The following is a 64,252-nucleotide window of genomic DNA, read 5'->3' as shown; positions in this document are numbered from 1 at the left end:
CCAGGCCAGCTGACCCCTTGGCTACGACCTGCTACTTCGGTAATTTGCAGAGTTCCTGCTTTATTGTCTGAACAGCCATGGCATATTTCCAATCGATGCAAAAGGAAGCTTTCAGCCTTTGAACTTGGCCATTTCAGTTTCTCAACCTACTTCAAAGGAAAACCTCCTATCCAAGCCATGGGTCACCCCCGACTAGTCATACCGTTGTGCCTTTTTTTAATCTCTTGGGAAATAAATTCACAGAATTGTCTTCTCTCCCTTCTCAGATGTGAAAGCATCTCTCCAACTGTTTCCAGGTAGGATGAGGAATTACAGAAGGTTCAACTGGAACAGCATATAAATAAGAAATGTGTGGAAATGTGGTACTTTTTTCACCTTATGTTTGCACATTGAAAACATCTCTTCTGGTGATTTGATTTCCTCAGTTGCTCATCTGCAAAGAAACCCAGAACTACTTCTGCCCTGGTCCTTGGGAAGGGCTGCAAAGTGATGGAGGCAAACCTCTGACTAACTCGATTTCCTCAGCACCTCCCCAACGTGCCACGACATCTCATGTCCCCTGTGAACCACTGGAGGTGCTGGCTGAAATCACATGTCTTGGGGCTTCTCTGAGTGCTTGAAGAATGAGCTGGTGGTCAAATCTCCCATCACCTTCGGAAATCAGTGATGTGCACAGAGTCCTGGAAATCAGGGGGCTGAGAAAGGTGCCTGGAGGATGGGCTTCTGTGTCCACACCCCGGCTTTTAGAAGCCTTCTGGGATAACCAGTGTTGCTTCTTCCTCATTTCCACTCCTTTTCTTACAGGCTGAAGGCTTGTCACAACTAATTTGGAAATGTCCTGTTGCAAAATGTGAGGCATTATGTTCAGAGCGAAACCCTGACACAATCTGCATTCAGAAGAACCAGGACCAGGGAAATTCTCCCTATAAATTGCAACTCTCTCCCCTTCTCTTTGCAGCTGTCTTACATCTCCAACTCATTTTGACCCATTTTGGTTCCTCCTTGGAAAAAATGTTGGGCTCTAAGAGAATTTGCTCAAAAGAACAAGAACCAGCTGTGGTGCCAGCTCCTGATTCGCATCACATCTCTGGCAGTTGCTTCAAGATAATTATTGGGTATCATTTTAGGAGTGATGGGACACCTGGTCATCAGCTACTGATCCTGACAGTCCTGGATCACATCTACCAGCTCAGTGCAGGTGGCAGACACTGCAGGAGCACCATGGTCCTGGGAGTTTATGAATTTGTGCTTTCAGCCCCAAGTCAGGAAACAATCACTTTTCACCAGTACCGGGCATTGGTTCAGTATAACGTGGTGCTGACATCTCCTTGTTGCTTCAAATCTGCAACCTTTGCACTTAGTGGTTTGTTTATCACCTCTTACCTCTAAAGATAATCTTGTCTCTTTTCCCTACCTCTCGTTTTGGCACCAGTGTCTCACAGCCCAGCCAAGGCCCTGGAGTAGGCTGTCCTTGCAGGAAAGGCAGCAAAAACCCCTTCCAAAAGAGGCTTTCCCCCTCACCAACTGTCTGGAAGGCTTTGAGGAATTTCCTCATCTCTCACCCTTGTCTAAAAGGTAAATGCCTTGGGCCAGAGCTGCCCTTGCTGAGTGGCCATGCAGTGCTCGGCACAGTGAAGTTGCCTTCAGATGGGGCTTCTCATGCACGAAGGGGTCCCTTAAATAAATGTTAACTCAGCCATTCCCTGCCTGTGCAGGGAATAGCTTGATGAAGTCTTGAGCTTCCCCATCTCAGTGGTAATCAGAGATGCAGACTCGCGGAGACCATCGTTACTGAATCACTGCTGGGAGGTTTTGCATGTTTCTATGGAAATTGCAGATGGGATGAACCTTTCGGGACCATCTCCCGCTGGGCACCAGTGCTGCTGGCAGCACCATGCGGGTGCGTGCTGGCCCTGTGACACCAGCCTTACTGCAATGAGCAGTTCTGGTGACACGGAGAGCAATTCTTTGTGGCCAGCCACAGCATCAGCTTCTGCAAAGCGAGATTTCAGCAGTCAAATCAAAGAAAGAGAAGATCTACCCTTCTAGAATACTTCACACCAGCATTATTTTGCTTTCCTTCACTGAAGTCATGTTTCATTTGACACTTTTGACCACGGTGCAAACCACCAGCACCTCACATCCCGTGAGGAGGCTTCCTGCAGAGACGGGTTCTCCATGTGTTCGCTGATGCCTCCTTGGGTATGCTACATGGCACTATGAGCAAGGGCACGCATCCAGGGTAGAGCATGCACAATGCTATGAAATAGCTTTTATTTGCTTTTATTTATCTTCATTAATATTTCCTTTTCTAAAGTTTGGTGCATGTAATTGTTACTACTTCATTGCAATTGCAGCGCAAATACTATAGATAGGACAAATGCAATAAAAATGGCATTTGCTTAAAAATCAGGAAATACTTCTGGAGAGAGGTTTTTGTTTGCCTGGGTGTCTGCTCTGGTAGATGCAGATTTGTGGCTGTGGATGAGATCTTTCCTAGAGCACTGTCTTAGCTGAATAGTTTACATTTGCTCCTCAGTATATTAAGGCCATTCATTCTTGACTGCCAGCCAGCCATAACCAGGAATTTAGCATATATTTTATCTATGAAAAATCCATAAAAATACACCACAAAACCCTAAGGGAATCAGGGGCTTCGGGGCAGATCCTGTCCCAGGTGTGAGGGTCTTTCTGTCCCCTGGGCTTATTGCACTGATGGAGGAAAGAGTAATCCATGGGCACCTTTCTCTCTTGTAATTAACTTTTCTCTAGGTAATTAAGAAGTCTCAAACCTCAACAAGTGCAAGGAAGAAAACAGGCAAACAGCCCTGCCTGATCCAGTTTTGCATGCCCTGCCAGACAGCTCCGCAGGCAGCATGTGGTGGTAACTCCTGGGAAAAAAGACCTCAGGGTGACCTGGTGAGGGAAATGACTCCGGACAGGGTCACCCCCGTGCCAAGGCCAAAATAAAGAACTTTGCCCCCAGCAACGAGCCTTGCTCTGACGGGAGCTCCAGGGAGAGCTGCCAGTTGCAGTTGCAAGTCCCCTCTCTTGCCCAGCCCTCCAGAGAGCCCTCTGGTTCCCGTGTCCTCGATGGGTTACTGCAGCATCCAGCTCTGTAACAGCAAGCAGCAGGGAAGGGCAACTGCGGATACAGCAGGCTGCTCCAGCTCCCCCAAAATCAATGGCAACATTTCCAGTGGTGGCAGCTGAAGCAGATTTGAGTTACAATGACAAGCCATGAGAGCAGGGTCAAGGCTGGATTGGCAAAGATGTGAGCTGGCACTGGCATTAATGAGCAACAGCAAGGAAGTTTGGTACCCATCACCAAACGCTCTCCAGCCCCCCCAGCCTTGCCTCTGCCTCACTGCACACAAACGTTTGACCCTGAACTTTCAACTTCACAAATTTCCAAGCCTAGAAGCTAGACATGATGAAATCCTTCCCTGCAGAAAGCAGTTAGAGACAGTAAATAAGCCACTGTGCCAGTGTAGGAGCAGCATTGCCCAGCAGGTATTTCCCCTGTGGAGAAGATGGACTCGCAGGACCTGCCCTGTGGGCTCCAGGCAGAGCACCAGGAGCCTGTGGGGGGAGGCAAACCTCGCTCCCCGCTTCCTCCTGCCTGCGAGACAGGAGGGTGGTGCTGAGGGAAAACGAAGGCAACGAGGGCCGTGATGAGCAGAAGTGAGGGTGGGAGTATGGAGGGGCTCTGAGGGATGAAAATCCCTTAGCAAATAACGAGGCTTGTGAATTAGTACTACTTAATAAAAATATGTGAATAAATTAACTTTGCCTGCCAGTTAAATCTGTTCAGTATTTCTCTGCTGCACCATTAAGCAAACTCTGGCAAGTCAGTTTACCTCCCGAGCACATAATATGACTCTATAATGGGTAACATTTTCTATGTTGTCATGCCTTTGTCTTGCTGAGGAACAGCACCTCACAGGAGAGCAAAGCAATTTCCAGCAGGTCTGCCTCTCACTACCCCCCCTGCCCAGGGAAAGCATCACAGCCCAATTCGGCACCAGGGATGATGTGGCTGATGTGCTGCACAAGCTGTTCCTGCTGAAGCAGGGACAGTGGGAGCATCCCTCACTCCTCAGGGCCTCCCTTCCCATTTCTGTTCCTGGGCTCCTGCTGACACTCCCCAGGGATGTCAGGAATTAAGGTCCTGCCAGCCATGCTGGCAGGTCCTCTCTGCTCACCCCATGCAAGCTGCCCCGGGTCCCACCTCTGCCACACACTTCTTCAGGTTTAACTCCGTACCTGTGGTTTCCCTGTGACTCTCCTCTCCAGTCCTTCAGGCTGGAAACCACTCAGAGGTCTTCCCTGAGTCTCTGTTGTGGTTTAACTCCAGCTAGTAACTAAGCACCTCGCAGCCGCTCGTTCACTTTCTCAGTGATAGACAAGTATATCTGCCTTCAGCAGCACACTTTTCAACACCAGTACAACTTCACCTCTAAAATAACCATAATGGGTATCATCAAAGTGACTTTTTCCTTCCTACATTTAAAAAAAACCTCTTCACACTAGTGAGATGACACTTCACAACGTTTATTACCCTCCTTTCTAAGTAACAAACCTCAGCATCACCATAACAAAAGCCAGTTTTTCAGCTCCCGCCCAACCCTTACCTCCTCACCAGTGCTTTGCAAGGTGTTCACCTTCTAAACCCAAATTCTTCCCTTGCTGATTTCTACACGGCTATTAAAGCTAAAAGCCTTGCATGAGAGTCCCAAGGCCGAGGAGACGGGTGGCACCTGGGGCACAATCCGTTGCCGCCTATGGCAGATGTCCAAACAAGGGCAGGACGATTGATCTCTAGATGCAGGCAGGCAACAAGGGCTCTGCTGCCCGTGGTTCCCTTGTCAACAAACCCACTGAAACTGGTGTGATACCCACCAAAGAGCTTTATAAACTCTTGTCCTTAGCCTCTTCTGCAGAATGGAAATGGGAGCACAACTCTGCCTCATGGGTTTATGAAGGCTGCGACTCTGGGGGCAGAGGCAGAGCGGCAGTACCTCACACTGATTATTATCCTTTCAAGCAGATGTAATTACACTAATCAAGGCTTGTCTGATGCTGAATTTTACAGTCTAGAAGTGCAAAGTTCCCAGGATTAGTCTTTGGTGGTTAAAATTTAGTGGGAGCTGAAGGAAACTCTAGAGAAGACAGGGAGAACTGCTCTGGACTGGGGTCAGTTTTTCCTAATAAATACGATTTCTGAGGCTGAAAAGGGGTGTTTCAGGAGCTGCCTCACAGACTGCTCAGCTGCCCTGGCTGGGAGCTGCGCAGCACCTGTCTGAAGGATGCAGTGGGACACTCAGGTTGGTACTTAGTCCTCTTAGTCCAGCTCTGTGGTCCCACCTGCTACAAACTCCCACCTGAACCTGGAGACCCCATCTCTAAAACAAAGCCTGACCCATGCTGGTCCCCAGCATTTCACAATTTCAGCCTCTTCTCCCCATGCCCCAATCTCCTCTGAAGACCTCTCTCAGAAGCAAGGAGAGGAACTGGATATTGCTCAGGGGGGTTCCCCAAATGCTGCTGGCCATAAAAAAAATTATTTCTTAAACATCTTTTGGCGCATCTCTTGCCAAAAAGATGAGTCTTCCCAAGGAGAAACTTTTTTTAAAGATGTGCTTGTTGGAAAGCAACACGCTGCTGGGATAGTTTGCTGGCTGAAGGGGCTCCTCCTCCCAGCTATTTTAACTCCTGGCTCCAGATCATTTTGACTACTCAGTGGGCATGTAGAAATCTATTTGCTTTCCCCAAACAACAACACAAAGCATTTCTACAGAAACCTCATGACAAAGTCCCCTAGTTGCTGTAGAGGCAGGAAGGTGCTTGGATTAATCATCATAACAGCAGGAAATTAAGAAACCGGGGGAGATGAATGCACCAGGGTTTTGTTAGATGGATGCTTTAATAAAAAAAAAAAATCCAGACCTACTATGTTTCAAGCACCTCAGAAACTGAGAGAATTTGGTGCATCTGACTGCAGCTGCCACTTCACTTCTGTAATTTAATCTCATTGAGGTGCATTATGTCAAATAATTATCTTAATGAAGACTCTAATGGGAGATGGGAGGAAAATAATAGAGATGCTTTGAAGAAATGAAGCTGTGAAGTTGCTTTGTTTTTAACCTGGCACTGATTTATCTCCCCCTCTGGCTCTTGCCCTTAGAGAGGTCTCTGATCTGCCTCTCTTTCAAAAATAACATGTTTCAGACACTGCCTCAGTGATGGATTTTTCCATCTTGGATACAATACCAGAGTTTCTGAGTTTTAAACAACCCAACATGTAAAACCAGCTCTCAGTTCAGGCAACTCCAGCCCTCCAAGTCCTGCTACTTCCCTGTTCCCTGCAGAGCACTGATTGAAATGTCAAGTTTCTGTCTACCACTTTTGAAGTCCTCCAGGATGTTGGCCTAAATTAGAATCATAGAATCATTTAGGTTGGAAAAGACCTTTAAGATCACAGAGTCCAACTGTTAACCTAGCACTGTCAAGTCCACCACTAAACCATGTCCCTAAAGTGCCACATCTACACGTCTTTTAAATCCCCCCAGGGATGGTGACTCCACCACTTCCCTGGGCAGCCTGTTCCAATGCTTGACAACCCTTTCGGTGAAGACATTTTCCTAATATCCAACCTAAACGTCCCCTGGTGCAACTTGAGGCTGTTCCCTCTCATCCTATCACTTGTTACTTGGGAAAAAAGACTGACACCCAAATTGGCCTTTATTGGCTGGTCTCCTCCTCTTCTATGGTCCTTCAGCTATTTCATTTATATTTTATTTTGAAAAGCCATTGTGAAATGATTTCATAAAGTCCTCATGTGCTGATTTCCACCAGTACGTATGACTAGGACGTGCGTCTCATGGTCATATTGGTCCTGAATTTATTTCAGTGGGCTGAAATGACACTTTCTTAGGTGAATAAACTATCTTCTAAAGGCTAATATTTATCCAGTCTACCCAGGTTTCTGTGCATGAAACCTGAAAGAAAAACTCCCTCAAAATTAAATTAATGAGTCAAATGAGCTTCCTCTTTTGCTGCCTGAAGGCATAACTTGAGAAAGAAAGGAAGCATGTACTTCTTCCAGCATGGATGTGATGGGGGAGGTAAATAAGCTCTTCCCCCACCCCAACTCCCACGTATTTCCCAGTTAGCCTTGCCTAATGCTGCAGATATCCTCTAAGTCATATGAGCTATCATCTCCCACCATTCCTGAACAGCTGACTCCAGGCCTTCTAGATTTAAAAAAAAAGTAAATTTAGCCCATTTTTCTCAAATTATGCAAAATGTGACATTTCACCTTTTTTTCTTTTTTTGGCAAATATTTTTCCTGAGAGTCCAAACATGTCTCTGACTCCGGAAGATTAAATGTGTGATCCCATTGCAGACGCCTGTGCCCAGCCACTGCCACAGGTCTCAGGCATTCCTTGTATTTCCAAAAGTATCCTTAGTTTCTCATGCAGTTTTGCTCCTCCTTGTGCTTTCTGGACAGCTTCTTGTAGAGATAAAGTGCTCGCTTCTCCTCCCAGCTTTCGAAGAAGGAGCCTGCGATTTTTCTGCACAGGCGGTGTGCATAGGTTTCCAGGAATATGGTGGCGTAGAGGATGCAGAAGAGCAGCCCCACGACAAGCAGCACAGAGGGGTTGGGAGACTTTGGGGGACTGATCCTGCAGTGGGCAGAGCTGAAGGTCAGATAATGCTGGTAACTTCTTTCAAAGTCCCGAAGTGGTAATTCTTCATTAGGAAGCTGTAAAAGTTTCAAAAAAAAGGGCAGGACCCCCATTTTAGCCTGAAATAAAGAGAGTTAAAAGTTAAATGGGGTATGAACAAACTAAAATCATCTGGTTACTACAAAAACATCAGCCTGGAGGGGTGTAATCACGGTTACAGTTTGTTTGGGTGCATTGAGAGTAGGACATTGAAGTGCATATACACTTCAGGCTGAGTGAGAATAACAGCATGATCTGTAGGTGCTGAGTACTTGGCACAATGAGACCCAGTCATCTGTCATCTTTATCTGCTGTTACAGAGATCATAACAGGTATTCACTGTGTGAGATTTACAGTGAAAGACATCATCCAGACAGCAGTATTAGTGGCTGCATATGTGAATATTAGGGTTTTTTCTAAGGCCTGATTATTTTACTGTAAATTCATCATAAGCAAGTATCTGCACTAAGGAACCCTGGGGCTGGGGAGGGAGGCAGGCTGTATGGTAGAAGAACAGCGCTAAAAAACTAACCCAGAGCTAGTCCAGATAAAGGATATTAAAATAGATAGAAGCTGGGGAGGTTTGTGAAAGGCATTGCACAGGGTGACAACAAAGCTTTCTCCTTAAAGGACAGCCAGTGCAATAAGATGAGGAGACATCCTCACAGCTGAGACAAGTAGTCATCTGCTTCCCCCTTCCTTTTGTGCTTGCACCCACTCTGTGGCAGGGGATGGTGCTGCAGGGACACCGGTTCCTCCACCCTGCCTAGGGAAGGGACCTGGAGATACAGGGACATCTGACTGCCACCTGCTAGCCGTGTCTTTGCAGGGTCAGGCACTATTTGCTCCCCTCCTCGCTCCCAAGGGGCTGTAATTGGAAGAGGGTATACGCTGCTATTTGATGCACTGGAAGGAGCAACAGAGGTTGTGCCTCTACCTCCTCCCTGCCAAGCCTGTTACATTACTTGTCCAGCTGGCTGCTGGGGAGGGAAGTAAAGATCATGTAAATAAAGCTACAAAGACTGCAATCCCCACTGCTGCCTCCTGTGATGTGATACACCACGGGGTCGCCGCACAGGGAAGGGCAGGGGACCCCAGCACTTACATGGTATTTAATGCTGAGAGTGACGGGCACTGTGGAGAACTGAGCTGCCTTTCTCACCGCAGTGTCTGCCACGCTGAATGCAAAGTGGTCCATTGCCACGACCACCAGCATCAGCATCAGGGCCACGGTGAGGAGCATGGCTTGCACGAGGCACAGCATCACTTCTTCCCGGGACAACTTCAAGCCTGTTGGTCGAATGAGGGTTTTGGATGAGCCCACCAGCAGATGAGCTGCTTTTCTGTCCACAGCTAAACGTTCCAACTTCTTGGTGATGTAAAAATTGTCAAAGCGGAGGTTGGTGAGATAATTTTTCAAGTACCAGGTGGACTCAAAACAAAGATAGAGCACAGAGAAGCCAGCAACCAGCTTGTTGCCTACTCGTACAGTGTCTTTGACCAGTACCTCAACAGCCAAAAAGTCCCTCCCAATTTTCTCACCAGCAAGGTGCATTTGTTGGTAAATAAATGAGCTGTTCTTAAGCAATGAAAACTGAAAATGTCCATTCATAGGCCTATAAATATTAATGGAATGAATGGTTTCTTGGATTGCACCCCCAAACTCCCAGGAAGCTGTCTCTAGCAGAGCAGTTGAGTTCAAAAGACTCTCAGAGGAATTCTTGCAGATGCACTTAAAAACCTGCAGTATGGTTTTAATGTTGCTTATGATGTTGGGTGTTATGTTAATCACTACTATCATGATGCAGGTTGACAAGAGAAGCTTCCGGCCTTGTTTGGTACCTAACGTAGGCATGATCATACTGAAGACACAACGGGCAGGATGCACCAAGAAAAGGGTCAGGAGAAGGAGCGGACTGAAGGACATGGCCATTGCAATGGAGACATGCCAGGAGTATTCCAGGGAAGCAAACATCCAGTTGTAAAAGAGGCCTCCTATCACCGCTGTAATGCATGAACACTGCAGAAACAAGGTCCACAGCTCTCTGCCGTTTGCTGGGACAGGCTTGGAGTAAACCGACCATAGGTCTACCATGGTCCTGCAAACCTTTGGGAATAGAAAGTCTTCACAGTAGGCATGGGCTCTCATCCTGTAAAAAGAACAAGTACCTGAGTGTTAGCAGAGGAAGTACAGAAATGCACTAATCAGGGGGCTTTCTCAAGATGATCACTCATGGGTCTTTATACTGTCCTTGTCTGAGTGCCTCTGGTCTCACTCTTCTCTACTTCTCTGCTAACCTGAGTAGCAGGGACTGAGATCTTCCCTGGAAGCATGCAAGACAGGGAAGTTCAAGGCATTTCTTGAAAGATCAAATAAAAAGTACGATGCAACTGCTCCTCCTTTAATGCAAGCAAAGGAAAGCATTGTATTATTCTATAAAAATCATAATAAAGTCATTCAGAGGGGTCAACTCATTGGCAGTGGCTAGGAGTGGCCTTAGTGGTTATTTAGGGGATGCTGGAGTGAGAAAGAGGAGGCTCCTGGCTGCTGTGGAAATCGTTAGACCAGCTCTGTAATTACAAGGTGTTCAATGAATGAGAGACACATGAGTGGGAGTTTCTGCTCTCCCTGCCTCTTAAGAGGAGACCCAACAAAAATCTGCAGGTTTAAGGGTGACAAATACAGAACCGATCAGAGAAAAGTTTCACACAAAGCTCCAGTGCCAGAGGAAATCTCCAAGGATAAGAATTTGGCCACTGCAGACAGGATGAAATGTCCCATAAAGCTATTTAAATGTCTAATGAAAACAAATGTTTGGGAAGGAATATCATTTCTCAGACTGCACATCTGGAGTGACTCTCCAGAGAGCAGAAAACCTGGTGGGGAGAAGGAGCGTCTCCCCAGGATTAAACTCAGTCAGGCAATCCCTGTCTCCCCCTGCCTGACAGCAGCCTCAGTTATCATTTGAGGGAGAATTTTCGCTAGCAAAGGAGGTTTTTCAGTGGAAAAAGGCCATTCGATGGCTATCAAGACACAGGAAAGGAGAAGGATTAAAGCAGGCACTACTTACCCAGCAGCAGAGAGGTGCCCCAGTCTTGCTCGAAAACTCTCCATGCTCCAGTGCCTTATTGCTCTGAGAGGATCCTGGATGCAGCTGCTGGGAGATGCAGGACAGGAAACCAAGGCAGCTGGCACCAGAGAGCCAGGACTCAAAAAAAAACCAACCCCAAACCCCACCACGTTTTAAGGCAATTCAGATCAGCAACGCTGGCAATTCCTTAAGTGAATGGGCAAACCTCATGCATGAAGCCTGGGGAATAACCCCGCTACAGGACAGAGCCAGGATGCACAGCACTGCTTGGGCTTTACACTTCTTCTGATATTACTGTTGTTGCAGAGAAGGCTTATTTTCATGACACGTAGCTGAAAAAAATGAGTCAATGACATATGGACTGACGAAGATGGAACAAGCATCACATGGCACACGGGGTGTCATCACCCCTCATGGGGAAATCAGCTGTCTCATCCCAGCTGACTTCTCTCACTGCTCACCAGCAAGCAGCAAGGTTGGGATTCCTTTCAGAGAGAAGGGGAGCTTTTCCACTTTCAGACACCAGTCATGGCACAAAGGGTATGGTAGGATCCAGCAAACCATGTGCTGACAATTGTTCATCTTTTCTGGCAGGCTGCTGCTCCTTCCTGAAACCGTGAGCTTGTGTGCAGGGTACACAAACTGCTTAAAGGCCCAACTCATAGTCCTAGCAGAAGAAGATGAAGCTTCAGACTTGAACTTTTCCCAATTCCCTATAGCCAGCAAATCCACTGCAAAGCAAGCCCTGCCACAGGCAGGATTCCCAAAGCGCTGAGAAGCTCCCAGATGTGCAAGCCAGGATGTGTGGTCCCCATGGGACCGACTCGCCTGACCCCTGGGATGTGCAGAGCACAGAGCTCCAGCCACCCAACCCACTCGCCGGGAGATGAGGACCAGCCTGTGGTGTTTGCTCCTCAGTTACGTTTCCAAAGAAGAGGATTTCCCCTCCTCCGATTAGCTGGCACACAAGAAATGTGTACCACCGCTGCCCACCCCCTTGCACTGAGCTCATGGGTTACGGGAGCCTTCCCTGGCTCCCACCAAACCCGCCTCTTTGCCAGATGCTTTCACACTAAGCCACTGCTTGTGGGCAAAGGCAACACAGCTCACCCAGCCGCCGCTGAGTCTGCTCTTTACAGGGACCCGCTGTCCCGTGCCGAGCCGAGCCCTCCCGCCGGGTGGGAACCGCCGGGCCCCCGGGATGTTCTCATGCTCCCCTGGGCGGGACAGAGCAAAGGGCTGGAGGTCAGCCCTGTCCCCGCCGCCCCCGGGGACCGAGCACGCAGGGCTCTGCTCTCCGGCGAGCGGTGGGAGAGCAGCACCCTTCCCCAGGGGACGTGGCCAGACCCCACGGCAGCGGCAATCGTTGGAGGACGAGCAATCATGAGCACAAGCGGGCAGAGCAAACCTCTGCCTGCTTCCTCAGCCCTTCCTGTAGGTACCGGACAAGGTCCTTTCCGCCCTTGCTGCTCCACTCAACAACTACTCTGCTTTATTGCTAGATTTCTTCTGTTTCTCACATGGCTGGTAGAGCAAAGGTTTCCTCCTGGTGCCCTGGAGCGCAGACACCGAATGAGAAACTCTGACTGACTCCAGCTGGGAAGAGGCACCAGCCAGGCGGGCGTGAAAGAAAGTGCCATTTGTTTGGAGCATCCATAGCAATTGCTTGCACAGGCCATGAATTAGGTCTTGAATTCAATTTGGACCACCCCAAAAGGCCCATACTTGTATTCTGCAAAAATCATCAGGTTCTTCTTAGTTGCTATTCTGACATTAAACTTCTTCCTCACTGTATTTCTGAGCTAACTGATTTCATCAGCCCCCGGGACCCCATCCAGGCTAAGCAGGTAGCTTTCTGGGCAGCAAAAAAAAATGTTAGCAATAAAGAACCAAAAAACCTCAAGTCCACAACACAGTGATTAGTGTTTTCTGCGCCTGCTGCATCTTCTGGCAAAGGGGAGCTGAAGTCTGTGGGGGAGCTGTGCTTGACCAGTAATTCCACGCAGCACCAAGAAGTGCTTGTATGCAAAGTCAAACCTAGATTTTCCTCTGGCTCAACTCAAAATTGATCTCTGCAGGCTGGACTATCCTAAATCTGGGATATCTTCTATTTTATACCCTGAACTGATAATGTCTAAATGAGCTAGAACCATGAATGCCTACATTTCCCTAGGACACAACGAACAAAGCTTGCTTTGCCAAAAAAAAAAAAAAAAACCAAAAAAAACACCACCAAACCAAAACCCCAAACAATTAAAAGTGTGTGTGCTTATAAAGATACAGGAAGAACCGCGGGGAAAGGCTGGGGAGTAGGACATGGGCAGGACCGCGCATCTCAGCAAAGCAACTGTGACATCTTGTGGTCACATTCTGCTAAAATACCTCAAGGTCTGTCTTCATTTCAGCTCAGAAACTAAAGTCTGTGGGTGGGAGAGTTTTAAGGAGAACTGAGGAAGTGAAGGAGAAACGGGAGGCTGCGAGCTGGTGTTGGGGATGCATACGCTGTGTCCCCCCGGGATGCTCCAAGGTTCATTTTCCCACTGTGTCATTGGGGATCTTTTGGCCCAGCTCCCAGGTGGTATAAAGGGGCTTTGCTTTCTTGACTAGCTCCAGTCTCTATAGAGCTTAAGCTCTAAAATTTTCTAACATCCCTGATTTTGACTTTTTAGCGCTATAGTAGGAGATAAAGGAGAGACCCACATGCCTGCAACTAGCTTGCTGGAACTGTAAGAAGACAACAGGGGGTTTCATTTGTATCATAGCCGGTAAGCATAGCCCGGCTTTGCTCTGATTAGGGACGGTGGCTGAGCTTGTACTGACCAGGACAGAGATTTGAAATCCATTTCTGCTTTGCAGACTGCAGTGCTCACAGAGTGGGGCTCAGGGCAGTCCGAACAAGAGTCTCTTGCCAAGACACCTGCGAGTTCAACCTGTAGTGACAGGGTAACCCTGCGGTGGTGACGATGATGGGAGGGGGTACAATGTAAAGGAGCAGCTGTATCACAGGTAGAGTGTGGGGTACATGAACTACACAGCTTAAGAGAATGACTGGATAAAGCAGAGGAGTGGAGAGCTAAAAATAGGATGATTTAAGGCTGAAGATATTTCTCCATGGCAATACCATCAGCACCTGTTGATCACGTTATTCTGCCAATTCAAGAAATTGAGGGTGTGGGAAAGATTAGCCCATTAGTGGTGATTCTTTGCTTGTTAAAATCACATGCAAATGAACAACTTATGGTGATACAGACCCAGGTCATGTCTTCTTAGGTGTCTACTATAGAAATATAGAAAAATCCCGGCAACATCCTTTCAGTGACTGTTGAGGCATAAATGTGATAAGGGAACCAAGGCTATCTAACCTGCAATAGCTGAATTTCCCCTATCATGCTGGGCTTTCATTTGTTTCAGGAATCTTTCCCTTTTTCTCCTGAACTTCCACATAGCTGCCAGGTGCACATCGGCTGAGCACAGCCCCAGAATCACTCACTGCTGTAAAGACCCATATAGCAGCTCTTCTGTGTGATGTTTGTAAAGCAACTTGAATGCTTCTGGGATAAAAGATACTACAGAATCCTCCCCTACTGTAAATAAACTAGAATGATTTTCCTCCCAGTGTCTCGGGAGAACATGTGGATGTTGGTCCAGGATTGGATGGGGAACATCAAAGGAGTAAAGCAGAGATATTCTGGATGTTGAATTTCAATGTGTGAGTGGCATTTCCTGTTAATTAAAATTCACAAGCAGGCTGCTAATGTGAATGGCTTTTGTGATGGTTGTTGGATTTTTACATTCCTAGAGAAACAGTGCATAGGCAGGCAAAGTTCCTTTAAAATAATACAGTCAAAGTTATAGAAGGTTAGTACAGGACTTGAAATGCCACTTCCTGGGAATTTTCATATCTCTACTCACATCACAGACCCTACAAGAATAATGGGATTGACTTACCATTAAAGGCTGCTTTTGGCAAATTTTAGTACTAGCAGCAGCAAATGGAACCAGAAATTATTCACGCAGGCCAGTTCACCCTTGAACCCCAGAAATACTAAATCTTAAAATCTCTGTTTAAAAAAAAAATTTAAAAATCAAGCATGCCAGACTAGTCGTGCTTTCACAGATGCATGAAAAAGATATGAAAAAGCAGAATTAGGTAATGCTGTCGTCCGCAGGCCTTAAACCAGATCCTCTGGGGAGCCCTGGGAAACACAGAGGCTGCTGATAGAGCTGGGAGAAGCCAGGTCTTTGACTAAAGTAGACGTTTAGGATCCAGGTGCTCCTCACACCTTTCCCAGGTCTGCCAAGGCCCTGTTGTGTGATCTTGGGTAAGTCACTGGTCCCCTCCCTGCCTTGGTTTCTCATGTCAGCACGGAGTTAATAGACCTTCCCTGGCTGCACTTCTGAAATACCTTCTGCTCTCTCGACAGTGCCACAGACATGCCAGGATGCTGGGAGTGATTTTTGGAGACTTCTACACAAACTTTGTGGTCTCAGTTCTGCTTTCATGCCCAAGTAAAACTATCCTCCTGGATTCAGCTAGGATGCAGAGCCAGAGCTGAGACCGTTAAGTAAACCTGTGACGCCTACATCTGCAACGGAGCAGGACTGGATGTTACCCTCTGAGCCTCGAAATTAGACAATCCAAAGGCCCTCGCTGCCTGTCCTCCTGGCTGCAGGGACAGAGGCAGCTCTGTTCCAGTGACCGACTGATCCTCTGCAGCAGCAGCTCTAGCCACGGCAGGGCAGTGGGACAGCAAGACTCCTTCCTGCGATGCCCGGCCACCCGAGGGTACAGCCCGTTCCCTGGCCCTGCGACAGCGATGCCGTGCTGTTCACGGGACAGCCGGCTGGGAAAGGGAACTGCAGGCAGCGATTTTCCCTTCCCCATTCAGCCCATCTTCACTAAGGCATGACGAGGATCATCCGTGCAGAACGACGGTGCCCAAACCCAGTGCGTAGCTGGCACGGAGCTGCCCCGGGGTAGCAGGACAGTGATACGGGGTATCCCCAGCAAAGGCAGCTGCTGGGGCTGCACCTCTTTAGCAGAGCAGCCCTCAGATGTTGGGCTATGAGCTTTCCCATTGCTCCACTGCTTAACAGGGCTGCATTTTGGCTCAGACTGGAAAGGAGACCTCACTGCCCTCCCGGGGAACCACTGCCCAAATCAAGGGGTGAAGCGAGGGGAGGGGGAGGCTCGGGCTTTGCTTTTCTCCCCTCAATCTACAGAGCAAACAGGACGATGTGATGTGCTAACAAATGTGCTTTATTGTATGTTTTCCACAATCATTAAGGATTTTGTTGAATATTAAGGATTTTTTTGAACTTGATTGATTGAAGTTCCACATTCAATTGGTTTTGGCAGAACTTTTCGGTTCAAGCCCCACGAGTCCCCACCTAACATGCGACCCTAAGGGTAATCTCCTGCAGCAGCAGCTGCGGCTGGTGAGCATCACCCTGCCAGCTCTCCCACCGGGCCCTGGGGTTTATCAGCAGCACAGGAGCAGAGGGGACGCGCTGGATCCCTACTCCAGGCCAGTCTGCCTTGCCAGCTCCACCAGTTTACATCATCAGAGAAATCTGTCCCAGCACAAGGATCCAGTCACTCACCTTCCCTAAACCAAGAATCAGATCCTTTATCATTTAATCCATCTATTTCAATGACTGATCTTTTAAATTAAATATTTTAGATTCTTACAGAAAATAAAAAAAAATCAGATAAAATGGTGATTAAAATCACAGTCAATTTGCAACGCTTTCATTGAAAGTACCCAAGCAATCTGATTTTAGAAGATGTTAAGAATCAAAGCCCATTTTTCAGAAATGTCAATAATATTCCAATGCAACTTGTCCACTGACCTGTGACTCAGCGGGTCACTCATGAGTGAGTCAATCATCTCACAAACCTAAGACTGGCTACATTCACCAATGGTAAAACACCACCGATGTCCAAAGTTATGTCAGAAATCAATTTGGTCCCAAACCCCCATCTGTGTACTCAGTGCAAACAACCAGGCAGCAATTACCGTCCCAGGTTTTCAAAACACTGAACTTGTTTGGAAACAAACTGTTGCCTTCCTGTTTCCAAAGCTTGGAATAATGCACTGAGTCCTACCGACACATCTCCTGAATCATCCCTTCACGCACAAACCTGAAGAAATAGTCTTCATCCTCCATGAGAATTACTCATGAGATGGTGATGAGACCCCATCCTTCACATCCTGGTAGAAGCACCCAGCCACACTGCCTTCCCCCCGGCCAGATTCTGATACACTCGCTCACATTGGGTTGGACATAAATAATCCAGTTGCCTCCACCCTGTTCCCAGGACTACTCTCCAAAACGAGGTAGGGTATCAGAAGCTAGAGCAGCAAAGCTCGCTAGCTTTCATGGGGGGAGATGCATCTACCCAAAGATGCTCGATGCTTACGAGGTTGTCCAGTTAACAATCACCTATGGCAGATGGACTCTGGGAGAGTCTGATTGGTACCTGTGGAAGGTGGGGAAAGATCTTCAGAGAAAATAACAAACAGGTGTTGTGACACTGACCAGTATTTCTAAAAATAAAATTAAACCAGAGGGTCCCGTGGCTTTCCTCCTGTGCATACTCTGACGATTCCAGTGCCCAAGTCCTAAGTGAGTGAGTCCTTCCCCAGGGATGGCTTTGTTCATATTTTATTTAGTGCACTTAAAGTGACATTTTCTACAGCTGCCAAGAATGAGGTGGCATTTTCTGCATGGATGTTGGCCCATGCAGGGAAGGTCCCCAGCTGGAAGATGCTCTTGGCCCATGTGTTCATAGCCAAGCTAAGAAGCAGAACTCCCATAAGATTCATGAGCAACCCAGTTCTTGCCTACAAAAGAAATACAAAGAAGACAACTGTTGAGTTTAGACTGGACATCTACAGCATGTGAAGCATGAAGCTATTTGAATATAAACATTATAAAAATGAAAGGCTTAATTGCCGTTAATATTAGCAACATCTTAAGCAGGCTTTCTTAAGCCACAAAGGCCATTCTGCAGATGCTTACCAAGCTTTGATCCATCAAAACAGTAACATCTGTTTAGCCTCAGGAATGTCAGCAGGAACTGGGACTGCACTTAATTTTACTCATAAGCTTTATTTCACTGAGCTGGGGAACTTGTCCTGCATCCAGAAGCCTATGATAGTTGAGCTGCTGACACTAGCAGGAACAGAAGCAGGGTCTGGGAGATGCTGAGCACATTCAAGACCATCTTTGCCACCATTTGGAGCCATGGTGGCACCAAATTTCATAGGGCCAGACTTCATACACACTCCTTCCATACCCCTGTGCCTTCAAACGCTGCTGAGAACAGTAGCAGACTTATGTTTTTTCACTTTACTACATAGTGAACTAGTAACAATCCAGAAAATTCCTTTTTTAAACACTCAGGATGATTGTTTTTCAGCATTTTCCATATCTAAAAGAACTTACCATATCCTTGACCATCAAGTGTCCAGAAGAAAATGCAATTGAGTTAGGAGGTGTTGAGACTGGCAGCATGAACGCATAGGAGCACCCTATAGTTCCTGGTATCATTAAATAGAGGGGATTTACTTTCAGACGAATGGCCTTGAAAAACAGAAAGGAACAGAAATTGCATCTTGGGAATTCGGAGTCATAGGCAGATATATCAAAATGCAAATAGCTAGTGCACTGTGCAGAGCCCTGTCCCACACTCTGTGATAAATAATCATGTATCTCGCCAACAACATCTGAAGGATTGTTATCTGGCAGTATCCACGTTACGCTACAGGCACTTGCTTTGTTGCTCCTAAGGATTTCAAAGCGCCTGAAGCCCAGAAGCAGGAGAACCGCACAGTGCCTGTCCCAGCACAGACAGAACACAAACCTGCCCATCTAAGGGGCAGGGTGAGGAGGTGAGCAGAGGAGCAGCTGGTCTTGCCATAGGACTACCTTACCAGCTCTGCCAAGACAGGCAGAAAGATGATAATAGTGGCTGTGTTGCTGGCAAATTCTGTGAATAAGGCGATGACAATTGTGATGAGGATGACAGCCACGGGTGGTGGTACGCCCTCCAAGGGATGCAGACGGCCTCCTATCCAGACGGACAAACCAGACTCCTGCAGAAGGGGAGAGCAAAGAAGCTGGAGAGCAGAGCTCCTGCGTCCCTGCAGGTGAACTGATCCTCTCCTAGAACTGCAAATTACATACAACCTTCACAAGCACCTATGTCCAGTGTCCTTGGGGTATTTAACAGCAAGCAGTTTGAAAGGAGTTGCAAGATGTCTTAATCTCCTTAGTTATCTGCTGCCCATTGTTGTAACTTGGAGTTGAGAAACAAGTCCTTCAAGTGTTGTGACTCCACAGATGCGAATTTCCCAGAGCCAAATGAGAACCCCAAGTGCACCCTGATAAAATCCAACTCTGTTGGGCAGGATGACTGCAACTTGGCTTCTGTGGCAAGCCTCACCTCACAGCCCTTCGCCATGGCAAAGCCTCCTCCAAGCAGCAAGATGATGTTCCAGGGCACTGTCTCTTGGGCCTTCCTCCAAGTCAGCAAGGGCTGCGTCTCAGTGTTTGGTGCTAGACAAAGAGAAAACCCTCATGTCAAACACGCACCCAAAGAGGAGCACGTCAGTCATCATCTGACTGAATGATATCACGAGCCTGACATCAGTGCTGAAGCTCACTAACCACGAGCTGCTGATAAAATATACATATGGAGTCTCTTAAGCCAGACAATTAAAAGATCATTTAACTTAATATCAGATCTTAAAAAAAAAAGGAAAAGAAAAATTTTAGCACTTAAAGTTTTCTTTGAGGCTTTCTTGAGGGAACTTTTAATATCAGGTTAATTTTCTCTCTGTAACAGACATAAACATTGTCCTCAACAAATGGGAGTCTGTGGAAGGAGGAAATTTTCTACCACTTGAATTATGAAGATGTTACTAATTTTCCACTTGCTGTTCAACAGCTGGCGAGTATTATAGCAAAGAGCTCATCTCCCCTAAAGGCCATCTCTTAATACATGATGAAGTGAGCTCTGTCATATGGAAGGATGCACTAATGGGACTGTAATTTTCTGTCGAACAAAGGCACACATATTTTATCCAGAGGAGGCCTGATTAAACATCTTTCTGTTTATGGACAGCACGACAAGTGTGCATGACTCAGAGCAGCTGGTATTTTGTTCCCATAGACCCCAGGTAGTGCTGCACCATCCATGAAGGGCCTTCATCAGCTGCATCTCCACATTAAGACCATTTCTTATTCTAAGTAAGTGGCTTATGAATTAAAATTTATATCTCATTGCTACTCAGGAGGACAGACCCAAGATCTCAAAAGACTCCTGGTACCAAAACCTGATGGAGAGTTGGGGCTTTAGGAGTTTAAATTCTAAATCATTCCAGGAACAGAGGAAGGGCCCCTATTTTTGAGTACACACATCTCGCCCAGCTCTGCCTTCTCAGAGGTTCGTGCTCCCCCCTGAGGGACAGGAGCTGTTTGGGAGTCAGCAAGCAAACCTCTGTTTCTCAATCAGGCTGCTACGGTAAATCAACACCGAATTCAGTTCACTTCAACCCACCGTGGCATCATCTCTGACAGCTACATGAGCAACTGAGTCATTCCTGCAATCGGCAGCAGGGCAGTGACTGCTAAACTTCTTCTGCCACTTCAGAAAAAAAGCCTCTGTAGGATCAAATTGCACCTTCAAACCACACTGCTCCAGACGGCCAGCGCAGCTGCTGTGGGCTGGTACAGGTCAAAGGGAGGATAGTCTTGGCTCTTGCTCCATGCCTGCCCTGCCAGAGCACAGCAAGGGCAGAGTCCGGGCCCGGAGGGGTCTCCTACTCACCTTTCAAGTCAAACCACCACCTGAAGGAAGGTTTTTGCGAAGGGAAGAAGAACAGTATAATCACAATGGTGATTCCTGTGACCGCATCTGAGATGAACCTGTCCAAAAGCAGCAGAAACACTTGTAAGCAGCACAAGTCTGTAGAATTACAAAGTTTATGAGAACAGGGATTTACCAAAGAAGATTATGAGTTTCCATCAGGTTTGAACAATGCTGATTGTTCACAGTTCTTTTCTTTTTAATTCCCTGTCGAGCTACATTTATACGATGGGCTGTGAACCCCCTAGAAAAGCTGCCCTACAAATGTAAAAACCAAGATCTAATCCCCACCACACTGATGTTCTGGCTGTTCTGATTGTGGAGTCGTGGTGAGTCCATGAGGGGTTGTGAGGACAAGTTTCCTCAGCTCATTGCAGGGAGGAAGACAGGCAGAGCCCAGACCATCTTATTTACATGAGCTCTTTGCAAAATGCTCAGACTAAGGTGAAAGGCAGGTTCCATCCAGTAAAGAGCTTAAGCATGGGTTTGACTGTAAGGAGCTATTAACTGATGAGGAAAAAGTCCATAACTACTTTGTTCTATTAAGGAATGATTTATTAAGCTAGGGCTTTATTTTACAAAAACTGTGAAGGTCTCTTCTGTTAAGAAATAACAACACCCTCTCTGAACTTTAGCATTGCCCAACTGCTATATCTGTTCATCTTCCCAAGGTATGGATGTCACAGGGGAGACAAACTTGCTAAACAGACAGGATAGCACTTAGGGTCAGCTCCTGCCATCTCTCTCCAGTCTCCAGACCTCCAGGGAAATCAGTGGATTGCATAAAGAATTCAGTATTTCACTGTAAATGTACCTATAAACAGCATTCCCAACATTAAAACCCTAGGGATGGCCTCAGATAGACGCATGCCAACTTCCCACCAGGCTTCATGTATCTCCTCCGGGAGACAGAAGCAATAAAGCTGGCTCTGCTACTTGAAGCTCAGCTTAATTTATTCCAGGAAACCTGAGTGTTAAGCAATACAGTCAGAAACCCAGGAATCTCAAAGACTTGGAAGTGCTATTGAAAAATGTGACAGTGGAATTAAAATAAAATCTTACCCTGGTGCAAACAAGCTTGCCCAACCTGGAATGAATTTGGGATCCCGGGAGAAAAGCATGATCGCAAACATGCAGAAGAAGAAGAAAATTGCCTGTTCTGCAAACCTAAAATGAAAAGAAATGCAGTTAAAATGCTGATGTGCTAAAGGGGTGGATCCAAGCTAGGACAAGTATTGAGCTCAGGCTGCAGCAGCTTGGGTGAGAAGTTAGGCTGGTTTTCTAAAAATAACTACAGTGCAACATTGGAATAGATTGTAAATCTATTTACAAATATTGGTATTTGCCAGGAATTATCTCTTACTGGAAAACATTAAGGAGAGGCAAGATGGGCATCAGGAATGCCCAGATGTCACAAAAGGCATATGCAAGGTTGAGCCTCTGGGTGTGGCAGAGAGGAAGGGCCAAGCAGCTTCTCATGGTCATTCCTCTTACCGCTGCCCTCCGGGATGTCCCTAAGGCACGGTCAGCTAGGGATGATTTCACTCCAGTTCAAGCAATGTAAAAGGATAGCTGAGATTCAAATCATATATGAGACAGCAGGAACAAACTTCTTCAAGGTCAAAACCTAAACAGTATCCATTAGACACATGACAAACAGCAGGGTAAATGGCAATATCATTCACTAAGTATCTAGTGGAATAAAGATTTAACCAAGACAATGCCTCAAAACACTGTTTAAAATCTCTCTGAGCACAAGGAAGGGCATTTAAACCATTGGGAAGAGGCCACTTGCATTGATTTTAAGTTATGGGGCTGCTAATCAAATTGGTAGAGCACAGCTTAATGGACTTTCTCAGTCCTAGACCTCAAAGTGGGACTTTGATTCTTTCAGAGACATTTTGCAGGCTGCTCGATAATGTACTGAATGGAACAAATAAACCAATTTCTTTCATTTACAGCACAGGCACAGACAATTGTCTTTGAAGAACCACTCTATTTTCCCCACAACAGCAATAATTACAATGTCGATAGCATGACACAAACATCGCTGAATCTTCACAGCATTGCCGTGAGTACGAAAATATTATTTTACAGATGGAGAAACACAGACCATTTAAGGTTAAGACCTACAGTTTCAAAAACCTTCACTAGCCCTAGTTGCCCAGAATACCTGTGTCTGGTTGGACACACCTAGGGTTTGATTCTTGGAGACACTCAGCTTTTCCTGCTTCCCCCTTTTTTGGCATTTTTCATAAGTCTAAAACTCATGTTTCTTTCTGCTGGTTCCTTTCCCCAAAATACGATCCCCATCACTGCAGTTTGCACCAAGCTTTTTCCAGAAGACAAGACCTTTGAGAAACTACAATAAGAAGCTAAAAGAGTCTTGCTCTTTCTTCACCTAATACAGTTGAAGGAGTTATTCAGAAAAAAATCATGTATTCCATCACATGGATCTGACTTTTTTCCATATACTTCCTCCGAGCAGCTATTAAGCTTTCTTAAAGTATATCCACAATCCATATGATTCATATCTATCATGTGATTCATCAGCCTTCTCAGCAAATGCTTCCTGCTTCGCACAACAAGTATGCACAAACCTTCAAAATTCAGCCTGTGTTGGTTAGTACATAATATACACAGGATTGTTATGGTCCCTGGAGTAGAAAAATTACAAACAGTAATTAAACAACCCAGCATGAATTCACTCTATAATACGAACTTTGTTCTTGAGAAGATTTGAGTACAAGCTGCTATTTGCAATTATTCCTGTTAGTGAAGATGGAGAGGCTGGAGCATGCAAAAAGCAAACTTCAGCAGGTTACAAACACTCTGAGTGGAAACATCCATTTCATTTTCTTCTAAAAAACTCCATTTCCCCCAGTTCTCCACTCTTAAGACAGGACATTTCTAACCTACTTGATTTCTTTTTCATTTCAGTCCCAACTTTATGACTCACTTTGTTGGACCCAGTTTCTGATAGTCTTCCTTTATCACTTCTCTGGCTCGGGCTTCTGCATCCGCTCTTATATTTGATTTTTTTGTTCTCCAGCCCCTGCCAAGAAACACAGTTATATCTTTACATGCCTCTAACAGAACCAACACATAGCAAATGCTGCATTTAGTAATGCAGCATACACACACACGATGCCCTCCTTCAGTGACTGCTCTGCAAGTTTCAAAGAGCTGCACATCTCTGGTGGCTCAGTTTGCATTATCTTCAGATCATGAAGACTGATGGTGAAGGTCTCTGGTGCAGATACAGGCAATAAGGCCCTATTTTATATATCCTTTCTCTCTGCATTCATACAAAGGAGACCCTGCAGAGGTTAGGAAGTTTCCTCTCATTTATATTCTGAACTGTTTCCTCCAGCATGGGCTGTGATTGCCAGAAGAAAGTCCCAACTTTGCAGGATTTCCTTATCTCTAGCAGATACCTACTTGGGCATAACAACAAGGAAGAGGGTGACACGGAAAATGAATCTGTCCCTTCACTTCTCAAGTCACTTGCAATTTCCTGGGTGATCCCAGGATGCTGCTGAGGATCAACAAAAATGTGAGGAATTTCTAACCGGCCAGGAATGTTAATGTGCTCCTGGCTAAGCCTCTTAGCCCAGCCACACTGACCGCAAACACCGTTTGATCCTTTGTAGTATGAGCATACAAATGATATATTCATATCTCACACCTCATCTCCCATCACATCCCATGCCGCTGAACCCAGTTTCTAACCCTGCCTGTGACCTTGATTAAACCCAGCTTTCTGCATCAGTTGCATCCATCCGGCCCCGTGGTGCCTCTGCTTCCTTAATTCATTCACTGTTGCAAAGGGATATCGTGGCTGGATCTTCTGTGTGGATGAATGGTTGATCATTCAGAAATTCCTGAACCTCTAATAGGTATACTTGGCCCTTTAATTTCTTTTTCTTTTTGGGGGGGTGTTCTTGATGACAGCATCAGCTCAGCTCAGCCAGCCTACACCTAAGCCTTTTAATGTCTTTTGGATTCAAGCAAAGCCAGCCTGCTACTGGAGCAATGTCCATCTGCCTGTACTGTCTGCAGACATCAAGGACTTGGCCACATAGAGTGTCCAGCCACTATCCCCGAGTCGTTACAGTCAAAGCAGCCCAACAGAGTCCTGCAGAACCTCAGCTGTACTTGTGCAGCTTTGCAATGTCTCTTCCGAGGCACCTCGCCACTGGGGAATACTGGTATCTGCACTGGCCCAGCTATCCCAATAAAGCCGGGCTTTGTGCTGACAGAGACGAGCCAAACAAAACAAAAAGCATCACGTTCTCCAAGCACAAGAGCAATTCTGCATTTCACCAGGGGCTTTGGCCAGCACAGCTACCTCTTCCCTCACCTGATCATCAGGGGCTGTGCCGGCAGGGCGCCAGGGCCGTGCCCCAACCCTCACCGTAGGACACCGGAATTCAGGCTCCGCAACGCACAAGCCCCGGGCACGCGATGCAGAGCAGCGCGGGTCTAAGCGGCTGCGAGCCAGCAGAACATCCCACAGCAGCACGCAGAGCCTCCTGTGAAGCCCCACGAGCAATTTAAGGACCAGCGTTTGGCATTTTCTGGATTGAAACTTTCCCATTGATTTTTTCCTGTCTCTATGACAATGTAAATATTTGGACACCTGTTCTCTTTTTTTCCCCTCTTCTATTTGCATTTTTAACTCAAAATAACAATTAAAGACTTTTCTAAATACTAGAAATTCTGCATGGTCCCTGGAGGAAGCAGGACTGTGAGTTTGTTACTATCGCATATGAGAGTATACAGGGAGAGAAAGGGCTCCAGATGAACCAGCATGGCAATGTTACAACCATCTTAAGTAGTGTACACTAGGGGTTGCATGTATCCAGCAAAGATTTACCGAAAAACATGTTATTCTCAGTTACAGATTAACACGTTGTTGTAAAATTAAACCCTGTTGTGAAGTAATCTGTTCCAAACCCCAGTTTCTGCCCCAGGAACAAATCCTGGCTCTTTTATGTTCTAGGAGATTTTTGCTACTAATTCCAAGGAAACCACGATTTCATGCTGGTCTTCAAAGTTTGATCCTGCTTTCCCTTCTGTCAATTAAAATCTGTCGCTGACCTCCACAGGCCCAGGTCGGGCAGTAAAACAACCTTTAAAAATTGTATATTTAAATGAATGAATATATAACACATATCTGTACACATATGTATTTCAGTTAGATAAAGTATATGTAACTATGAGATACCTTTAAAACCTTCCTGTTGCATATCAGCTTTGTAAAAATAGATGACTTGCTATAGCAGGACCATCCTGAAGTTAGTTATGAAACCCCCCACTGTCAAGGAGATATCAGTAGATTTAGTATGATAATTGTGATGAACATGTATTTCACAATGCTGGTATAACCGGACTATGTATATGTATCGTGAATATAAACATACCTCAGGTTAATTCCTCCATACAGGATGGAGATCCATAGCCATCCCAGGAGAAGAAAAATCAGCATTAAAGGAAATGCAAACATAAACCAAGAACCAAAGTTCACCACATCACATTCTGGAAAATAACTAAGCAAACGGGAAAAATCAAGTTAATGCAAGAAGGGAAAACAACCCTTCAATTTACGGGTAAACAAACATCTGAAATCAGCAGCAAAATGTCCCACAAACTTGCCAGTCTGCATTTAAAACCTATTCCCCTGTGTGCATTTGCAGTTACCTGGGCACTAAGAGATTTGGGGAGGGTTGTGTTGGGACAACCCCCCCAGGCCACCCTGCCACCCGCAGCTCACCCAGCCCAGCTGTACAAGCTTTCACGGGAAGATCTGAAAATCTCTCCAGATGGCTGATGCTTTCACACAATGATACTCCTGAACACCCAGGATTAAACCCTGCTACAGTAACTGCTGAGAGGCTGAGCATGAACCCCATAGGGATGCTGAACATGCCTAGGAGAGCCTGAACACACTACTTGTAGAGGCCAGTAAAGAAATACCTGCAGGCACTTAGAATGGCACAAATCTCTCTTCCTATGCACATAGAAGGCATCTTTTATGTCTAAGAAAACAGGCCAGAATTAGCGGGTACTTTATTTTCCTTTCTACCATACAGCAGTAGATATAATTGCTCACAAAACACAACACAGCTTGTTTCATCAGAACAGTTACCAGGTTAATTGTAAGTGTGTAGTGAAGCCCCATTAAATTCGATGGGATTAAGAGCATCAGTAAGGTGAAACATATATGCACGGGTTTGGCTGACAGCCTGGCTGGGTATGCTGGAAACCCACTTATTACAGCCAAGACTGATGCAACCACCCCGCTTTCATCTGTTCACAGTTTCCCAAAATGTTCTGGAAGGGCATGAATTTTCCCAACTAGTTCTCGGCACAGAAGGGAATTTCCTACAGGGATGAAGAACACATCTCTGTTTCCCAGGATTTACAGGATTTTCCGGGATGGCCTCCCATACCTCTTCAGCTGTCCCAGAAGGATGAGGTTTGGTGCAGTTCCCGTCAGCGTTGCTGTACCTCCGATGCTGGCCGCGTATGGGATTGAGATGAGGAAACCTTTCCATATATTTGTTTTGTATTCCTCCTCCTTCTTTAAGTCTGAGAGAGTATCACTGGCAACCTCCTTCTCCTCCGTCAGATCTTTGCTTTAAAATAGTCCAAAAGAGAATCTGGTGAAAGCCCTGGTTTAAATACTGCACAACCACTTCAGAGCCTTGACAGAAGGAAATTCCCAGGTTTTGGAAATCCAAGCTAACACTGTCCTCAAGGACACCTTAGCAGCTCAGTGCAGCAGAGGGGTCTGCTCAGTGAACTGCCACGTGGGACCGGCAGCCTTGCAGAGGGCAGAGCACCCTCAGCACCCGTCCGTAGGCACTGAGGGTGCACATGCCTTGCCCAGCCCCTCAGCAACTTATAACACTTAACATAAAGTCCACGGGACTGCTAAAAGGAAAAAAAAAAAACAAACCACATTTGATAGCACTGAGAGGAAAGAAACATCTGTTACTGAAAAGATGCTTCCTTCCCATCATGGTTATCAAAGCAGGACCATCACCAGTGTGTAAATCCTGGTGGGTTTTACATCACCAGCTTCACACATTTGATGTTCCTGAGAAAAACAAGGCACAATTCCCCAGCAGGAGACACCTCTGGCTACCATTTCAGAGTGGCTGGAAAATCTCTGCAATGATTTGGACACGCAGAGGAGTGCTGGACACACAGAGGACAGTTTCTGTCATTGGGCTGCTAGTGATTGGGATGTTTGGTATAATCAAAACATTTCAATGATTGAATTTCAAATTCCTAAAACTTGATCTAGCTCAGGGGATAATTCTCTCTCTCAACTCTCTAATACAAACTTTATAGTTAACTTACTCCTCAGTACTTGCCAGAAACTGCATCTCAGTTGGTACAGTGTAAAGTTTATTCTGCTGTAAAGATGCTGAAAAAGAAAGATGAGGACTTTAAAACAGTTCAAAGCATCTAGAAAATTCTCCTTGAACCAAACAGAGGAACGGAGCAAACAACTGCTATTTACAGAGGAGGGGCTGTGCAAATGAAGGGTGAGCTCACGTCAAGGGGACAGGGTCAGGAGCACCTGGCAGGCATGAACAAGCCCATCTCCTCCTGCCACCACTCCAGTCCCACTGCAGCACCCAGCTTCTCCTCCAACACCCAGAGGCACTCAGTCCTTTTACTACTTCTGCCACTGGTCAGGCTCTGGGATCTTCTAACATGACCAGCAGTTCCAGGGTGTCCTTTATCAAGACATGGGTTTGGGGAGGGTTTTTTGGGCAGAGGGTTAACCTTAGCTCATTCTTAGGAAGAAAAACTGTTGGGCCTGATGTATCTGTAAGGCACGTTCCTCAAGGTACAGCAGGAGCACTCCCTGTCACGGAGCTCCGTTCCCAAGGGATGAGAATTTTACCCCCTGCAGACACCTAGCGCAAGGTCACCATAAAGCTGTAGTTCGCTCTTTAAAGATGAGAGTGGGGCACACCTGGGGATTAGGCTTTGTACCAGGTCCTCTGAAATCCACCCCGACAGCACGGACCATTCCCAAGCCCATCAGCCCCTCCATAAATGACAGACGCTGCAGGCTGAGCAACCGGTCCCTGACACAAGTTTAGGGCCACCCCAGGAGGATTCTGTTGCATACCCAATTCCCAGGGACCCTCCTGCATATTTTGCATGGGTTCTGCCTCACTGTCCTCCTTACCACCAGCCACAGGGAACATAAGCAGGACTCAGGAGCACTTGAGGAAAGGGTGTATTTTGACCGGAATGACCAATATTCTCTTTGGCAGCAAACTGGGAGGTGCGCACCATTCTACCACACACATACATATGGGAGAATTCAGAAATCAAAAGACAGAAATGCAATACAATCACTCTTTTTTTACCAGATCTTACACTAAGGCTTGTGGCATTTGTAGTCCTGGCTCATGGCTTGACTTCCTGAGGTTGGGAGTAGAGGTGTGCTATTAAACCCCATTTTCCATATTCCTCCTCAGGACTGGAGCACTTGTGAGTTGTGAGCACCTTCAGCCCAGGTGGCCCTTCCCCGTCACTGCCGGCTCTGCTGTCTTTCCTTGGGCTATTTGCATGAGTTTGGGTCCAGAGGCCTGTGTCCCTGCAGCTTCCCAGGCTCTGCAGACCACTGTGCACAGAGGCCAATGCCTGGTACTGCCACCCCAGCAGTCCCCAAGTTTTCTTGCACCCCTCCTCAGGTCGAAACATCATCCTCTTCTACCCATATATGCACTAGAGACAAAAAGCAGTGCATGGAGAGTAGCCAGTGGTCAAAGTCTCTGGACTCACTCACATGTACCCCAAAGACACCAAGCTTGTTCCAGCTCAGTGAACCAAGGATTTTTTAAATGTCATGTTTTACACATCACTAATTTACTGAATTGGAGTTAATTGGCTTGGACGCACACATGCTGAGCTTTCATCCCAACAATGCTGCAATGGAGGGATGTAATTAGAAGGACAAACATTAACCCATAGTTGACTGTTGATCACCCAACGCATTTAGCCCAAGGCCTCTTACCGCTGCCGTCCCATTCAAGCCTAGTGCTGGCTCTGCAAAGACACATATTTCATTCCACCTCTTAACATTTTTCAATTTTTTTCCCTTCTAAGCCCAAACTCCCATCCCATATTGCCAGGACCATCTGTGAGTTACCTCTCAAGGAAGGTTTGCAAAAGGCAACCATGCAAAGGAAAGCCAGAGTTGCTGCAGAGCAAACTTTTCCTATGAAACTTGTAAAGAGGAGTTGAAAATTGTTATAGGTCCGTAAGTCAGAAGAGGCCAAAGACCACTGAGGTAGAACCTGGCTGTACACATACATCTCTCACGGAGCAGCATGAGAAGGATTCAGCAGCCATTTCACCCAAATACCTCATATGGCTTAGAGGCAGAAAGGTTTGTCCTAGATAATTACTTTTTTATTGTTTCTAAAATGTTGTAAAGGCCTGAGAAGTAATATTTCCACCCACTGAGGGGTGCAGGCAGCAGCTTTGGGGCCATACCCTGTCAGCACAGGGCTGGGGTTAGGCAGCCAAACCAGGCAGCGGTGTCCAAAAATGCACATTTCCCACTTGCCCCTTTAGAGACATCATTTCCATCATTTCGCGACTCAGCAGAACACCTCAAGCACTGACTGCAGTTTATGTTGAATTTGCAGAAGATACTGCCTATGCAGGAAAAAGAGGATAGAAATATTTTCTTGTGATTTTTTACCTGGAGATATTAAAGCTGCTCAGAGAAATGAAATATTGCCAATGATGGGTTAGTGGGCAGAGAGCAGGAGAGATGGTCAGGCTCACTAGCACAGCAGTTTCCAGCTTGTCACACACCTAATGCTGGAGATGTCAGACAGAATTGTAGGGGATCAATAACCCACCTCCAAAAGGAAAATTCTGGAAGTTGAAAAAAGCCTGTTGGTGTTCAGTTTATAACCCTACTTCGATCAACCAGAACCAGCTGGGACTTCAGCCATCAAAGCTCATCTAACCACATTCTTGCATCAGTAGCCAATAGCATCAAAATGAACAAAAAACTACACTGAATTTTAGCTATCAAGGACACAAGCATGCAAATACTTACTGACCTATAACGTGCTGCCCACGTGGTTGAGCATAAGTGATTGCAACCTTGAGGTTCTCTCGTTAGCAAAAAAGTGTGACCAACTGATCAGCCACATCACTTTAATTCTGGTACTGTGTGTAAGCAGCGCCTTTCACAAAGCTGGTTTCGTACACTTGTTGAAATTCCTCAGAAAATCAAATGCTTTTACATGCTACATGTTCTTTAATATATTTGTAATATTTTTTTTAGCCACCCAAGTATTTTTTAGCCTCCTGGACACTACTATAGTGTTATTAAAGTATATCCAAGCAGATTTCAAACTGACCTTATCATATGCCACTGTAAAACTTTGCTTCCACATACAGTCCCCTTCTCAAATAAATCTGCTGGTCTTTTTTTGGAACACAGATTACAATTCAGTTAGATTACAAAAATTAAGTAAACTATGAAATGAGGATACCTTTTTCTCAAATGCATGTTTCTTTACATTGTCAGGTTTCATCAGGTCTGTGAAAAAACTAACTGCAACAGCCCCACTGGAGATGTGCAGCCAGCCCTGACTGCAGATGACACCTGACAGACAGGAACCCCCTGCAGAAAGTTGACCTTCACGTCTCCACTCCTAGGTGTAACATCAGATTCGTCGCTTTTGTCTGACTTCAGGTTTAGGGCTTCCTTCAAGGAACTCTGTTTTTCTCATCCATTCAGAAAGATTACAGAGAAGGATGAGTCTACTTTGGGACACTAAAGTTCAAACAAGAAGTCTACAAGAAAATCTGCATTTTGATGTTGTACATTTTACAGATGACTCTTCCTTCACTTGTATTTATTATTTTTATAAGCTTCTACCTCCAAAGAAAAATACATCATCACGCCATCACATGATATTTGCAAAGCATCAGTTTATTCATTCTTCTACTTGCATTGCCTCTCCCTTTGCCTTTTCTGGCTTCTCTCACCACTGTAAGCGTTGTGAGCCAAGGACATTCATTTTGTGCTTGCCAATGTCTAGGACAACAGGGGTCTTGATTTTATGTGTTCCCAAACTCTACTGTATTTACAGTCACAACTACACAGTCAAATAATTTCAGAGGTTGGGGTCAAGAAGGTTAAAAGCAGACTAACAAAACACAATGCTTCTACAGAATAAGAAATTATAGCAAGAAGGTCAGTGGGGTTGATTTTAATAGATGTGAATGGTCAAAAATTCATAAAGCAAATGTGATAAAGCAACCTGGAGCGCAAATATCTCATGATTGCTAGACATTAATGATGAATGATTAATTATATCTTTATTAGAGTATGCACACATTTGAGTCTTCTTCTGGGGAGTCATTTTTCTGCCTTAGGACTCAGCAGGAATGAAAAAGCCATTTTAAATCACAGGGGCAGAAGAATTACCAATTAGTGCAAGAAAGAGAAGCCGTGACTACTGCTTCAACTATCAGTAATAGCTGCAAAGGGGACTTCATGACTTCATTTCTGTTCTGCTCTGTTCTGTTTCTCACCACTGTCTGCCAGAAGCCCAAACTCCAGGTAAATGACTTGTGAAGAAAGGGCTGCAGGAAGACCTTATTTGACTGCATACTCCTGATCCAGCCTGTCCACGACCTGCTCAGCAACAACACCAAGCAGCAGCATCAAGCTGGGAAATTACAAAGCTCTTTATAAATAGGTATTTAATCTGCCAGCCTTCGCTTTCATCCTTCTTTTCTCCTCCAGCTCAGGCTCCAGTTTCATGGGGGAACAAACAGGAAAACGAGAGGAGAACCGGCCTGTCCACAAGCACACGGCAGGCCTGTGTGCTGCCATGGAGGGGCCATTGTCCTCACCCCTGCCCTGCTCTCGCTGCCTGGCCAGTCCCTTGCCTGCCCCTGCAGCAACACACCATTACGTAGCACTCATCTGCCCAGGTATTACTATCTACAGCCCTCCCTGGCTCTGGCTATCCCCGCAGCAAGGCATCCCTATGAATCCCATCACCACCGTGCCCACAGAGCTGGACTTTAACTTGGGCCAGCAGCAGGTTTATGGAGCAGGTTGGCTGGGCATCACCACTTCTTGGTTTGTCCAGACGACTCATAAGCATTGCCTCCTGCATGACATGAGGAAGGGGCAGGATAAAAGGGAGTTTTATGCCAATACGCTTCCATCCCGGTAATAAAGTGTGTATTAAAATGGGACCAGCACCGAGATCAAGCTGCAGCTAAGAAACCTGGTACTTGTGCCAGTGAAGTGAATAAAATGGGGCATATTTGATGGCAGCAGGACAGACCTCAGCTGGCTTATACTACTGCCCTGTCTCAATTACCTTGGTTTTCTTCATTTTCCCTGTTCATATCCTTAGATGTGTCTTTCTCCCCAAAGAGGCTTTTTAAAATTGCATTTGCAATTGGAAGCATCATAGCAGTGGAGGCAGTATTACTTAACCACATGGACAGGAAAGACGTTGTCAACATCATCCCTAAAATTAGTCTGGAAGAGAGAAAAAAGGAAAAGCTGAATTTCTTCAGTTTGGCAAGTTCTCTGATATATATTATAGCTATAGGAAGAACACTCATGTGCAGGGATAACAAAACTAAGCAAAAAGGACTTCTGTGACTATCCTGTAACTGCATGGAGCACAAATATGGGGCTGAACCAAATGAGTCTCCTTGTGCTCTGCTGGCCTCTGAGCAAAGGCAAACAGCTGAATAAACTCAATAAGCTGGAGAAAAGGGGGTGTGGACAGCCCTCTGGTATGGGAGACACTCGCATCACAGCCCACCACAGCAGAGCTGCTTCCCAAGCGCCTGTAGTTCATGTTCCCCATGGAGATCCCCCTGCTCCCGTAGTCACCTGGCTGGCTGGACTCCCACCAACATGAGGACCCGGAGCGCAATCCTGCGGTGTAAATTCCACTCCTCAATGGCCGAGGCCATGATTAAACCACTGAGGAAGAGGAAATTGGTGTCTAAAAAATATTGTGGGCAAACTTTGTTAGATGGGAGGATCCCCAAGAAGGGAAAGAGGACGATGGGCAGCAGAGCCGTCACGGCCAAGGGCAGCGCCTCCGTGCACCAATACAGGGCCATCAGCAGGATTACATAGAGACATCTTCCTTCCTGAAAAAGGAGGAGAGAGGAAAAGTAAGACGTGGCGTTACAGAGACATCTTTTCACTTGGAGGCACTTAGACAAGCAAAACGCACCAATTACTCCTTCAGGGATACAGTATTTCTCCCAAATCATTTCCACCAAGTGCAACATCTCCCCCCCTACATTGTGTAGGGGTTCAGGACTTACACTGATCCTCTGAGACCACATGAAAACCCAAATCCTCCTCGACTGCCTGAGCTTCCTATGTGCTGCAGGGTGGCAGTGCACTGGGGCATCAACCAAGGAAGCTCTGGAGAATAGGACTTGTCCCAGCATGTTGAATTAGGGTGCTAATCCTCAGCAGGCACTGCTGCTAACATCCTTAGGTGTCCCAATATCTGACCCTGCTACACTTAATGTTTGTGCTTTCTCTCCAACTTCCGTGCTTTGCATGGCTATGGAAAAACAGCTTTGAGAGATGGATGTATCGAGTCCCCACATTTGCAATAGGAGGCACACAGAAAGGTTCCTTTTCTTGGATCAGAGTCTCCCAAGAGATCTGTGAGAAACCATTCCATGGCAACCCATCCCAGTCCCTACGGAAATCAGTAAATCAAGCGCCCTGGTGTCACGCCACTTCCTGAGGGCAGGGAGCTCGCCCATGCCCAGCATCGCCCCAGCCTCGGCCAAGGCTGGCAGAAACCCAGTGCCCCCGCGCCGCAGTGGGAATTCATTCATCCGCCCAGGAGGCACAAACTAGACCAACGCCATTTGTCCTGACAGCCACAGCCGAAATGACGAGCGACGGAAAGAAGTCAGAACGGCTCCAAGCCCAGGAGAGGAGAGCCCCGGGGGAGCAGGGGGGAGCCCAGCACAGAGCTGGGCTTGGTCACGGCGGGGCTGAACGGGGATATTGTCAGCGACCACAGGGCAGAGTGCCCGCAGCGCTATAAATAACTGCCGAGAGTCATTTGGAAGCCACAGAGCTATTTATTTTACCGCTCTTTTCCAGCTTCTTGAACAGGTTGAATTCTTGCTCAAAGGCACCTCTGTCCCTCTGCTTGGGCCTTCCTCCCCTGCGCCCAGGGCTGGGCTTGCTGGGGCTTTTGCAAGGGAGATGACGGCTCTGCTCCCTGCCGTGGCTGGGTCGGGAACAGCGTGGGCTGGGAACCGTGTGGAGCTGCGTGTTGGGGATAACGTGGTCTCAGCTGCAGCGTTTGAGCACGCAGCAAGGCACCAGAGCAGGTACGGTGGAGCCACAACCTGCCGGGCTACCTGCAAAAAATCCACTTCAGGCATTAGCTGGATGTGGTCATCCCCAAGCTCCTGGAGCAGACACCAGCCCAGTAACACACCCACAAACTGAGGATAAAAAATAACCACAGTTACTGAGAAAGCCAAAGAGCAGAATCTACCCTGACACCCAGCTGGGTGCGTAAAGCCGAGTGAATTGAAACCGATAGGGATTTATCATTCAATACATCTGTAGTGAGTGTTTGAAAAAAAAGTGGCAAGAATGACAGAATCTCTGATTTGCTTTTAGCACTCAGGCTTTGCATTTCACAAGTAGTTCTGCTAGTAAAGCTCCAGTGCTTCAGTGCACGTGGAGATGCAAATACCGCAGAACTGAGAATAATTTGCTTTGATTTTTTTTAATACATAATCTCAGCGGAGCCAACACTTCATGTGGAGTTCCCAAGATCTGGATTTAAAGACCACTTCCAGTCCTAATTTTAGATCCCAGTAAAATGACATATGAGATAGTGTAAAGTAAAACCTTTTATGTTCCCAGGGCTCAGCCCTGGCACCTGGCAGTTCCCATGAGCTCCCCATGGCTTCACTTCCTCCAAACCAGCAGGACCAGAGCAACAAACCTGGCGGTGCTGAATTTTGAAAAAATAAAGAATCATGTTTTAAAATGTTTGCACACTAGATTAGTGATTTCATTCCCGTGGCAACTGATAATTTCTCTTTACTCTGGTTCTTTTTATACACCAAAGAAATAGCTTTGCTCTCATTAAGCCCTTTTGCAAATGATCTCTAAAGGCCGTATAAATAATTTTTTTCTCCCACTGGCAAAGTATTCTTCAGTTTTCTGCAGGGAAAGTTGCACCAAAGTCAACTGCAACATAAAGACACTTTGCCTCTTACAGGGGTAGAGCAACTGAAAATATTTAACGATGCCTTGATATAAGAGCATATCAGTGAAGGCTTTAATTGACCTGATAAAATAGTTGAAGTACTATTTAGAAAACTAATTATAAGTAAGGGATATTTATTCTCTGGTGTATGGAGAATGTTCTGAAAAACATTGCAATGAAACACAGCATGAATCTAATAACTAATCTTCATTGCAAGATCAAAAGCCGAGGAGTAAAACTGAAACAGGGCAGAAAGAACTGCTATATGGAGGGTTTTCCCAAAATTTTGAAACCTATATCGATCTACAGCAAACCACTTGAAAAAGAAAGCTGTAGTATTGTTTATCCAATTTATTCTACCCTAAAAGAGGACAAATTGCACCTATATTAAACAAGTTTTTCACTAAAGATAGGGCCTTCATTGAACAAAAAAGGAACAAGACCACTTCAGAATAACTTAGATTTGGAGCAAGCACTCCCCAGAATAAAAAAATTTAAAACCGTTAATAAAATCGAACCAAACTCTATACAAAATTTAAAGGTTTTTGGTTTCCAGATATCTTGCAAATGTTAATTAATTAATGCTCTCAGTGCCCAGCAAGTTTGGTTAGTATGCAAACAATATATGCTAACAAATGTCAGAAGAACGGTCTTTTAGGGAGGTGGACGCGGCTGCCCAGGGACAGTCTGGGCTGCATCCACTGTTGTGTGCAGCACCATCACCCCCACATGATCTTTATCCTTCGCTCCCTCTGCTGTGTCACTGTCAGGCTCCTTCTGCTTCTCTCACCTCCCTGCAGCTTTGTTTTTATTTTTTTCAAAATGAGTCTATCAAAGTTCAGGGGGAAAAATGGTAGCGCATAGGAACTTTAAAATGGGTCTTGTGATTGGGTTAATTTTATAACCACTTAATGATTTCCAGGGAAGCGCTGGATGGCTCTGGACTGCAGTAGCTCTCCTTCCTGTTGCTCAAGAGCCTTGGGAATGACCTCTGCCCCTCCAAACACAGATCCTGTCTTCGCTGCACTGAAAGCACTGGGGATTTTCCACACTGGGGGACCTGCTCAGCTACGGCAGAGGAAGCCAAGCCACGAGGTAGTCTCCCATGGGCAGGAGAGCTGGAGGGAGCAGGAGGTCTCCTGGAAGGGCAGATGAGGTGCCCAAGGGAAAGGAGGTGCTGGTAGGGAATGTGGGTCAGATAAGGCAAACTGGCTCACCCAGGCATAGCACCGAGGCACGGGTGTGTATGAGTCCCCAGTGCCAACCTGAAAGGGGACATCAGGAGCTTCAGCTGGACCTTGCTCTCCACCAGCCTCAGGCAGCTCTTGGGCAGCCCAGTGCCACCTGCCCAGTGCCCACAGCCTCCCCACCAGACAGACCCAGCGCTCAAAGAAGCCATACCTCGGCACTGCCAAGCTTTGGGTTTTCTCCATCAGCCGTTGCATGCATGTTACATGGTCATCACAGCCTCATCACCCCCACACAGGCTCCCCCCTCGCCCTTCCCGCCCTATGACCGGGCAAACTAGGGGCATACAGGTGACAGGGCTCCTCCAGGACCTCGATCCCAATACCAAGAGATATTTTGGCTAAACCGGAGCTTTTCAAGCCCTTTTAAACCACTGCTACCACAAAGGAACATCCTATTTGCAATACTCAGAACTACTCAGTACAAAAAAGCACTGGTGGCTTTTAGCATCTCGCTCGCAAACTGCTCTCGCTTTGCAGCTGTGACGGTGCTACTGGCCGTCTCGCTCACACTGCCTGTTCTCCAATGGGATGGATATGCGAATCTGATTTTTACTAACTCAGCTCTTGCAAACATTATGTAATCTGGACATAAACCAAGCCCTGTTTACCAGCCTTCCTGCCAGCAGAGTTGTTTTGCTCCCACTGAGTATTTGCAGAGTGGCTAGAAAGGGGCCGGTAACACAGGGGCACAAGCTGTTAATAGCTTCAGGGAAGATATTTTGCTCTGGAGTTATGCTAAAAAGACATAAAGCTTATTAAACACTTTTATTTAAACTTCTTGAAGTATTTTGTAGTTGGCAGAAAACCAGAATAATTTTCTCTATTTTACAAATGGGACAGCTGAAGCTCAGAGAAAGTGGGCAAACTGACCAAGATCCCATAGGAAGCTAATGACAAAAATGGATTGGGCATCTTAGAGAAAATCTTCCCTGGCTCAGAGCAGCAATAGAACGCAGCAATAGATCCTACATCTTCAAACATTCATGGACTGTGAAACTAAAACAACACAGTGTGATGATTTGACACCGTGCCTGAGGTTAACAGAGCTCCCTTTTTGAATCTCCATTTCAGCATCAGGGTTTGGTTTTGTTTTTAAGATAGATCCACCACATTTGATTAGGAAAAAAGAAACATTTTCAGTGATGGTGACCCACCACAAGTTTAGTAAGCTGCTCCTATGATTAATTAACCTCACTGTTAAAATTATGTTGTGATAATCTGAATCTGCCAGCTTCAATCCTCTGCACCTTTTTATATGCTCCTCCTTTATGCCTTAGCCTGGACCACCCTTATCCAAACTCTGCTTGTGATTAATGTGCCTTCAAGGTAGCGATCAAGTTACTTCTTGCCTTTTTATTCTTTGAAATAAATAGGTTCAGCTCCCACAGCCTTTCACCACATGGCCTGTTTTCCAGTCCTTTACTAATTCTGCGACTCCTCCAGTTTGTCAAAGCCATTTCTGAGCTATGGAAGCCAGACTGGAAGGACGTTCTGGTGAAAGTCACACCCTCACCAAATACCAGCCTCGTAGATCCTCACTGCTCTTGCTCAACTTTCACATGTCCATACACATATTAACCTTCTTGGCTGTGCGTAGCCAGTCTGGTAGCTGTGTTCAACTAATTACGTATTGCCATCTCAAGCTCCTTTTTGGAATCTACTTCCCAAGAGGGACTCCAGATCAGCCTGGCCAGCATTCCCGGTGATCTCCATCTACCCTGGGGCTTATAGAAATGCAATCGGTTGATTGGTTCACAAAACTCCTCTGGTAGCTCTTATAAAATTCTTGTATGGAAGTTCGCTAAACCTGTAGATTTTAAAGTAGCCAGGGCTGGATGCAAGTATTTTAATTTCCCTTTAGTTACTGTCATAATAAAAATATTTCATTATCAGACAACTTCTTATGATATTGGACTGTACTATGAGCACTTTCCTGAGTACAGAACAAAAATGCTTCACTGAATATGGCTTTTCTGCATTGTCCATCTGGCAACAGACTACCATGGGTCAGATTCCTTTTGTGCCACACACTTGAAACACTGCTCATCACCCTCAAGACCCTGCCCAGGGATTTCTTCCTCAATTCTTTCACATCTTTTTTCATGTTTTCTATGGTTCGTAGCTTCCATTCAATATTGACTCTTCTCAACTTCCCTGTTTGCACAAGTATTGCTGCTTTCAATTCCTCTCTGTGCCAGCTTGCTCTTCACCAGGCTTACCCTCTCTCCAGACTGAAGCTCACAGTGCCCATGGTAAAATATCGTCACCCTACTTCAAATTATCACCCCTCTTTTCTCACTGAAGTTCTTCCTCTCATCTCTTTTAAATAACCATTGCTTCCAGTTTTGTGAAATTGGCCTTTCTAAATCACCAAGCATGTAGATAGCAGAGATGGACTTTGTGCATGAAATGTATAATCAGGCTACAATCACTTATTTCACCTGCCAGGCTGCTCTCCTGACTGCTACCTCTTTGCCTGCCCATGCTCCTGCTGTGGTCTCCCGCCCAGGATCCAGCTCCCCTCCGCTTCCCAGGACACCCCGCTCCCAGCCCACCACTCCACTCGCCCACACTGCCATCACCCCCTTTCCCCACAATGCCTTCGTTCATGCTCTTTGCTTTCGAGTGCAAGCAATGTCATTTTTCTTCTGGAAGTTCTTAAAGTCTCCTTGTTCTAATCAGGAGGACTCATTACGTCCAAGTTAATTTTAAATTGCTCTATGGCCACCGAGGAAGTCAAGTCTGTTTTCTGAAGGCATTGGGCCCTATTTGCCTGCTCGGAGTTCCTTTTAGCAGATTTGGCTGCCTCAGCTGTTACCAAGCCAAGAGGCTGTAGACATTGAGTTCATTAGAAGCTGTTGGAACAAGCTCTTTGCACAGCTCATTAAAAGTGCCCCCCATGCCCCTTCCAGCAGAACAGTTCCTCCAGCCCCTCCTGCCCTGCCCGAGCTCTTTGCAATCATTCACAGCTCTCTGAGCAGGGGGGTTGCGGGCACTTCCACTCACGGGACAAATATTCAGCCATTTCAGCAGCAACCAGAGTGGGAGGTAACACACAGACCCTTGCGCAAAGAACTGGTTCCTAGGAAGTGGCTCCACACAGAGCTTCTCCTGCTGCTGTTTTATGTGATGGGCACCAGTTCAGGAAGCACACCCTGAGGTCTCAGCAAACCCATCCACAAAGGAGAAATTTCATTTCTCTTAAATAGGGAAAGGATATTGCAGACAAAAGCACTTACGCAAGTCTCGCTCTCCACTACTGCAACCACAAAGGGCATCAAATAAAAACAAGGGCTATCAATGTAATGTCAGCACCAGTGGCAGCCCTGATGTTGTCCCTCTGTGAAGGAACTCACACAGAAATACGGAGAACAACCACTGCAGGGTGATAGCTGAAGAGAGCTTTAATAGCCGCTTGCAGATATGGATGCTGGAGTTCATCAGCAATAAGCAAGGCCAGACTTGATGGATGATTTTCCTCAAATGATTTTGCCTCCAGGGAGATGTCACCTAGGTGCAGGTTTCACTGGAAAACACATTGCACCCAGAAGTATCACTCAGAAGTACATACTAATCCAAGAAGCCACATCCTATTTGTGGTTCTCTGTTATATCAACTTCAGCTCATGATTTCTTGGTCTCCAGATCCAAGTGAAACGCTGCCCTTGAAGCCAGAGCTCAGGTGGCTTTTTATGGCTCCAATCCCTTAGGAGATTAAAATTGCTGAGCAGCCCAGTGGGAAGAAGGTAAATGGTGACATGATGTGGGAACAGATTTTAGCATCCTCAGAGGAGGAAAGTACTGCAGACGTGCCTGTAAGACACCTTCTCACAAGGGAAGCCTCATCCTGAGGCTAGCAAAGGCTGAGCCTCATTGCTTCTCATCTCCTACCAGTTTCCATAGCACCCTGCGAGGCAGCACACGGACCATCCCAGCAGGAACATGGGGTTCTCCAGCCCATCCAACTCTCCCATGCTCCCAGTGTGCAAGTACTTGGTAGCACCAAGGTTGCTACAATGACTGTAACACACCTAGGAGCTCCGCCTGCCCCAGCCTGCTCTCCGTGGGTGCCCTGCCTGGGACAACCTCCCAGTAACACCAGCAGCAGCCCAGTCAGCTGAATTCCTTTGGAGATAGAGCTTGCCAAACACCTGCAGCAGCTCTCGCGACCTGGCTGCCCAGGAGAGTGCGAGGTTGGACTCGAGTCCCATGTTAGGATAAACCATCCGACCCGAGCAGCGCAGCTGGGGGCACACATTTTCCATCATGCGCCAGGATAACTTCCAAACACTACCACCCCAGATCCCCTGCCTGCTGAGCGCTCGCCTGTTCCCCCCCGCTTGGTGTTTTTACACTGTGGTTAAAAGCGTAACCTGCTCCCTTCCTCTCCGGCATCCCCCTGTGGCTCAGGCTACGGAGGGCGGTTCAAGCAAGCTCCAGCCGTCAGAACTTAATCCCCTGTTGATGCAACACCAAGTTTCCTTTCTTGCTGAACAAGTGAGCGAATTTTATGTTGAAACTAGATGAATCACTGACCCCTGAACATGAACAGATAGAATTTTGTATGGTAGCTCACAGCTACAGGTTCACGCCTATGCCAAACAGGGGGAGAACTTGGTGAAGCTGCAGTCGGACTTGCTTGAAATGTTGCACTGGTTAACAGCTGCACGAGCATCAGCATTTTGACAGCAACAAGTGCACGTACCAGCCAGTCTCACTGCTACCAACTGTAATGCATTTCGCGCCCATGGAAAATGAAGAAGAGATCGCCAACGCAATCGGGCAGACTAGTCAGCTCTACCAGGGCCTCTCCTTCCCTGCCTGCAGCTGCCCCACTGCTTCTTCACCTTCTCAGCTGCAAACACTTCCACTTTCCCGTCCATCACCAGTTTTTCTTTAATAAAACAGCATTGATCAGACCGGACTGTGCATGAGGTCCTCTGTGGGTCGCACCCAGGAGCGGGCTACCAGCACGCTGCAGGAGTGGAACGGGTGTGAACAGCACCATTACACCAGCAGAGACTTTTTTTCTTCTGTACATGTGGAGAAATCCCTTTCCCGAACACCCAAATCTTTACACAGCGTGTGTAACACTATACGCTTCTACCAGTACACAGAGCATCTAGATCGAGGGCCTTCCCGCAGTGCAGCGCCAGGTTCATCTGTGATTTATTCTCACCATTAACCACTGTGCGGTTCAGGCACAAGCTCGCACTGAGTGTACAGTGCGTCTCCTCACACTCTTAACCATATCTCATGATTTTACCAGTGCCAAAGTCAAAGAAGATACTATTAAATATAATTGAAGTAACTTGTTCAGCTACCGTAAATGAATGTACAAATATAATTATCTATTTATGAATCTGCAAAGGAATTAAGTGCCTGTTGTGCAATGTGCTTTCCGCTCTTTGAGGCAGACATTTAGTATATTCCTATTAAGAACTCACCCAATAATGCAAAATAGAAGAAAGGGAGATTAAATCCAAAGAATTTTCTCTTTTAACATGCTGTGTCATTAAATAAAGCAATGGTCATTCTGTGTTTTGTTTTTTTTTTTTTTTAATTTGGGAGATTTATTTGCTATCTTGAACATAAAGGTTTCATCTGACAAGCACTATACAGGCAGAAGTAAATGCCACCTTCATGTCCTTACAGCACCTGAATCATTCTATAATCACTAAGTACGAACATCACTTATCTTCTGATGTAAACAAAGTTATTCTCAAATGGACCTGAGTCAGAATGTAATAGTGAAATCCTGCCCATACTGAAGTCAATGGCACAAAATTTCCCAGGGACTTCACTGCCCCATAGATTTCCACCCCAAGGGTCAGACCTCTTGGCGCACAAGAGCTGCGTACATGGGACAGCTGCAAAAATCCTCCAGTCTCCAAAATTTTGCCACAAATTGCTTAATGTGCAGCCTAGCACACATGCCAAAGCCCAAACCTTACCAGGAAACCAGCTTTTCCACGTCTACAGAACACCACAAACATCTTACTCAGAAAGCCTTTTTGGACACAGCACCAAAAGTCTCTCCCCCCGAGAACGGCCCACAGCGGTGCAGGCAGCACTCGCGGCTCCCCTGCATTTCCCAGCCCTGCAGCACAAACTCTGCTGCACAGCCACCTCCAGCCCTGCAGTGTTCCTCTCTCCCTGCCCGCACCGCTACCCAGTGCGATTCCCATAGCAAAGGGGATGAGACAGCAACACCAGGCAGCCTCACAGATCCGAGCACTTGCCTTCCATCCCAGCTCTACAAACAACTTGCTGGGTGATGCTGGCTGTGGACCTGCTTTGCCTCAGTTTCCCCAGCTCCCCTTTGAGCGCTACTGATGAAAACTACAATAAGGCAGCTAGGTATCAGCAAGAAGTATTAGTTAAGTGCCATTTAGTTCAAGCTGATTCTGAACCATAGGTTCCTTACGCCTCCCAATGTCTATATAAGCAACATAAATACAGTTCACGCTATCCATGCCTTCTTCCCCCTAAGAAGTTAAAATAACCCCAGGATGCCCGCTCCATTCGCAACCTAAGGTGGCTGCAGAAGGGTGAGGAGCTGAGGCAGATCGCGGGCTTTGGTGGTCCCCTCCGTCCGGGGGGAATCCCTGGCAGGCAGCAGGGTGACCCTCGTGAGGGCCAAATCCCGCCGGGGCTGAGGCAAGAGGCGAGCAGCAAGGCGGGACAGAACACCAAGGCTATGTCCCCGCTCCACGTCCCCAGGGCTGTGCCCCACAGTTCGCGCCCCCAGTCTGCAACGCTGATCCAGACCCTTGGTCCATGCCCTGCGTCGGCGTCCCCAGTTTGTGCTCCTGGGCCGTGGCCCCGGTTGGTGCCCCCCAGTTGGTACACCCTAGTTGCTGCCCCCGCAGTTGGCGTACCCTAGCTGGTGCCCCGCCGCCCGCATCCCTGGTCAGCGCACCCCAGCTCGACGTCCCCCGCCACGGAGCGTCCCCAGTCCGCAACCCTGAGTGGCAGCCCCAGCCGGTGCGCCCGCTCTCCACGCTCCGCGGCCGGTGGTCTCCATCCACGCCTCGGCTCCGTGCCCTCCACCGGTGTCACGCACCCCACCACCCTCGCTGCTCCCCCCCCCCCCCCGGTACCTTGGGGGGCAGGCTGAGCAGCACGGGCACCAGCGCCAGCGGGGCGCAGAGCAGCACCACGAACCGCCGGACGCTCCACACCTTCTTCACCAGCGCCCCCAGCGCCGCCATCCCGCCCCCGCCGCCGCCGCCGCCGTTCCCCGGCTTTATCCCGCGGGAGCGGAGAGCGGCCGCCCCGCCCGCCGGGAGGAGCCCCGCTATGCCGCCCCGCCCCGCCATACCGCACTTCGCCCCCCTATACCGCCCTGCCAACCTGCTATACCGGCCCCCCGGACCCCTATACCGACCCCCTATACCTGCTATACCGCCCCCCCTATCTCAGCGTTTTCCCAGTCGCGGCAGAGCTTCGGCCGCGCAGCCGGAGGGGTTCGGCACCGGAGACGTTTCGAAACTGGTTCAAAAACTCTGGCAGCACGAGAGCTCGTTCAGTTTGACCATCTGTGTATTGCAGGCCATCAAAGAGCATCTGGTTGTGCTCATCGTTCAGGCTCAATACATCGAAATATAAAGAAATGGTGAGTACAAGCGATTGCTAGAGAAAAAAAACACTGAAATCCAGCAGTTTAAATATCTGGTTTAGTTCTCAAACGTTTCCCCTCCATGGACACAAATGCACATCATTAAAAACTCAAAAGCATGAGAAAAACAGGGACCTGCGATCGCTTTTGACAATTCAATTTAACAGTGACTCAAAGGTTTGACAAGTTGTTTGCAATGACATGTGAAACACTTTTTTTTTGTTGTTAAAAATAAGTGAACACAACCAAACAAAAGGCCAGTGGTGCGGAGCGGGATAGAGCCATGGGAAATACCAGAAAAGCAGGAGGCAAAGTCTTGGCTCACACAAGTGTGAGCCCCAGCAAGCAAGTGAGTAGCATATGACTATACCCTGGCTGCCCTTAACATAATCAGGCCAGATCCACACAGTTAGGGATGCTTCAATCATGAGTCAAAAAGAAAACACAAAAGCTGCCCAGTTCTAACTCTAAGGGCGGATTTTCCTGCCAGCTCTGCCCTGCATCAGAGTCATCAGAAAGAAAATGGGAGAGCATGTGGGGCAGGCGGGACAGGATCCCCTCCCCTGGACCAAGGTAAATCTCAGCGAGCGCTGCAGAGGTTGCTGGTCCCTGTCTCACTGCGGGGAGCCCAAGCGAGAGGCACACATCACAGGAGACCGAGCCCATGCGCTATCAAAATGAGCAAGAGATCAAAGTCAAGGGAGCTGGATTTTCTCTCTGCTCTTTGCATCGCCTGGATTCTCGCAACTGGAGGCTAAATGCAGCTGAATAGCGAGGAGAAAAAAGGGAAAGCAAAATAACACCCTGACTTAGTACTTCACCGGCATCCTTTGAGTGCTTTAAAACATATTCAAAACCTGGGTGAGCTGGCCCCATATATATGAAAGATGTATAAAAATCACGTTCAGCGGAAAAACCTTTCCCTTTTCACAACTAATCAGCTCTCTGGAGAGTTACTACCTCCAGGCAGGTCATTCTTAGAGCATCAGAGAAGTTGAAGTCAAATGCATTGGATAAAAAAGCAGACCCCACTGAGGAAAGCCCTCTCCAGCTTATAAAAATGATGCATCACTGGCAAGAGGGAAGAAGAAATCGGAGAGGAAGCGTGTGGTGATACAATCAGCATGAGAGACAGGACTGTACTCCCATTTGAACAGACTCTCCTCTGGGTCTGGATCCACCTCCTCTGTTCCCCCCCTCCTCCTTAACGGCATATACCTAATTTCGCACAAATAGTAACAAATCAGTTAATCCCCACACCCATCCCAGGCAGGGGCTAAAGGGTGATGGCATCACCACCGCGGCTCTTTTCAAATAGCAGAACGGACACAAAAGCTTTTGCCAGGCACTGCCGGGGGCCGCTGGCAAAGCAAGGATCCGGCATCCGCCTGGCGCCCGGCCCCGCGGCTGCCCAGCCTCGCTGGCAAATGCACCTTCTCTTGGGGCCCAAAAGAAAGCACAGAGCTGGCTAAGAGAAACCTACAGGGATTTTTATCTTGCTTTTCTTTAACTGCTCAACAACATGAATAAAAAGTTATCAAGACAAAAGAACATGAGTGGGAGATTCCTATGTCACCTTATTGCCACCACGGTGGGCTATGGTAGCATAAGATGCTTTATCGCTCCGGTAGTGGTACATGATGGAGAGGATGAGCAGGTGGATGATTGAAGACCTGAAAGCAAAATTCAGGCCATCGAAACAACGCAACTGCTTAAACCAGGTTCAGCTTACCCAATACACCCATCAGCCACAGACTGGGAGCACATCTATGAGCGTGTGCCACATGCTGGACCAAAGGAGCTCTACAAAACTTTTTCTCTCAAAATCAACCTTGTAAGTTAAAAAAAGCTTCAAAAGAATAATAAGCCGTCAATGCCACAGTCTGTTCTTTCTCTTACGAAGATACAGGCTTCTGCCAGTACAAAGGACCAGGGGAACAGGAGCACATTCCCCCTCCAAGACGTGACTCACGTCCCTGCCCAGACAGCCCCTTCTCCGATCCCATTCTCTGATCCCACCCAGCCCCTCGCAGCTCAGCTGGGCGGATGCTGGGCTCAGCCTTCAGCGCTTCCCAGCCAAGCGCATTCTGCGGGGGCTACAAGCTGATTCACTCGGCCTCCCAGGACTTCAGCTCGGAGTTAACATTTAATTAACTTGTTTCCTAGTAAATTCTGTCTCTACCAGCCCCATTTCCAGTGCCAGCAGCAGCCGCAGCTGCCCTCGCTGTGCTCCATGACCATCACTGGGATCAGAAGTCACTCCGTTCCTGGGCCATTACTCTCCGTTACTTACAGAGTAAGTTTAGCTTATTGCAAAAGAAAGAGGTGCCGCGTAGTGCCCAAAGGGACTGCTGTGGGACACAGCTTGTGCTTGGGCCAGGGAGAGGCTTTATTTATCTGTAGCGACCCTCACATAGTGAACTCTGGGTTACAAATGAGCTTTTATGCTTTTATTGGACTAACTTGGTTTCCTATCAGCACTGATGGGAGACGAGGGTTGCAAAAGGTTATCAGTGTTTTGCATCTTGCAAAACTGGAAAATATCAATTTCCTGCAAACATCAAGGCCTAGACTAAAAAAAGTTCACTCAAAAAACCTACACCATATAGCTTGTATGCACAGTTTTTACATATACACACAATAACTGCTGGCACAGAGCAGCCACTATCCAAAAGTCATGGTAACAGCATACCCAGATTATGCAACCATATTTTCATTCCTGTTTCTTGCCATACTTGTATGTGTTTTCTTTCATGTCTGTTTTTCCTCTTAGTGCTCCTATAGGTCTACAACTCACATCTGTCTCCAAAAATCCCCTTATTTCAGTTCTGCACTTATGGCATCAGCGGGCAAACCAGAATTTGTCATTATTACTGCAAACTAAAGTCAAGCTGGTAACCCTGAGCTCACAAGCTGGCTCCCCACTCCCATGAGAGAAATCACTGATGATGGTCAGACACCAAAATAAACAAAAAAGGCAACTCCATCAATAACCAGCAATTCCCTCGGAAATCCTAATACTGCACATTCTGCTGATGAAACACCTCCATTTCCATTTCATTTTTCTTTCCCTCTTTCCTTTTATTCCTCTTTCCACAGCTTGTTTGCACACTCCTTGTGTTTGTGACAATTTGGGTGATACCCAGGTGTGGAGCAAGATGGGCAGGTGCCCGGAAGCCCCTGGAAATGAAGCTGTTCCTGGCAGGCCTGGAGTTGGTCCCCTGAGACAATTCATTCTTAACAGCAGGAAGATTCAAGCAGCAGAAAGACCCAGAGTGATCAACTGTCCATCCAGCATGCAGTTATAAATATTTTCTGTTGAAAGAACATTTTTCCCAAATATAAAGATTTTTCCGGTGCTAGCGATGGTGGCAGAGAGACCTCCAGTGGCTGGGTGCAACATAAGCCATCCCCACCAGTTCACATCCCCACCGCCTCTCGGTGTCCCCCGGGGAGGCAGGCAGGAGGGTTTGGGGAGGATGAAGGCCAGCACAGCCTTTGGGGCTGGCGAGAACAGCCCCGCTAGGTAAGCTGGGGCAGGACATCACTGCCTCTCCTGGTGTCACACAGAGCTGTGACTATCCTCAGCGTCCAGACCTGTACTCTGAAGAGGGTGCGACTGCTTGGTGGGCTGCTTTGGCCAGTGGTAGAAATACAAAATGAGACAGACAGTTGCTCTGAGTTAAAAAGAAGTTTGGGTTTCTACCCCAAAAGATCGTTTACCTCTTTCCAAAGACAAATGTTTCAATTTCACCTAAGAACATATTTTTTTTATTGTTTTCCTTTTAAACTCAATTGAGCTAAACTTGGTTGCAAAATATTTTTAGGACTTTATAAAATATTGGTGGCTTGAAATTGTATTTGCAGTGGATAAATTATTCATGTAAAAAAACCCCAAAAACTCAGGAGTCTTATTTTCCTTATGAGAATGCACATGCGCTGGAGCATCACCCAACACTAAGGGGACAGATAAAGCCAGAGTATTAATAATGCAACGGCAAATTATATCAATAATAATAATAATTATAATTTTGGTGTTGCTCATGACCATGCACTGAAAGCTGACACAGCAGCAAGCCAAGCTATCCTCAGTCAAACCAAGACTGAAAACTCCACCTGCCTTGCGAACCAGCCAGGGAATCCGTGGTTTTCATCCCAGGAGCTGCTCCCACAGGCACAACCAGCAATGCAGCTGTGGGGTGGGCACTTTGCAGGTCCAGAGTGTCCTCTTTGCTGGACATGCACCTGCTGTGATTTTTCCACCCTTGAACAGCTATAGCTCAGCATTCACCACAGCAATCCATATAGACACATCAGGCTGATCGAGAGAAAATATCAACAAGCTGTAGCACAGATGTGCAAAAAGTAACGCTTACATAACGAAGAGGGGTTTTGTCATGCAGTGAAAAAGCAAAACATTTTGCTTTTCATTACCAGTAATGTTCTGCTTTGTTTTGAAGCTCCATCACAGAGCAGATTTCAGCAGAGGCCAATTCAGGAGTCCCTGCTCGAAGGCCAGTCCCACGCACCAGCACCCCGAGAGGGCTGGCCTCGCCGCAGGCTGCTGACCCCAGCTCCGCTGCGGGACTTCATCTCAGAGCACCGTGCCGACCATAAAAACTTGCAGTTGATCAGCTTTGTTTCTACTCCGCTGTCCCGCAGGGAGAGCTGCATTTTAATAAACATAATGATAGTTAGAAACAGACTTCCTCAAAGGGCTTCACAAACATAACTCAATCCTGGCATCACCAGGAGTCAGCAACAGCGGTGTTTGTACAGATGGGGGATGGCAGGCAGGGAGGTTAGGCGTGCTGCCTCTCCTCAGTGGGTCTCTGATTCGGGGCTCAGATCAGGCCTCGTCAGGGGACTCGTTAGCTCACATCCACCTGCTCCCACCACGCCACGAGGCCCCGCTCCAGCAGCCCGCAGGCCACCCCGGGCCACCTGGGGAGCACCGTTTTAAGCGACCGTGTGCTGCTTGGGCTGTTCCATTTGCTCTCCAAGCAGGTAGGAGAGCGGGCAGCAGCAGCAGCTCCTAAAGCCCCACCGCTCCCTCCATGACAACATGGCTCCTCCTTCTTCTGCCCCCAGCCCGGGCAGGGCCACGCTCCATGCGGGGTGAGCAGGGCTGGGGCACCCAAGCAATAAAAACAAAACGCACACCGGGGGCATGGGGTGCCGCTTCGGCAGAGAGCAGGGGGTCCTGGGGTGCCACTTCAGCGGAGAGCAGGGCATCCTGGGGTGCTGCTTCGACAGAGAGCAGGGCGTCCTGGGGCCCCGCAGGCAAAGCTGTGGCTGGGCGGTGGAACCCGGGGCCCCACGCCGGGGCCGGGCACTCGCCCAGGCGGCTCCTCTGGCAAGAGGTGAATGCGCGCCGGGCACGGGCAGCCCGCAGCGCTAGGACACTTGCGCGGCCGCGAACCGGCAATCTTTTCCTTGCAAAGCAGCGGCGCTGCGGCGGCGCCACCGCACGGAGCTAGCGTCCCGCCGCGGCAGCGCCTTGTGGTTCTCGGCGCCGCCTGTCCGACCCCGCAGCCCCTCCGCTCCCAAAACGCAGCCCCGGGCTGGTGCCTCGCTCCTCTACCTAACCGGAGCTCCCAGCACCCTGCGGGCTGGGGCCGCGGTGCCCAGCGAGAGGGGTCCCGCTGGCCCCGTCCCCTCCTAGCGTGTCCCCAGGCAGGGGTTTGCTCAGGTTTCTTCGCTTTAAGCGGGGAGGTAGCAGCCCTCCATCCCCATCTCCCCTGCCAGGCAGAGTCGTGCCCGCCACAACCCCCGCGCTGCTTTTCACTGCTGCTTTTTCCCCTCCGGATGGAAGGAGCCGTTGGGAAGGGACATGTCCGTGGCTGTAAAGAGGTGAGAAACACTGCCGTGCAGAAAGGGGGTTTCTGCAGGGTTTCCTCCCTCTTTTGCACAAGCATTTTCAGACAGAGCACCAGTGACAGCATAAGGGAACAGGATCTTCCCCGATGGACCACGAGGCTGCCCAACACAGCAAATCGCTCAGCGAGAAGCTCACCATTTCTTTTAAATCATTATCTGAAGTAAATGATAAGCTCGTGCTCTCAGCCAGCACACAAGTCACACACCAGTCTGCCTGTAACACAGAGGACTGATTATCGTCTAACCCATCTACTGTGGGGTTTTCAAGTTTTTCCTCTGGGCCATCTTACGTTCACACCATTAGATACAGTAATCCAGAAAATCAAGTAATAGAGAGAAAAAGTTACCAAAAAACCCAGTATTACTACTGCCTACCCCTGCCAATTGCCTGCCTAGGCAGGCAATCACAACACAAGCAGTCCCTCTTATAAAGCTCCAAAAATGGAAATTTACAGCAGACTTCTTGCTTGAATTTTCTCAGCAGAAAACTGTTCTTGATTAACAATTTTTATATTTGCTTAAGGAAATACTATTGACTGAAAAAAGCCAAAATTACTATTGGAAGAAAATTAATCTGTCTTATGTTCAGTGATGTACTTCAGCATCACCTGTGTCCTGGAATTCAGTCCTCCTAAAGATTTTCAGGATCTGTAGAGACATTTATAATGGACTTAAACACTTTGTTGTAAAGTCTTCTGAGAAAAATAACACATCTGTTTCTCTTAATTACCTTTTGCAGATGCTCTGGTATCTCCAGGTCCTGCTTACCTCCCATAAATCCATGGTCCACAGGCTGAGAAAGATTACTCTGTATGATTCTAACCACACAAAGAAAGAGGGTGAGTGGAATGACACTGTAAACTACTTTTTAGAAGAAATATTTAACGTTTGGGAAAGAAGTGACCTTTAGTTGTTTCTCTCTTGTCTGTGCTCCCATCTCACAATTACTTTGGTTACTTTACGACACTTAAACTCATTCAAATTTATTTATTTGAGGACACAGTTATCAAAATAGTGATCTCTGAAATAAAACCAACTAGAAATATAAATAACCATATTTGCAGAACCTAAGTAGTAATATTTCTCCATCCCTAAGCCTGCCCTCTTCTACCCAATCATGGATCTCTTCCTTCCCCTTAGTCGTACTTCATCTAGCCTTTTGATCACAGGACCAGATTTCTTAGATGTAGCTGCATAGGTCTTTAGCAAAGCTTTAAACATAGTTTCGGTATCTGGATGAGTGCTAAGGAAGGCTTTTTCCAGAACATACAAATCAACTCCTTTATCCTCCGGAAGACCTGAAATAAAACTGAGTCCAAAGTCTATCAGCACCAAGTCCAGCTTCTCTGTGGGTGGCCGCAGAAGTATATTGGAAGTTGTAAGATCCCCATGTATAAGATCTTCATCGTGCATTCTTGCTAACAGCTCGCCCATCTTCTCTGCTAAGGTAAGGAGGCTACTGGTATCATTTCCACTCTGTTGTACAGAATTAATATGATCTTGAACAGTAATTGAGCCTACAATATCTTCAAGATATATGGAGTTGGTGACATAATCCACGAAGTAGACCACTGGAGCTGAAATCCCTATTTAAAAGAGCAAAGGAAACGCTAGCAGTTAATTTACAGGGTTTTCCGACTTTTAACAACAAAACACAACCGATACAAGCCTTAAGCAGAAATGCCAATTGAGATCACCCCCGGCCACTGATAACCCATATCTAGGGATGGCCCCCGCCAGCCCCTGGTTTCCGACCCATGCTGCACTAGCCTCCAACCTTAAAACTAGTTGGCAGCTCGAGCTCGCTAAGAGGATCAGCCCCTTCTGGGGCGAGACTCCCCGGCAAAACACGCAGAGGGGCTTTCTGATTGAGGACAAGCTGCGTTTTAGGGGGGCACTCTGAAAAAGCACAGCGGGTCGCCCCGGGATGAGAAGAAACCACCTGCATCCTTCGGGACAAAGCAGGAAGGCCGTCAAGTGTCTGTTCCTTGCTCCGAGCGACGTGCAGAGCCGGGAGGGCTGCCGGTGAGCGCGGAGGCACCCGGGGCCCAGGGGTGTCCGTCCTACCAGCGCTGCCTCGCCTCACGCCGCCCCGGCCCGCCCTGCCCCGGCCCCGCCGCCCCCGGGCCCACCTGCCCGCCGGCACCGCAGCAGCGACCGCGCCTCCTGCGCCGTGCGCCGCCGGCTCAGCCGCTCCTCCAGCGCCGGGTGGCGGTACCGCTTCGGGATGCGGAGCTTGGCCACCGCCGCCCGCCCGAGGAAGAGCCCCCGGTAAACGCGTGCCTCGGCGCCCTGCTGCACCAGCTGCAGCCCCGGCAGCGGCGGCGGCGGCGCCTCGGCCTCGTCCGCGGCCGCGGCCCCCGCCTCGTCCACCGCAGGGGCCTCGGCCCCCGCCTCGTCCACCGCAGGACCCGCGGCCGCGGCCGCGGCCCCGGCCTCGTCCACCGCAGGGCCCGCGGCCCCAGCCATGCCAGAGCACAGGCCGCCCGCCTCCGTTTCTGCCGCCGCCATCACAAGGAGGCGCCGCTACAGAGCGCATGCGCGTCGCCCCTCCGCTTCGGCAATCTTCGGTAGCCCCTGCCGGAAACCTACGAACTGCCCGAGCTCCACCCCCACCCCCCCGCTTGTACCGCTCCCTGGCCCCCTCGCTATAGCGCGCCCGGCGCCCCACACCTCCTCGTTCTTGTTGTTCCCGGTGCTGCCCCTTCCAAAACCCTTCTTTGTGCTTCCCCCATAAGTCCTGCTGCCCTCTGCCTACCTCTGCTGTGGGGTACCAAGTAGCTGCAGGATGGTAGGACTTGTGCCAGAGCCTTCCCCGGCCAGGGCATTTTTCTGTGTTTCTGCCAGTGCAAGAGTGAGACCCGCAGCTGTCCCAGGGCCTGCAAGCAAGCTGCTGGATGTGCATCTTCCCAAGGCCGCAAGTGGGGTCTTCTGGTCCCCCACAAGGTGCTGCCAGCACCATCTCAGAGCTGCCTGGCAGGGCATTGCCCCTGGGACAGCATCCCTGGAGCATCACCACCAGGATGCTCCACCACCCCCAGGGCATCACCACCAGGATGCTCCAGCATCCCTGGAGCATCACCACCAGGATGCTCCACCACCCCCAGGGCATCACCACCAGGATGCTCCAGCATCCCTGGAGCATCACCACCAGGATGCTCCACCACCCCCAGGGCATCACCACCAGGATGCTCCAGCATCCCTGGAGCATCACCACCAGGATGCTCCACCACCCCCAGGGCATCACCACCAGGGCAGCACCACTGGCTCTTGGCGCTTCGTGTGCCAAAAGCCTTCGCTGGAGCCCATGCAGATCCACTGCAGCTGCCCAGTTTGTGGCTGGGGAGGAGAAGGGGTTTGCTGGTAGGCCACAGGTGATCGCCAGCCTGCAACAGGGCATGGTGTGACCTTGGGTCCCCGCGCTGGGCAGCACCAAAGCTTCTGCCCCAGGTGCTGGCATAGGCCACTCATGCGGTGAGTCGGGTGACTCCCCATTTCTCCAGCAGCTGAGCCCCACATCTCCGCGTTAGTAAAAGATGGATAAACCTCATCATGTTGCAAGCAGTATTTGGGGTTTTATGGCAGACTGAAAACCCACTACTCTACTGGGTGATCTGCACACACTGCAATTTATGTTCCTCAGAAGATATATACAAGAGACTTCAGCCCAGTCCGTGTAAATATGTTTTCAATTGTTGCCTTTGGAGGTGCCACAAGTCCGTTTTGTCCTTGTTTTCTCATCCCCAACATTTGTTTCCTTTTCAGAACATTTATATTTTATTAACACATTCCGTACAGCTTACTTGTCATTACACGGTGGGATCATGCCCGGCAAATATTTATCTTGCTTCAGTAACAACTTTTAAACAACCTTCCCAAGTTTTCAATGATACGGGTAATCCATCCCACAATTCTGCCCACTTGTGGCATCCTCCTTCAGCTGCCCTCACCGTGGCAGGGCTGCAGGAGCCTGACAGCTTGGCCAGGGAAAGAAATGCATTCCTGGGCTCTGTTGCTGGAATTTGCAAATGCCACGAACAAGCAAATAAATGAAGAGGTTTACCCCGTGTTGTGGACAGATTTTATCTAAGCATCTGTGCACAGCCCCCGCAGACATACATATATGACCTATAAGCAAGTGCACACAGATGCCATCAGTTCATTATTCTCGTAAATATGATGGTCTTCTCTCATGCTGGCCAAAAACATCCTCCAGAGCTTTCAAAATATGAAAGAAAATATTTTTGCTTTATTTTTCCCATTATTTTATTTATTTAAATTTTATCTTTCCTGTGATTTCACTTATTCTTTTCTCTTTGAATGCAATAAACAGTTGACATAGCCCTTGGAAACCATCTGGAGCCTTTTACAATATTTATGGTATCACCCAGTATTTTTATTGGAATATTGAATCACCCCAGAGAACTGCACTAAAGCCACAGACTCTCTGGTAAATTGTTTAATTATGTAACTTTGTTCTCCTGGTGACAAGCATTTATAAACTCTCCTTTTACAAACAATGTAATAGAGTTAGAAATTGCAGCACAGCAAACCAAGCTAGTGGAAACCAAGGCAGATCCCATGGGCTGCTCCCCGCTGTCCTGCCGATCCCTTGGCATCAGGCAGGCTGCAACACTGCGGGCAGCTCTCCCCTCACCCACCCACCCCAGCTTATTTAAGGATGGAGGCTGCCATCCTCAGAGGTGGACAGACTGGAAAAGAGCTGAATTTGGGCTACATCAGGGCTCAGGTGGCTCCTCGCACCCAGCTAAGACACCTGTAGGCTCTAAGGTTGCGTCCTCAACCTGCAAAGGGTGGGCACAGGGATAAACCGTCCTGTGTGCGAATTCACAGCTCTGACTCCCATCGCAGCTCAGAATTATGGATCTTGGCCAGTTCCCCCAGCAAGAGGATGCTACGGGCAGGGCAGGCTGTAGGGACCGGCCACCCATCAGAGGGGCGCAGGGACGCACGGGAGCGCCCTGGGTTGCTGCAGGCTGCTATGCTGGAGGCACCCCTAAAATGTGCAGGAAACAGGACACATAGGGCGACCACCAGTACTGACTGGCATTGCCAGTGAACCTCCCCAGGGTTAGGATAACATGAAAGAAAATGCATGCAGCCTGGCGTCATAAGGAGAAAGTTCTGTGGGCTGTAAACGAGCACGCAATAAATGCAGGTGCCTGGCGAGCTGGCTCCATCCCAGCCAGCTGTAACACTGGCGCCTGCTCATGGATTATAATTTTCACCAATAACTGAATTGAGCTTGGCCAGTTTGGTCCCCTGAATCTCTTCCTAAGGGTCAATCACCATTAGAGAAAATGTGCTCTAGTGTATGATGAGTATTGCGGAACACTGTGTCTTCCTTTTTCCAGAATGAACTTCTTTCTCCTCTTGTATTTATATTTTAATTTGTGATTTTAAAGCCTCTTTTAGCTGCTCCAGCCCAGAGGTAGAGAGTAACATTTTCAGTAATCACAGCCGCGTTGTGTTACCAAACACAGGCTGCCGTTTCAAACGCTGAGCTCTTCAGGAAGCACATTCCTGCGGCTCAGCCTGGAGATGTGTTGTTCGGCTGTGAAGCAGGAACGCGCCCTCGCACCCCGCAAGTTCAGCAGCCAAGAGCAGGATAAGGATCAGATGGGGAAATGGCACTGCCAAGACACACGGTCTCGAGAGGAGGAAAAAAGCATTGCAGAAGGGAGCAAGGCTAGAAACATGCCAGCAGAGATGAAGCATGAGCCAGTCCCGATGGATCCAACCCCTCCAGACCTTCTCATGTGGAGCTTAGGGACAAACCTCCTGACTTCAACAGACCCAGAATACTCATTAACTACAAATGGCATGTTAAGAAAGATGCACTTTTAAAACTGCAAAGGAAAAAGAAAAAGAAAAAAAGAAAACCGCAAAGGAAGAATTATCCCTGCTGTACATCACAGCAGGTTTTCACATTTTTTTCAGAGGACCGTTACCCCCAGTCACGCACAGCGCCAGCGCGGGGGCTGCGTTTCTGTACATACTGATGTCATCTTTTTGGCTGCCTTTTGTAAACATACCATAAAGCTCTGCTTATACACCCCAGGACCTCGCCTCCTTGCTGTCTGTGCTAATAATGTTTATTGCCCTGCCAGGGAACAGGAAGCCTCCAGAAAATGGCAGGGTGGCAGGTAAACGAATGCTGAGTGGCCATGGAGAAAAATATCATTTCTTCTTTCTCACACTGAAATCATTTGAGAAGGAAGGAATTGTTGAGGTGAATTGCAGATCATGTAGCCAAGAGTGGGTTTGCCCAGCGGCTGCTGAGGACTGTAGCTCACCTCCACTTCTCTGCCTGGCATGGTGGGGAATCTTGCGTGGGTGACGTCTCCCCCAGTTCATAACACAACGCATCCAAAATGTATAGGCTTCAGCTCTGGGGAGAAGCTGCAGGGGCCAAAGATCGCAGGCAAGATCACACTGTACCCTCAGCATACCCCTGTATTCCCAAGACTTGGATTATGAGCCCAGACACAGAGCTGTAGTGCCCGCTGCCCACCATGAACTGGCCTCATATGCAGGGTCTTGGGGAAGAGAGAAAATTGCAGTCATTTCTTCCTCTGAGTGTCATGAGAGCTAGTCGTGATTTCAGAGCTATTTCAACTACTGTAATATGAATTGCAAATCCTATTGAAAAGCTCCTTCCGTGAGCACCGTTGGTTTCTGTTGGCTGGTGTCAGTGTTTGAAGCCATTCTTCACTGCGTGTGTGAACCCTGTGCAGCTGTCAGTTTGTATCAGATGCAAGGTTTTAGAAGAGGTATTTTTACATACCGTATTTCCATTGAAATTAGAGCTTATGAATGGGAAGCATTTATTTAATCTATAAACCAGGTAGATGATTTGAAACACTTTTAATATTCACTATGACTCTGAGAAGAAAGAAAACCAAAACCTTTGATCAACTGCTGCCCATATTGCAGGCCAAATACCCAACAGACTAAGGCTGAAAGAATAGGCATGATCCGGTCTTGCCCATCTCAAGCATTCAAAACTATGAGTTGGAGCAAAAAAACAGTTGGCACCACTGGTCTGCAGAGCAGAGACCTGACATATATCCCCCTACTTAGAAGAATAATGATTCTTTAAATATTTCTCTTGAATGGTCCATTAAGTTAACATGTGGAATGACTGAAAAAGCTCTTTCAAAAAAATATCACGTGTTCCTCAGTCTTCACCCAACCTGTTTACTTTTACCTGTGTCAGACAGGTGTGCCTGCACCACAGGCACGATGGGCACTGCTGCAGACCTTCCCCAACTCGACCCTGTACTGTAGCAAAGAGCTTTACCAGCACAGGCTCCACAGAGCGCTGGGCTGGAGCTTGTGTTGTTATAACCGTGTGATTAAATGAAATATTACCTGCAGTCACATACCAGCTCACGATGCAGGTTTATGGTCATTTGCCCTTGCCCTTCAGCGGCAGACCCCGTGGCATGGCTCTGGGAAGGCCGTGCAAGCGCACCCCCGAGCTTGTGACAGCACATCTTCCCCGCGCTGGTCCCCACACCAGCTGGGGTACGGCAAACTTCTGAACGTCGCATGTACTTCACCACAGCACAACACGCCCAGCAACTGCAGTTTGCGTGAACAGCACCGAGGGAGAACGCTTACATTGTGCTAAAGTGTTTTTAAAGCACTTCTAGGCATATCAAGTTTTGTAAAATCCTTGTTTTACAAATTGGACTTTGGGATGCATGAATTTAGCCTCAAAGCCAGAAAAAAAATCTTGCACCCAAGTGCAAGTCCCAGCGTCCTTTATGCAGTAGCTAGCAGGAAGGTTTCTGTTTCACTCAGCAGAAAAAGAATGTTAATTGCGAGGGAAGTTGAATACTGAAATGCTTTGCCTAATGAAGCATTGTGCAGCGGGCAGGAGATAAGCTCCAGAGACTGATCCTTTCTTTCCCACAGCAGAGAAAGGTAAGAGTGCAAACTCAGTCATGCTGCTCTTTTTTTTTTTTCTTTTTAGCTTTGAAATGGTCACTCCATTCCTAGCAGGCTTTCTTTGGCTTTCCAGCCGAGCTACCTAAAAACTATAATAAACAGTCAATCTCTTGTGGGCTTTGTAGAGGCTTTCTAGTCTATAAGAGTGAAGCTCTGCATTAGGGAGGGTCAGCAGTCAGTGAGGAGAGGAGATTCCTATTCCTGCTCAAGTGAGACAGACTGGGGACAGAGCTGTCATTCCAGCGACCAAAGCTAGACCCTGCCACATCCTCCTTTCTAGACCAATTAGCAATATACCCCCGGTAACATGTCCCCGGCCACCCTGCGCCGGCAAACCCGGGCTGCACGGAGCCCAGCCCCGGGTTACGGTGCGGCGGGCGGGAGCGACTCATTCATCACCCCGGGGCGAGGCTCCTTCTCCCCGGCCCTTTGCGCCAGCTCCCCGGGGCGGTCGGTGCCCTCCCGCAGGCGGCCGGGCGGCCGGCGCCCCGAGCAGCACAACCTAGCGAGGGCGGCGGGCCCGGGGGACACCCCCCCCCCCCCCCCCGTCCTTCCCCGGCTCCCCGAGGGGCGGGCAGGGCGACTACAAGCCCCAGGCTGCCCGGCCGGGAGGCAGGGCGGGAGCGACGTGGCGCTGCGCGGCCCCGCTCCGGCCGCCGGACCCCCATCCGCTCCGCCCCGATCCGCGCCCGCCGCCGCGGAGCGCCGGGGGCTCTGCCCCGCCGCGCCATGGGTGAGTGCCGGCAGGGCCGGGCCGGGGGGGGGTCCGGGGAGGGGAGGGGGGGGGCGGCGGCCGCCCCCACGTCCCGGCGGAAGGGACGGGGCAGCCGGGCTGGGAACGGGCGCGTCCTGGCCCGGGAAAAAGTTTCCTTAAAAAAAAAAAAAAAAAAAAAAAAAGTTTTCAACTTTTCCTAAAGGCTGAGACTGCATCTCCCCCCGCCCCCAGCCCCCTTTCGTTCGATTTTTTTTTTTTCCCCGCACTTTCAGCAGACGTAAAGAGACAAGTATTTTCCCGTGACCCAGCCCTGGGGCCGTCCCAGCCCGGGAGCGTAGCCGGGGAAGAGAGGGCTGCGTGCGGGGGCAGAGGCGCGGAGTGTGCGGGGAGCACCTCGGTCTCGCTAGAGTGGTATTGGTGTGTGCAGAGAGGGACCTCAGCAGTTCAGAAGTCAGGCCAGTCTCAGCCGGGTCAGCAGCACTGGTTACTGCCCAGTCCTGGAGCACGGCCCTCCGACCAGAGTTTGCCCTAGGCAGGGAATCGCCCGGCACAGCTCCTTGGGAGATCCACCAGACTTTCTGTCCTTAGGTGAAGATCGGAAGGGTCCTCGAGTTCGCCAGCTACATCAGAATTTGATTTCAATCAAAGTTCATAAACTGTTACTGCTCATTAAGTTAACAAGAAATACAGCAAAATCTGATGGAATCAGCCTTGGCATTTATAGCGGGGCTGCCTGTATCTAATTGAGTCTGTGGCTTGAAACTAATGGCATGCCCACTTTATGCAAAGCCTTTTGTTCTCAGTGAGCAAATATTTTTTCTAATTATCTGCATAACATGTGTAAAAGGAGTGATAAAGGCAGTGCAGGTAATCATACAGAGCATGGTGGGAGGGACTGGCCTGTAGCATAAGTAACAGAAATGAAACACCGAGAGTTACAGAATAAATACAAATACAAATAATAGCCATCACTGAGAAATAACCTTTATTGCTAGCTGTAATTAAAGGCTGAATAGAGACACTTCCTATTAAACACAGCTTGTGAGGGGAAAAAAGCCCTTAGGCAGGGTGAGGAAAGTTTTCCATGGTCTGGTGGTTGTGTCCACATTTTTTCCACATACAGTCTACCAAAACTGTGAGTATTTCTAATTAAATAAAGCCAGTGTGAGAATACAGATAATATTATATGCTGGAAACCAGCATAAACCTCTAAGCTAATGCACTTTACCTGTGCCTTCAAAATTGTAATGGGTGGAGGGGCCACTGTCACTGCTGTTCCCAGAGGTCCCTACATCAGCGCTGGCTCCCATACCATGTGCAATCCCCCCTGCGGCAACATGACTAATGGTTCACACGTGGTCACCCTTTCATCCTCTCCCCAGAGCGAGAAGCATCTGCAGCAAGCACCTTGGTTTTGTAGGGTTGTTCGGGGTGGGTTTGTTTGGGTTTGGGTTGCTTTTGCTGGGTTTTTTTCTTATTTTAGCTAAACTTACGTACTTACTAAACTTGCATGCTCAGCTGTATGGGAAGGACAAGGTCAAAGAATTGCTTCTTGTATTTGGGGCAGGCAGGAGTGAGCTTTTCCGCTCATGATGAAGTTTGTCCTATAGTCCTGGACCAGCCTGAGAAGGTCATGCCTGGCTTGGGGATCCTGGCGCTGGGTGGTATAGAAGGAGAGATGAAGAAATCAGGACCACCCCCATGAAGTCATGCTGAGAGTGCAAGATTAACTAGGAGAAATAAACTTTTGCGAGCAGTGTTTTTAACAACAAGGTAGGGAGTGAGAACGCAGAGACTGCAGTGAGAGCTGATGGTGCCCCATGCACTGAAACATGAAAATGATAATGCAGAACAATTCAGAAGCAGAAAGCAGAAGCTGCGTTTCCTGCCCAGGACAGGTTTTGTAATTAGAATCAAGGGAGACCACGGAGGATCCCCCCCATGCAACTCCAGGCACTATAAATCACTGTCCTCCACTTAAATGCAAGTCTTAACTTTGTTAACAAAGTCCTGTTTTCACAGTTCTGCACCCCAAATGAGTGTCCCTACAGTTAGTAGAAGGGTGTGCAAGCCTGATAGGTTGTGTGACTATCTGCAAGTGCCTCTCTACACATGACCTAGTGACCTATGGGGAAATTCATCATTGTCGACGCTTTGGCTTTGTAGATGGAAAACTTTGGGTGTCCTGGGAGAGCTTTTTCCAGCTTGTGCATGCTGATAGCTTGCTTAGTAGCGCCAGAAAACTGAACCTAGCATTGCTTGCTTGTTTTCCAGGTCGTGCACTGCTGGTCCTCCTCTTATCTGCAACTGTGTCTCTCCTGGGCGGGCTGATATTTGGATACGAGCTGGGGATTATCTCCGGCGCACTGCTGCAGTTGCAGATAGACTTTCACCTCAGCTGCTTCAAGCAAGAAGTTCTTGTGAGCGCCCTCCTTATCGGAGCTCTCCTCGCCTCTCTGGTTGGAGGGATCCTCATTGACCGCCATGGACGGAGGAGAGCAATCCTTGTCAGCAACTTGGTCCTGTTGGTTGGCAGCCTTATTCTCACACTGGCGAGGTCATTTATTGGGCTGGTCATTGGGCGCATGACCGTGGGCTTTGCCATCTCTGTCTCATCCATGGCCTGCTGCATCTACGTCTCAGAAATGGTGGCTGCTCATCAGCGAGGGCTGCTGGTGTCTCTCTACGAAGTAGGCATCACCATAGGCATCCTACTGTCCTATGCGCTGAATTACATCTTTGCGGACGTGGATGAGGGATGGAGGTACATGTTTGGACTGGCCATTGCCCCGACGGCCATGCAGTTCCTCAGCATCCTCTTTCTCCCAGTGAACCCAGTTAAATTAAGCTCATGGGACTCAGACTGCCAGAAGGGTCTTATTCAATTACAGGACACTGAGGACAGAGCAGCAGCAAAGCGGGAGCCCTATAAGGAGAAGCATTACTCATTTCTTGACCTTTTCAGGACCAGAGACAACATGAGAAGGCGGACTCTGGTGGGCCTAGGACTGGTGCTCTTCCAGCAGTTCACTGGGCAGCCCAATGTGCTGGGCTATGCCTCCAAAATCTTCCACTCGGTGGGGTTCCAGAGCAACTCCTCGGCGATCCTGGCCTCTGTCGGGCTGGGGGCGATAAAGGTGGTGGCCACGCTCATTGCGATGGCCTTTGCAGACAAGGCTGGCAGGAGGATGCTACTCATGGCTGGCTGCGTGGTGATGGCCATCTCTGTCACCACCATTGGCCTCACCAGCCGCATTGCTCCACTGGCCATGGCCAGGGACTGCAAAGCAGCCACAGACCCCAATGCATCCCACAGCCTCACCCAGCACCCCCTGACGCCCCTATCGTCCCACCCTACTGTGTCACCCATCCTGCCAGCATTAGGTGCTGGCAAAAGTCAGGCAGGCCCTGGGTTTGCTGCCACGAGGAGCCTTACCAAAGCTTTTGCCAATACTCAAAGCAGAGAGGTTGTTCCCGATTCTTTCCTCGCTCAGAAAAGGGGCTTGGTAGGTCAGGCCAAAGAAGAGACAGTGGGAAGCGCTGGCCCTCCTTTCGGTGGTGCTCCCTGGGCAGAACATATGGTTTTAAATTGGATTACGCTGCTGAGCATGATGGCTTTCGTGAGCGCCTTCTCAGTTGGATTTGGACCAAGTAAGTATGGTGTTTATATATCCTTGCACTAACCCAGAGAATAAAACTTGGGCTGATCTTTATGGTCTGCTTGAAACATTCATTACTTATCTGCTTTACCAAGCAGCTCAGTGTCTGGGAACTGGAAATTTATCCCCTTCAGCCCACTGAATAATTTTCTAGCATTGCAGCTCTGTCAGCTGTAGGGCTGGTACAGCACTAGAATAACTTTCTCTTCTATGCTATCGCTACCCTTGTAATGTTTTTTTTCTGTCAAGCTCATTGCAAAATCAGAGCATCCCACAAGCACTACCTAATCTTCCTAGCACCCTGATAGGAAGGAAAATAGAGGGCTAAGGACAAAGGGCCTTAGGGGTTTCTGCTGTGTGATAAAGAAAGTCAGTGGCAGAACTGGAAGTGGAACCTCCTCGGAAGTTTCTCAATATCAGTTGGTCTTTTTCTGAAATCATCATTTATAGAGATTAGTTCGTGCTTCCATGTGAGCTCTAGTGTTTTCTGGCACTTATTGCTTTAAATGCTTTGATGGGCGAAAACAGCACCTAACTCAAGGAAAAACAGAAGTGCACAGCAAGTCTCATGGGTTTGACAGTGACCTTGTAAGTTATTTCAAGCAAAATAACCCTGGGATAGGAGAGACTACTTTAAGATATATATTGGTTTAGCTCTGATTTTAGCCCAAATGCAACATTGTCTCCCTAATCCTACCCCTTTCTCATTTCTTTACAAAGAGCATGTCCTGACAGCAGGTATGCCAGATCTTTTCCATCCCCCCTGAATGGAATGACCGACTCCCCTGCTTTCTTCTTTGCTCCCTGGACCTGTTCATTGGTATTTCGCTCCTCCGTGGAGTGCTGAACGTGGGAGTTTTGAAGTGTTCTGCTGTGACCTGAGTCTGAGACCAATGAATGCTTGACACCACCAGCAGTGGGTGCTCGGTGAAGCCAGAGTTTAAAACCCCTGCTGAAATCTCCCTTGCTCATTTCCCAAACAAATTGCTTAACCCCTACACTGTCTTTCTGTTCTCTCTAATCCGTGCAGTGACCTGGCTGGTCCTCAGTGAGATCTACCCCGCTGGGATAAGAGGAAGAGCCTTTGCCTTCTGTAACAGCTTTAACTGGGCTGCCAACTTACTAATCAGCCTCTCCTTCCTGG

At 48.0% G+C, this 64,252-nt stretch overlaps 4 protein-coding genes across 7 annotated transcripts in view; 1 reads left to right on the top strand and 3 right to left on the bottom strand.

Annotated features, from left to right (window-relative positions):
* Positions 1–6,633: 6,633 nt before the first annotated feature.
* Positions 6,634–13,201, bottom strand: LOC115339258 (osteoclast stimulatory transmembrane protein). 3 transcript variants are annotated; one of them, XM_030008965.1, is made up of 3 exons: positions 10,802–13,201; positions 8,836–10,090; positions 6,634–7,810 (listed from the first exon to the last, which is right to left on the bottom strand). In XM_030008965.1, exons 2-3 carry the CDS (start codon positions 9,877–9,879, stop codon positions 7,469–7,471), a joined length of 1,386 nt encoding a protein of 461 aa, XP_029864825.1. In that variant the 5' UTR covers positions 9,880–10,090; positions 10,802–13,201; the 3' UTR covers positions 6,634–7,468. The 3 variants fall into 3 exon arrangements, with proteins under 3 accessions (XP_029864825.1, XP_029864824.1, XP_029864826.1); XM_030008964.1 differs by having other exon boundaries at positions 8,836–9,880; XM_030008966.1 differs by lacking the exon at positions 10,802–13,201 and having other exon boundaries at positions 8,836–9,880; positions 9,978–10,438.
* Positions 13,202–16,064: 2,863 nt separating this feature from the next.
* Positions 16,065–44,485, bottom strand: SLC13A3 (solute carrier family 13 member 3). The gene is made up of 13 exons (XM_030008963.1): positions 44,360–44,485; positions 33,628–33,893; positions 33,101–33,264; positions 28,071–28,137; positions 27,155–27,340; positions 26,126–26,251; positions 23,659–23,754; positions 21,762–21,866; positions 20,661–20,758; positions 19,275–19,387; positions 18,763–18,924; positions 18,275–18,412; positions 16,065–17,670 (listed from the first exon to the last, which is right to left on the bottom strand). The coding sequence occupies exons 1-13, from the start codon at positions 44,468–44,470 to the stop codon at positions 17,485–17,487; spliced, it is 1,818 nt and encodes a 605-aa protein (XP_029864823.1). The 5' UTR covers positions 44,471–44,485; the 3' UTR covers positions 16,065–17,484.
* Positions 44,486–51,724: 7,239 nt separating this feature from the next.
* TP53RK (TP53 regulating kinase) lies at positions 51,725–53,294 on the bottom strand. The gene is made up of 2 exons (XM_030010487.2): positions 52,890–53,294; positions 51,725–52,343 (listed from the first exon to the last, which is right to left on the bottom strand). Exons 1-2 carry the CDS (start codon positions 53,266–53,268, stop codon positions 51,865–51,867), a joined length of 858 nt encoding a protein of 285 aa, XP_029866347.1. The 5' UTR covers positions 53,269–53,294; the 3' UTR covers positions 51,725–51,864.
* A 5,248-nt stretch (positions 53,295–58,542) lies between these two features.
* SLC2A10 (solute carrier family 2 member 10) overlaps positions 58,543–64,252 on the top strand; it is a 7,506-nt gene continuing 1,796 nt past the window's right edge. Inside the window, exons 1-3 of one of the 2 annotated variants that reach the window (XM_030010441.2) lie at positions 58,543–58,710; positions 61,724–63,100; positions 64,139–64,252. The exon at positions 64,139–64,252 is cut by the window's right edge and continues 9 nt beyond it. In XM_030010441.2, coding sequence (XP_029866301.1) covers positions 62,035–63,100; positions 64,139–64,252 — 1,180 coding nt within the window. In that variant the 5' untranslated portion in view covers positions 58,543–58,710; positions 61,724–62,034. Of the gene's footprint in view, positions 58,711–59,302; positions 59,468–61,723; positions 63,101–64,138 lie in introns of those variants that run through there. The other variant, XM_030010440.2, reaches the window with a different exon arrangement.

This window comes from Aquila chrysaetos, chromosome 3 (genome assembly GCF_900496995.4).
Source record: "Aquila chrysaetos chrysaetos chromosome 3, bAquChr1.4, whole genome shotgun sequence".
Lineage (NCBI taxonomy): Eukaryota > Metazoa > Chordata > Aves > Accipitriformes > Accipitridae > Aquila > Aquila chrysaetos.
Note: the sequence above shows the minus strand (reverse complement) of the source record. Positions and strands in the feature narration are given on the sequence as shown.

Excerpts from the sequence above, each read along its gene's own strand:
- SLC13A3 (XM_030008963.1), bottom strand. The coding sequence starts at position 44,470 with ATGGCGGCGCTGGGGGCGCTGGTGAAGAAGGTGTGGAGCGTCCGGCGG. Across the intron at positions 33,265-33,627 it reads GTGGGAGTCCAGCCAGCCAG|ACTAATTTTAGGGATGATGT; the intron begins GTGACTACGGGA and ends TCTCTCTTCCAG. Across the intron at positions 21,867-23,658 it reads CAGAAACTGGGTCCAACAAA|GTTTGCAGAACAGGCAATTT; the intron begins GTGAGTCATAAA and ends TTTTCATTTTAG.
- LOC115339258 (XM_030008964.1), bottom strand. The coding sequence starts at position 10,845 with ATGGAGAGTTTTCGAGCAAGACTGGGGCACCTCTCTGCTGCTGG. Across the intron at positions 9,881-10,801 it reads GGGCACCTCTCTGCTGCTGG|GATGAGAGCCCATGCCTACT; the intron begins GTAAGTAGTGCC and ends TTCTTTTTACAG. Across the intron at positions 7,811-8,835 it reads CTCTCAGCATTAAATACCAT|GCTAAAATGGGGGTCCTGCC; the intron begins GTAAGTGCTGGG and ends TCTTTATTTCAG.
- TP53RK (XM_030010487.2), bottom strand. The coding sequence starts at position 53,268 with ATGGCGGCGGCAGAAACGGAGGCGGGCGGCCTGTGCTCTGGCATGGCT. Across the intron at positions 52,344-52,889 it reads GCTGCGGTGCCGGCGGGCAG|GGATTTCAGCTCCAGTGGTC; the intron begins GTGGGCCCGGGG and ends TCTTTTAAATAG.